Here is a 72,089-nt window from a genome sequence, read left to right as displayed (position 1 = left end):
AGTGTAGCAGAACAGAAACAGTGTTGTAGGCAACAGAAGAGGCAGAATGGAAAATGATGGCTTTTTTACATCGATACACATAAGTAGTGTGTGTATAGGGCTTCTTTCTCCCTTTCTTTCTCTTTACAAGCAAAAGCAAAACCAAAATTTAGAAGTGCTGCTTATGTGACTTGCCCTAGAAATACACCCGATTATGGAACCACAGGTTATCAGATCAAGAATTATACCCAAAGGTTATCAGGATATGTCCTAAGGGATCTCAGAACAACTCAGGTGAATCGACATTTGGCAAGATTAAATTGGGGAGGTCCATATGGTTCATCCTCACTGTAAATATGTTGTTTTATATGCACAGGCCAAACCACCATTTTATTAGGTGGGTCACTGGGATAGAGCCATAGATTGAGAAGGAAGGATTTTTGCTAGCTTCAGTGCATTGGACATTTAGTATAAAAGTGTATGTGTATAAAAAACAGTAGCAGTCATTCTATTAAAAGTTGATAGTCCCCTAGTTTTATCTAAAAGGAATATTTGAAATGAAGGTTCTTGCTGAGGTGATCAAACAATTGACAAATTTTGAGAGAAGCAAAATAAGTTTTGATAAAATGATTAAAATGTCGCAGGGGAGGCCTGCACTTCCCTAATTCACACATATAGCATTGCTACCATCTAATATCATTATACATGCACAGTATTTTATCAACCACTTTTCTTTTTTAAAAAGTCTCATTATAAGTAGAACCAAAATCATTTACATATCTGAAACTGCTTATTTAGCAGTACAGTTCTTGCTAATGTTTGTTATTTTGATATAATGAGTGTTCTTAATTTTATGCTTAATATTTTCTGGTGTGTTGGGTTCAACAAAAGAAGCTGGACAGCCACTATGAATTTTATGAATGTCTCATGATGAATCTTCTTTTTAACTTCTCATCACCAAGGGAATTCTACTTGTAGAAAAAAAGGAAACAATAATTAAGATCTTTGAGTCCTTGAGGGTTGCAACTGCAAGCCACCTAGAAACACAGTGTGTGTCTTCCTAACATTCTAGTTTTAATGCAAACAATTATTATTCTATGCTAGATATAGAAACATATCATCGTAGATAATTTTTCCATGCACAACTAAGTTCGCTAAGGAAGCCATAATGAGGGTTTTTTTTATAGTGTTTTTTTGTGAAAAATAAGTACTCATACCTTGATAAAAAGTATGAGATAAAAATGGCTGCCATGGGTAGGATTGAATCCTAGATTCACTAGCTGGTAAGCAGAAGATTCAAACCTGGTGGCTGCAGAGGTCTGCTGTACCAGTGCATTCCCCACAGGTAACACACTGGCAACACACTACCCAGCAGGACTAAACCATCTGCCACCTAGCTGATGAGTGGAGGGTTCAATCCTGCTGTCTGCGGGGGTTTGTTTTGTCAGTGTGTTCCCTGAAGGAATGCACTGGCAAAGCAGCACCCAGCAGGATTGCACTCTCCACTCACCAGCTAGTGGGTAGAAGATTCAATCCTGCTCTCTGTAGGATATTCATGAGTGGGGGAAGATTTCCTTCTCCTGGCCTCCTCCCGACCATAGGTTTAGCTAGGGTTTGTAACACCCTAAGAGATGTCACTGAGCATCTATTCCACAAATACCTTCATTTACTTGAAATATATTGCTGGTAGTGTTGCAGGTGTCCGGTGTTTGCCAGGAGACTCTGGATTTTGGGGGTCCTCCCCGGGTAAATCATCTTAATCTCCGGACTCTCATCTTTAATTTAAAAACAATTAAGTTTCTAGGTGGTCTGGTTCATGAGATATTCACTAAAATGTCACACACACCCACAACTTCTGTTAAATCAGGTCCAGGCAGGCTGCTCTATCCCCGCCCTTTCAGGTTTGTAGCCAATAAGTGAAATGAGGGTTGTGATTTGTTGACATCCAGGCAGTGCCTAGACCTCACTGCAATGCCAGAAAATGGTTGTTTTTTTCCTGTTTATCTGGAAATCTCACAAACTGAGTAAGTATATAGCTTTCAGTTTTTTTCTCTCTTGTGTGCAGGAGTCAAACAAGTGTAAATTTTCCTGGGTTGTTGAAGATGGCCATGTTTGGAAAACCTTCCCAATATGAAGTTTTAATCCAATACTTGACTTTCTGGGAGTAAAGCTGCAATGCTAATCCCATATACCCAGAGTAAACCCCTTGAATTCAATAGGAATTATTTTTGAGTGGACATGGTTGAATTGTGTTGTAAATTAAAGATACCTTTGAGTGAACACGGCAAAGAAATGTCTTTGTGTTGTAAATCTTTCTCTCCCCCTCCAATCCTATTTTTAAACCAATTAGGCAGGGCTTACTTAGGTATTAGTTTTTATTATGTAGGAAACTAATACTGATTTTTTTTAAAAAAAAGTTCTGCAATGAGCAACTGGTTTGACAATATACTATTATATGGGGTGTATTTTACATCTGCAGTGTGATTGTGTATATGTAGTCTTTCCAACAACCCTGTGAGGTAGGGCTGGTGACTGGAAAGCAAGGCAGCTCACAAGAAATAAATCCCTTTAAAATCCAATAACCATAAAAACAAGTATAAACAGTTGCAAAACAGCTTAAAGTGGCATGATTCTGAATTTTGGATTGGGTGAATGAAGTTCCTTATCTCTTGAGGTTGCAGTTCTCTGCACACTTCCCTGTTTGAATAAGCCCTATTGAATACATTGGGACTTGCTTCTGAGTAAACAAACATAGGATTTCACTACAAATATCTTTACAGATTGTGTAAATAATAAACATCTTTGACAGTCATGTTTATATAAATATTTCTTCATACTGTGTCTCAATAAGTATCTGATTTCACACTATGGTTGTACAGTATTACTTCTTCTACATTTTAAGTGTGCCCTTCTTCCTTGGGGTGGTCATGGTTCCCCTCTGTTGTTTTCATCCTGAGGAGTACATAGGCTGAGAGATGGTGAGAGATGAACACCCAGTAAACTTTATAGCTCATTTCCATTTTGAAAAATGAATTAAAATGATTTACATACAGGCAAGGTTTATTTAGTAGATTCACACAAATACATTTAAAGCACATCCAACTCACATTTAAAGCACATGACTTCCCCTAAAGAATCATGGGAAGTGTCATTTCCCCCTCACAGTTATAGTTCCCACCACCCTTAACAAACTGCAGTTCCCATGATTCTGTGGTGAGATTCATGTGCTTCAAATGTGTGTTGAGTGTGCTTTAAATGAATGCTGTGGATATGCCCATGGTATGATATGCATTCATTAATGAATTGAAAAGAAAAGGACAATTTTAAAATATACTTTTTTAAACAGGAGAAGGGTTGCAACTCATTGGTAGGGCATATGTTTTGCATGCAAAGGTCCAAAATTCAATTTCTGAAAAAGACTATTGCCTGGAATCCTAGAGAAGCAATGCTAGTCCATGTCATCAGTACTGACCTAGATGGTACCAAATGGCCTGAGCCAGTATAAGGCAGATTTCTTTGTTCCTAAAACTGGGAAGAGACTCAAGGGCCACAGCAACAACAACAGTGATTCCATGAGCTCAGCTCAACCCCATAAACAACCCCATTTTTGTATGTGATGTATGTGCTTTAAAAAAAGCCATGAAGGGGAGGGAGAGAGATGCCACCAAAAAGGAAGACAAGTGAATAGCTAATAGGTATAGATTCCCATCCTAATGCAAAAGAGAGAACACTGTTTGTAGTCTTTTTTAATCACATGCATACAGTGAAGGAATTGATGTTATTCTGTTGGAGTCATAGAAAGACAAGGGTAAATGAGAGAAGGATTCACCGAAAGAAATGGTACAACTCTGTGTTGGACTTTTCAATTTGCTGTAAAAACTACTGATTATCAATCCACTGGCTACAGAATTACAGAAGAAAGATATAGGAGGCAATGGGAATGTCTTGTGCAAGCTATGCTTGCTCCCTCAGACTGAAGCATATGTCTTCTGACAGAAACCAAAACAAACACAGCAAAACAGAGGACACATTTTTCATAATTTTTGACTAATAAGTACAAACTTGCTTTCTCATTTAGAAGGAATGATTAACTTGTCCTTTCTCTGGGACACCATATGCTTACACATGTATTATGCAAATCATTTGCTCGGCACACTGCTTTAATCATGCTCACAAGCAGTGCAACAACATCACATAGTAATATTAATGAACAATGCAGCTGACTCACACTCATGAGTCATGGACATATTATGTAACACCATTCCCTCCCCCCTCCTCAAAGCCATTCTCCAGTTTAGTTATTAATTTTTCATTACCTCTGCTAAAATGTTTTTTATAAGTCATGACAACATAGTTCTGTTAATAAAGATCTCTCTCACACAAATAGTTAACACTAGCAATTATATTTGATTCCAACAGCACTCCTTTGTACACTGAACTGAAGTGAATTACATAGTGGGATTTACTTCTAGGTAGACATGCATACGATTCTTTGTCAATATACAAAGTAGAAGTTTAGATTTCAAATAACTTGACTCAAATAACTTTCTGGAAAAGTACTTCTGAGGGAAATTGTGAACTATCAGCCTCACCATATTGATGAAGGGCTGGATGTTTTGGTGGATAGCAGGCTACGTAAGAATTGCCTGTTGGATCAGAGCAATGGCCTATCTAGTTCAGCATCCTGTTCTCACAGTGGCCAGCCAGATGACTATGAAGAGCATACAAGCAAGACCTGAGTGCAAGAGCATTCTTCCCTCCTGAGGTTTCCAGCAACCTGGTATTCAGAAGCTAGCAGCCACTGATAGCCTTCCACTCGTAGTAGAAATATGAGCCTCAACCAAAGATCTTCAGATAGGCTTGCGGCAAGTAGCATCAAGGGAACAGGTGTTCCAACTTGTTCCACTGAGAAGAAAGACATTTTAAGGGACACAGAACTGCATGGAGAGATCAGCCTAGATGCACAGTGTATCTCTTGGGAGGGTTGTGTATTGGCATAGTTTATTCCTAGGGAAGCTGGGGATTAAAAGTGGGGGAATCGTTTGCTGGAGATGGATGAGTTTCCCTCAGCTAGTCTTTTAAAAAGAATGAAAATACCATCGTTTTTAAAGCGAAAACTTCCTTGAAAATATTAGAAGCCTATTCCCCCCTCACCCCACTATTATAAAAGAAATGGGTGAAGCATGTCAGCTTCCTCATTCTCAAGCAAAAGAAAGCCACACACAATCCTTATATTTGAAAAAGGGAAAGGTGTTAAAAGTGGCAGGGATGATTGGCTAGAGACAAAAGAGGCCTTTCCAGCCCCTCCTTAATTGGAAATGATGGCCATGAGAATGTTCAGGACAGCATTACTTTCTTCTAGTGTGCATGGGATTTGCAGTTTTCTCTGCTTCCCACGCTGAATCAAGGGCAGAGGAAACTATAGATCCCATGGTCCCTTGGCCTCATTTATAGATGGAGAGTATTGGATCATAGTTTTCTTTGTCTTTTTAATATTTCAATACATTCATTTGTTTATTAAATTTATATCCCACCCTTCCTCCCAGTAAAACACTAAAAACACACTAAAACCTCTTAAAAACAGAGTTTGAAATATATTAAAATAAAACATCCTAAAACAAAACATCTTTTTTATAAAAAACTTCAAATACACCTGAAAAAGCAATTCCAACGCAGCAGCAGACTGGGATAAGGTCTCTGCTGAAAAGGCTTGTTGAAAGAGGAAGGTCTTCAGTAGGCACTGAAAAGATAACAGAGATGGTGCCTGTGTAATATTTATGGGGAGGAAACTCCAAAGGGTAGGTGCTACTACACTAAAGGTCTGCTTCCTGTGCGGAATGGACCTCCTGGTATCTGCAGGAGGCCCTTGTGATGCCTGTTACATTTGTACAGTATTTATGGTAAATGCAGGTTTTGTAGTGTAAATATGGTAAGTAGAGAGAGTTGGGAGGGGAAGTACATGGGTTGGAATGTTGAAGAATGCTGAGTTGTGATTGGCTGAGCGTCTGGGTGGTTGAAGGTATAAATGAGAGAATGACAGTTGGTAGTTGTTGGTTCTGTGTTTTGGAGGTGTGGATATGTGTTTAGGCGGGTAGTGAGGCAGGTTTTAGGACTGATATATAAAGAGAAAACTATTATATGTAACCACATGCATGTTGACTGAACATAAGGTAATCTTGTTTATTCCTTGTTTTAATAAATAAATAGTTTTGGTTTAACAACATGCCTGATCCTTGGCTGGCATATTACAGACCAGAAGGGTGGGCACAGCCAATACCAAAGCAGTGGTGAAGGGATAGTGTAACAGCAGCAAGTATCCAAAGCAACCCAGGGCTGTAATCTTTAAAGGCAGAAAGATACAGGGGGGTTGTGGCCTGTAAGTGCACCCAGACACTACGTAGCAATCTGTGGAGGAGACTAAGGCACAGTCTCAGGGCAGTATTGCATTACAGAGTGTCAGGTGGTGGTGCCTAGTAGTGGGATCGTGAGAGACCTGTGCTGGGGCCAGTGGGAGAGATCCATTATGAGACCAGACCCAGAGTAGGGGTCTGACAGCCCTCACCTGCAGAGCGCAGTGATCGATGGTATATAAGGGATAAGACAATCTTTCTGGTATCCTGGTCCCAAACTGTATAGGGCTTTGTACACCAAAACCAGAACCTTGAACTTCTAGTACATGAAGCAGATTAGCAAAGATACCATGCAACTATGGATGGATCTGTCAATTTTAATTCTCAGTTTTTAATTTTCCCAATCTTAAATGCAGCTCTCCACAGTTCTGCAGCAATTTGCAATTTTTCTTTCTTTAAAAAACAAAACTCATGAAAATTATCAAGAAGAGTTGCTGCTTTCTTAATGGCACTAGAAAATTCATTAGGAGCCCTATCTGATCCAATAAAGGTGGAGAAGGGAGTTAAACAGGGTTGCCTGCTGGCCCCTCTTCTCTTTAATTTATTTTTGAACAACGTCATCTCTGCTCTATATGGCCCACAATTCTTTCCTCCGGCTGTTAGCAGTAGGAAAATATCTGTGTTACTCTATGCCGATGATATGGTTCTCCTCTCCTTAACACCTCTTGGCTTACGAAGGTTATTAAATAATTTACAAATTTATTGTACCAATGAAAACTTAGAAGTAAATTACGATAAAACAAATATCCTAGTTTTTGGAAAGAGATATAAAGGCCACCGCTGGCAGATGGCAGATACCCATCTTGTCCAATCTCGAACATATAAATATTTGGGAATACTATTTTCTGATACATTATCCTGGAAATCCCATATACAACACATCAAAACCTTGGTGGCCAAAACAATAGGAGCTTTATTAAAATTCTACCGCACTTCAGGAGGCAATTTGATCTCACCTATTTTGAAAACCTTTAAAGCTAAAGTGATTCCACAAATGCTTTATGGTGTCACAATCTGGGGATGGGATAATAATAATATAAAGACCTTAGAATCTTCTCAAAATGACTTCCTTAGGCGTATTCTGTCACTGCCAAAAGGAACATCAGCTGCCATGTTGCGCTCGGAAACTGGTCTCCCTCCGATCTCTGCCTGTATTCATTATGCACATATGAAGTTCTTGACATTGTTTGATTCTATTCCGGACGAAAAACTCCTAAAACTCTGTACTATTCAACCTTTGGCGTCTAGACTATGGAATAACAACTTAGGGAATATGTTACAAAACTATCATATTTCCACTTTGGAATTTAAATCGATCTTAAGCCCCAATCGTCTTCAAGAAGCCATTTTCCAACATTCTCATAAAGTAGATAGATTATCACTTATGAATTCAAAGGCTGCCCCATGGTTCTGGAGTTTCAAGTTAGACTTTGAATGTTCACTCTATCTTTTATCTCCACTCCCTCTAGCCTTAGGACACGCCTTTACAGCCCTACGTTTTTTCTCGCTGCCTAATGCAGCCAGAGAAGGTTGGCTTTCTGATTCCCCTAAAGTTCAAAGGCTATGCATCTGTGGCTCTTCCGAGCCAGAAGATCTCCCCCATATATTATTATTTTGTCCAATATATAATAATCCCCGTATTCGATTTCTCAGGAACGGGCGGTATTATGATTGGTCGATCTCTATGGAAGAAAAAATAAAATTTTTAATGTCCGATACTAATCCCGAGATCACGTATAATGTCTCGTTGTTTACTATAGCTGCCCGAAATTTAAGGGCTAATTTCAAAAGATCTTTATTACTTGCTTCTGATAACAATGGAGCAAATCTATAGTTATATTTTAATAATGTGCCCTTCTGTTTTGAGTCCTGCAGTAATTTTATCCCCTCAGTTTTAATACATACTATCTTAATTTTGTAAGTTGGTTTGTACAGATTTTGTATTTATTTTGTGTCTTTGTCTCTTTTCTTGTCTAATGCTGTTGGCCTTTGGCCCTGGTAATAAACTAAATGCTAAAAATGCTTAATGGCACTAGCCAAGGCATGAGCTAAATTTTAAAATGCAAACATCAAAGTCTTAACTGGAGAAGCTTCATTATACCCAATTTCCAATTTACCATTCTTGGGCAAGGTGATCGAGCGAGTGGTGGCTACTCAGTTACAGACACACTTGGATGAAGCGGATTATTTGGATCCATTCCAGTCGGGCTTCAGGACTGGACATGGAACTGAAACAGCCTTGGTCGCTCTGGTGGATGATTTGAGGAGGGCGTTGGACAGAGGTGAACACACATTCCTCGTCCTCCTGGACCTCTCAGCGGCTTTTGATACCGTTGACCACGGTATCCTCCTGGATCGCCTGAAGGGAATAGGAATAGGAGGCACTGTTTTACAGTGGTTCCATTCCTATCTCTCTGATAGGCACCAGCGGGTGGCATTGGGAGATGAGGCTTCAGACCCTTGGTCTCTCAACTGTGGTGTGCCACAGGGTTCTATCCTCTCTCCCATGCTATTCAACATCTATATAAAGCCGCTGGGGGGCATTGTGATGCGTCCTTCCCTGGCTCTCCCTGTCAGGTTCCTACCTGCTCGTGGTTACTGCCTGTCTCTAGGCACCACCAGGGACTCCACCAGTCCAGACCGCTCTCTCTTATGGTTTCTCTCCCCGCTCTAGCACAGATCTCAACAGATCCCCCTGCTAGGCAACCACCAGTAACGTCCCAATACTAGTATTCCCAGAGACTCTGAATACTGGTATTGTTATTCTCTTCACCGCTGCCACCATTTGTTACAGTTCCCCTTCAGCCTTGGTCATTACCTTACCCTCCCTTCTGGTCTGTGAAACCCCAGCCAAGGATCAGGCCTTTGGTAAACCAAATTAAGTATTTATTACAGATAACAAAGCTAACAAGATTAACAAGATTTCTTCTTAAGGCACATAAGCATATGGTTTTACTCAATACTAATCCGAACTCCACCTCCCTCCTGGCAAACAACTCTCTAAACCCCACCAAGCAACCCACTCAGTTCTCTTCTCCCCCCCGATTCCACTCGCACTCTTCCTTTTATACATTCAGCCATTTTAAACACTCAGCCAATCATCTCGCATTCTACTGCCCATTCACTCCCCCTCCTCTTTCACTCCACTTACCATGTATCTTCTAAAACAACAACACTTACCATATATACATTAATATAGGAACATCACAGGCATCATCAGGAGATTTGGGCTGCAGTGCCACCAATATGCGGATGACACTCAGCTCTATCTCTCATTTAAGTCCTCACCAGAGATGGCTGTGGTTACCATTTCCAAGTGTCTGGAGGCCGTAAGTGAATGGATGGGAGGAAACAGGCTGAAGTTGAACCCCGACAAGACCGAGGTACTGCTTGTGGGAGATAGGAGGAAGTTGGGTGATTTTGACCTGGTGTTGAGTGGGGTAAGATTGCCCCTGAAGGACCAGGTTTGCAGCCTCGGTGTTGTTCTTGATTCCCAGCTGTCCATGGAGGCTCAGGTCATGGCGGTGAGCCGGGCAGCTTGGTATCAATTACATTTGATACAAAGGCTGCGACCCTACCTCCCTGTCCATCTGCTCCCACGGGTAGTACATGCCCTGGTCTCCTCTCGCTTAGACTATTGTAATGCGCTCTATGTGGGGCTACCCTTGTAGACGGTCCGGAAATTACAGCTGGTACAGAACGCGGTGGCACGTCTGATCAAGAACAGCCGCCGCCGAGACCATATCACTCCAGTACTTAAAGATCTGCACTGGCTACCAGTTGTTTACCGGGCCCAATTCAAGGTGTTGGTTTTAACCTTTAAAGCCCTACACGGTTTTGGTCCAGTTTATCTAAAGGAACGCCTTCAGCATCACGAGCCGCCAAACGAGATCAGCCTCCCAAGACCTTCTCTCGGTCCCACCAGTCAAAACAGCTAAGCTGGTGCGGACCAGAGAGAGGGCATTTTCAATTGTGGCCCCCACCCTCTGGAACTCTCTGCCTTATGATCTCCGCCATGCCCCCTCCCTGACAGGCTTCCGCCGAGAACTGAAAACATGTTTTTTTAGGCAGGCATTCGAGACCTCTGTCTAATTTAGTTTAAATTTTTGTATGATGGGGGTAGGTTTGGATTGAGTATACTTATTGTTGTTTTGTATTATATGTTATATTTTACTCTATGTTATATTTTAGTCTATGTACGCCGCCTAGAGTGGCCGTTAATTCGGCCAGATAGGCGGCCTAGAAATAAAAATTTATTATTATTATTATTATTATTATTATTATTATTATTATTATTATTATTATTATTATTTTATTATTATTATACCAATGATTTTTTATTTAATTTGTTGGTTATTGGTTAACAGTTGCTTATAAAAACTGAAGCTGGAAACCAGTATAAGGTAAATTTAAAGTTAGGCATGTAGCTAAATTTACTAAGGGAGTTCTCTCAGTTTCTCACTTTTCTAATGTTAAATCAAGTCCTCTACATTTCTGCAGCCATCTGCAATTTTTTTTAAAAAAAATCCTCATGAAAAGTCTCCACCATTTTAGTGTGAATTTCTTCAAATAAACACATTTTTGTAGGCAGTTTTTGACAAAGGTACACATTTTTTCAAGCCATTTCTCATTATATCATGCCTTTTTGCATGTTATTTTCATTCATATATTCATTCTATGCACACTTTCCCCTAATATATGCATTTTTGTAAATATTGTTCATTTGGCGAACCACATCCCAAAATTCTAATAAATGCAAATTTCAAAGGATGGCTGTGTTTCAGTTATCTGATAAATTCTGCTTGAAATATGAACTGAATCAAAATTCTCACCCATCCCTATAGGTGGGCCCTGCAGGCAAGCTTATTGAAGCCCATGCTGTCTCTATTGGGGGGTGCCTGGGAGCTCCCTCTCCCATCTCCGTGGCAGGGACAGTTTGCAGGACCTGATGCTGCCATGGAACATGGAATGAGAGCACCAGAGCTTGGAACATTACTTTTAAAAAGTAAGAAATTCCAGTTACAATTACATGGCCCCAAAAAGTAGTAATTTCCATTACAATTACAATTGCTCTCAAACTAACTGATTACTTTACTTTTTCTCAACAGTAATCACTACAATTACATTTCAGTTACTTTAAAAAAAAACACCTTCAAGGTGCTATCTTTGGCTGCTGCCCATCTAAGTAGCCTAAAACAACATTAAAAATAAATACACACATACAGAGGTAGTAGAATAATTCTTTTTATTCATAAGATAGCAATGGTGGTCTCTCTGCTGGTAAGGGAGGTGGGGAGGGAGGCAGAGGCCACTACTCAGATCTTTGCATGTCAAACCAAGTGCAACCCCCCCACTCAGCCAGCCAGCATAATCTCTCTCACTTAACCACCTCCCAGACCCTGCCCTGCCACCAACTAAGGGACACTCACCCAAGCAAACATTTTCCCCTGAGATGCAAAAACATTAAAATACTGCAAATGCAGCACAGTAGCCAGAGAGGGTGGTGGAGGACACTTTGTGTGCCAAGTGCAAACACACATACGTTATCATCTTTCACCTCCACAGTTCTTTATCTCCATTCTGCTGCTGCCTCCTTCTCTTCCTTTATCCATGTTCTTGCCCTTTGGCTCCTTTTCCCCACCACTCCATTCTTCACCACCACCATCCATTTTTTAAAACAATTGTTTTCTCCACTCCATTCCATCTTACTCTCCACCTCCTCCCTCATCACCTCCTACACACCCACAGAGCATAAGGGAAGAGCGATGCTGCACAGAAGCCCAGTTTGAGGCACATGATTTTCATCCACAAATCAGAGGAGCAGAAGACTTCCCCTGCTTCCTCTACCCAAGTAATGCCCAAAAGTAATGCTGGAAACATCACAATTACTCCTCAAAAGTAATAAAATTACTCCTATTACAACCAAAATGTAAAGGAATTACCCACTCGTTCCTCAAAAAAGTAATGAATTACAAGTAATTTGTTACTTGTGACTAATTATTTCCAAGCTCTGGAGAATACCACCTTCCCACCCTGAGGGGCCTTTCAGGGACCCCTCTGGGCCACAGGGGCCCTCGGCCAAGGCCCAACCTGGCCGCCCTCTGGCCCTGGCCCTAGGCAGATCTCTGGCTAAGCTGGAGCAGAGCCAGGGCTCAGGCCCCTAGAAATCCTCCATTTTGGCTTAGACGGGGCTCAGCCAAGGCCAAGGTAAGTCCACCAAAAGGGGCTTTCAAAGGAGGTTGAAAGGGCAGGGAGAGACCGTGTTCCAAACCCTGTTTACCTCAGTCATGTGACCTAGGGCCTGATTCTTAAAATTCACCTGCCAGCTCAGCCTGCAGTAGCTCCTCTCAGCAGCTCCTGAACAGAGTTTGGGATAGGGGTAACTTACATAGGTCTAAGGTACCCTGGCCTAAGCTATATAGGCTTCCTATAGTTAGGATTGCCCTGTAAATTAGTAGCTGGACTTTGTAATTATTTTATTCATTGTTGACTGCCAGGCTTCAATTAATTTTTTATTGATTTGTGCTTTATTAATTTTGTTTTATTTCTCATATCATTCATTACATGTCCATCTCCCCTGTTTTAGATTGCAATGATCTATCCTTATAAGTAATAAATCTGAAATGAATTAAATTAATGAATTAAAGAAGACAGTGTCTAGAGTGTGTCTCTTTAGTTTAAAATGCCATAATCAGTATCTCGCCCCCACCAAAAAAAAAAACTTTGGAAGATTCTAGCACTTATCCTTTTTACTCGGGTGAACAAAAACAGTAAATTGAATCCTCAATATTTGAGATAAAATGTGCCATATTCGATAAGAATACCTACGATTAATTCTTTGAAAACTTTGTTACAAACAAATGCATGGACAGTTAAAACAAAAAACCTAACATGTAGCAATTCCCTGTGTTAATTAAAGCAGCTGTGAGGAAAAAATCATTGCACAATATAATTAGAAAATAATTTACTTGGACTGCTTTTCACAGTGGACCAACCTGACTGATCCAACACTCCTGAACTTGCTTGCAGATCAGAACATAATTCCCAGTTAGATTATGCATATCTCTGGATTTTGCAATGCATTTTTATGCCTGAAAGATGTGCACAAAATCATGTATTTTACATAAAAGTTGCATATCTAACTACATAATATTTTCCTAAGCCATCACACAGCATCACATGGGGGTGTGGCACAGCAGGGTGGCAAGCAAGGTGAGGGCATGAGGGAAGCAAGGATGGTGCTGGAGGGGTGGGTGAGCAAGTGAGTGGGGAAACTGGGTGTAAGGTGAGCGAGGTGAGTGGGTGGCTGTGGGGCAGTTAAGCAAGGTGAGTGGATGGGTGGGTAGTTGTGGAACGAGCAGGCAAGCGGATGGGAGGACAGTAAGCAACCAGCAGGCAAGTGGTGGGGGTGGCAGCCTGAGCAGGATACACCCTAGGTGGTGTGGTGGCCTAGGTACACTGTGCAGAGATGCACAGCAGCACTGTTTGTCAATGGGGGAGCAGTGGTGCAGGGCAGCGGTGGGGGCAGTGATCCAGTGCAGGAACAGTGAGGAGCATTAGCAGGCCATGGCAGCCAGTGTGTGCCAATTCCTAGAGACACTGGGGGGAATTGCATGGGGGTTGGCAAGGGGAGTGTGGGGCATCTGGGGGCACATTTGTAAGTGTATGTATTTTGGAGTCCATGTGTGTGTGTGAGTCCATATGTTTGTGGGTGCCTGGGGGGGTGTATCTGTTGGGGGGTGCCTGGGGGGTGTTTAAGAGCGTTTGGGTGTGTTTGTGTTGGGAGTGCCTGGGGGTGTTTGGAATGCCTGGGGCAGATGTTTGGGTCTGAGGGCTAGCAAGCAAACCAAGCAAGGGAGCTCCCCTAGTAAAATACACATTTTACTAGTGAATACATTGAAAACATGGATGTAAATATTTATTTATTGCACTTGTATACCGCCCCATAGCTGAAGCTCTCTGGGCGGTTTACAGCAATCAAAAACATTAAAACAAATATACAATTTAAAACACATGTTTTAAAAACAATTTAAAACACAATTTTAAAATTTAAAACAATATAAAAACAATTTAAAATACATGCTAAAATGCCTGGCACCAAAAAGATAACAGTGTTGGCTCCAGGCGCACCTCGTCAGGGAGATCATTCCATAATTTGGGGGCCACCACTGAGAAGGCCCTCTCCCTTGTTGCCACCCTCCGAGCTTCCCTTGGAGTAGACACCCGGAGGAGGGCCTTAGATGTTGACCGTAGTGTACGGGTGGGTTCATATCGGGAGAGGTGTTCCATCAGGTATTGTGGTTCCAAGCCATGTAAGGCTTTATAGGTCAAAACCAGCACCTTGAATTGAGCTCGGAAACATACAGGCAGCCAATGCAAGTGGGCCAGTGCAAATGATTGCACTGTATTATTTATTTATTTATTTGTTTCATTTATAGACCGCCCATAGCGAGTGGCTCTCTGGGCAGTGTACAAAAAGGTTAAAATACAAAATATCAACAATAAAATCAGACAACAAACAATAAACACAAGCAGCAACTAAAGAAAAAAATAAAAAATAAAAAAATTAAATTATAACATAAACGCTTAAAATGCCTGGGAGCATAGCCAGGTCTTAACCTGGCGCCAAAAAGATAGAAGCGTAGGCGCCAGGCGTACTTCTTCGGGGAGGCTGTTCCCAGTGCTCCTGCTGTGGTCTGTGTAGCTTGAACTGCTCAATCAGGGATAGGGCCCTATGGGCCTCCAGATGATGTTGGCCTCCAGCTTCCATGAGCCCCAGCCAGCACGGCCAACAGGCAAGGGTAATGGGAGTTGTAGTTCAGCTATTTCTGGAGGTCCCATGTTCCCCATCCATGCCATTCATAGATAGATAGATGTGTGTGTGCATGCCAGGCTTTTATGCCTTTGTTGAACTTATTGTATTAGTCTGCAAACAATGTGATGAACTTTCACTCTCCTTATGGTGGTTGTACTTCATTGTAAATCCTGTGATTCAACAGTGACAACTTATGACCAGTGAGGAGGGGAGGGAGTAATCAACACTTTTTCATCCCCATTGTGCCTGGGAATGAAGTAAAAAAAAGAGGACTCACTTGTCCTTGGTGCCTTGGACAATATGCATCTGCCAGCTTCCACCTGAAGTGCCTAGGGAAGCATGAGTAGCAGCTACCAACTTTCTAAGAATCTCTGAAGGCAGCATAGCTTCCACTTCTGACACCACTCCTCACAAACCATCTCCCACCACCACAATTATATCAGTTCCTAACATTTAATATATCTCCAGTGGGAAGTGCCTATGCATCTGTAGAAACTGGGCGGAAATCATCCAGACTGCAAAACTTTCTGCTAGCTGTTTGTGAAGGGAGCAGTGGCAGCAAGGAAACTGGCACAAGTCACAGGCCCAATTCATTTGTGCTCTAATCCCCCATGCAGAGCATTCCCATGATTACTGCTGTGTGGAAAATGGGGGGAATAGCTCAATGGTAGCACATCATGCAGAAAGTCCCAGCTTCAGTTCCTCCCTGGGATCTCCAAGCATGGGTGGAAAGACTCCTGTATGGCATCCTGGAGAGCTGCCTCCCGACAATGTAGACAATTGCTTACATTGTTGCTTGAGTCCTCCAGTGATCTGCCTCAAATGCTTTCTCAGTATGCTCACACATTTCAAAGCAGACTCCAGTTAGAAGTCAATGCATATTTTAAAACAACTATGATACCACACAGTGTATTTCTATTTTAAAGAAGAATGTCCTACTGGGGACTCAGAGAATTCAGCTGTTACCATAATTCTGAAATATGTGATAGCACATATGAAGATCAAATTTCAAAGGGAGAAGAGGAGGCAAGGATTCCAAAGCAGAAGACTATATTCATCTGCAAAAACAAAGAATTCACAACACATTTCAAAATATCCTGGCCTCCTCTAATCCTTCCCCACCCCTCCATGGGCACCCATGTCTCTTCATTGCACTTATGTCTTGTGACACCATTTGTCCTAGACTGGCAAGAAATTGTGAGAGTCAATTAGGAAACAAAATCAAAATGTCAAGTTTGAGATTTTAGTCTCTACATGTTCCAAGCACAGATCAATTAGCACAATTTGGAGTAGCTGAATTACAGGGTGGAGAGCAATAGATTGCATGGGTACCATCCACTGTTGTAAGATCATAACAGAAAGCACAGGACGTGGGTTCATAAATTACACTTGTCCATCTATATCATCTCTTCTTTCCTTTTATATAGAAAAACACTAGCTAGAGCATTCCCTGGAGGCCTCAGTATGTACACCTTATATGCAAATACATGTAATAGATCTTGAATGTCCAATTTTCTTTGGCAAAGACACTAAAAGTGTGCAATTGTGAGCCAAAAAAGGGGTTAGTGGAATCTCCATTCCAAGTCACCTTCCATAAATGGCAAAGACCTGAGACATTGCTAAGATTGCAATTCCCTGGGGCAGTAGGACACAGAAAATCAGAGCTCTCAGCCAAAGAGGCTTGTGTGGTGGGTTCACATGGATGAAGACAGCCTCCCTTGCAGGCCTTATTTCTGGAACTCCTTCCCTGAACATGGACTTGATGCCAAACCTCTCTTTTACCTAAAATACTCTAAATGCACCTTGCCCACAAGGCTGGACTCCATGGTCCTCATTCCCAACCATAATCAGGTTTTAAGTAATTGTATCCAATGGTGGCTGATGGTACCTATTAGAACTGTCAGGGCAGAAGGCAGAAAAGTGTATAGGAGGTGAACCCAGAGCCAGTGACCAGCAGAGTCAACTAGTTCTAGTTTTGCCCCCATCCTCCTCCCAGCTGAGTTCTACAGTGTGAACACTGAGTCAAAGAAAGAGGAAGCTGAGATCCTGCGCCAGCCTGGACTAGATGCAAATAAGGAGGCAGGCAGATGGGGGATGGCTGAAGGCAGACCGAGGTTGGTGGGGCAGTGCCCCATATGCTCAGCCTCCACTGTATCTGCATTTCCCCCACATTTGTATTTTGCTGCCCTTGTCATTCTGTCACCTCCCTCTGTTGTTTTCTCACTGTCTCCAGCACCTGTTTGTTTTTTTACCTATGGAATTCTGTAATGTGCTGCATGCACTGATAGCACTCTATAAATAATAATGTACACATAATAAAAGCAAGCCGTGTCTGGCAGCAATGTTTGCAGTTGTAGCAGCACTTTTCCCAGTTGCCATTAATATGAGAATCATAGCAGTTAGTTGCATTCCCACACACATCCTGATCGCACGTTGGCATATCTCTTATGTGATCCCCTACCCAGGGACAGTCAGAGAGAAAAATGCATGGAGATAAAAAGTGGGCAGTTTGCACTGAGATAATGTGGATAGCCAGATAATGGTATTCTTGATAATATCTCAGCTGAAACACTGGTGGCCTTTATGCTCTTTATCATAGTTTTTGGGGAAATTCAAAATCTGTTTCCATGGCAACTGGAATAGAAATAGCAGCCTTCAGCAGAGTGATCATAATTCAGCTTTCAGTTCTTGAATCTGCATGACCAATTGCATTTCAATTTTAAAAAATATTCAGTGGTTTCAAAAATGAGAGGCTATACAATCTGTGACTTTAAAAACAATTGACATTATGGTGCTATTTTGTTAAGATGCTCTTTTGAATACTGTTTTACTTAGGGAAAGCAAAAAGATGCAAAGTATGCATGGAGAGCAATAAACAAACAAACAATTGGCACAACTATGAACACAATTTATCAGTTTCACATTTGAAGTATCATTATTTAAATGGGAGGAATTTAAGCAGATACTTAATTTTTCCCATCAAAATTAAGGGTGCAGTCCAACTTGCATATGCTCTGGGCTGATGGGAGCTGGATATGATGGACCTCCAGCTAAACTGGCTGGGTCCCGGCTGGGCGAGGCAACACCAGCATAAGTCCCTCATCCCAGCTCAGAGGGAAGCCCACCGGAGAAGCCCAGCCCTGCATAAGGGGAGCCAGCAAAGCCAGCAGAGGGCCTGCAAAAGAGGTGTTCCAGGGACATGTCAGAGAAGAGGCTGGTGGGAGAGAATTACCCAATATCCAGGTCCCGTTGTGCTCCCTTCCGTGGTCCTGGGTTCTGTTTCTGAAATATTCTAGAGCAGTGTTTACCAGCTAGTGGGCCACCAGATGTTGTTGGACCACAATTCCCATCTTTCCTGACCATTGTCAATGCTGGCTGAGGCTGATAGAAGTTGTGGTCCACCAACATCTGGTGGCCCACTAGTTGGGAAAGGCTGTTCTAGAGTATTTCAAAGACTATCAATAAAGATTAGAAGAGAGGGGAGAGGGGAGAGGGGAGAGGGGAGAGAGGATAGATAGATAGATAGATAGATAGATAGATAGATAGATAGATAGATAGATAGATAGATAGATAGATAGATAGATAGATAGATAGATAGATAGATAGATAGATAGATAGATAGATAGATAGATAGATAGATAGATAGATAGATACTCACTGTATTTCAAAGGCCATCCTGATTATTCTAGAGTGTGACAAAAGTAAGAGGAATTTCATTGGCATTTGCTGTCAGGTAAGTTTGTATAGGACTGCAGTCTTAATATGCCAATGAAAATTAAGGGGAAAAATTAGGAAGATAATAGCCAGTCAACCCTGCAAACACACACACATATATTCCTCACACCACTTATTTCAACATGCTTCATCAAAGGCAATGAAAAAACCTCTGAATGAATGGTGTGAAAATTACAGCCTAACACCCGACTCCAAAACACATTTACTTGACAGTGTGTCTAATTGATTTCAATGGCCTTTGCTTCCAATGAAGCGTGCTTATAATGGCAGCCTGAGGCTGAAATCCTGGAAACGAGTTAGGAAATGAAATGAGTGGGAGTAGGTTGTTTGCAGCCTATGATTGTAGTCTGCAAGCCATTTACATTTTGGGATGTGTTGAAGTCGATGGACGGTTCTGTCACAGAATGACTTCCAGCTGCAAATCACTACTAATTCTATTGGCTGAGGAAAGCAGGTGATTTGATTGGTGATGTCACAAAGCTGCCATCATGGACACTCAAACAAAATCATGTAGTTTTGCCACAGCTAATCAAAGTAAATTACAGTGTGAATTGGGGACGGGGGGCAGTATAAGACTAAGGGCAAAAAAGAGAGAAGGAAAACAGCAATAAGAAGCAATGAAACAATATGACAGTTCAGCAAGGCAAGATTTTATTTTAATTTTTGGTCATCTGTTCAGCTGCATCAAATATCTTACTTCCAAATCAAATACTAAATTACATTTTTATTTTTGGCACAACCTTAATATTTATCAAGCCATCAATAAGCCATCATCAAGTTCTAATTCTCCTTAGAACTAGGGATATGGACACATTCAGGTTCACTTCACATTTAAATGCAAGCTAACTAATTTGCAGTTTCTGAAACAATATGTGAACTGAAACAGTCATCCTTCAAAATCACACTTCTCTAATTTTTGCAATGCAAAGCAATGCATATAAAAATGCAAAGGCTGCGGTAAGGTGTGCATAGAAATGCATATATTGGTGAAAATAAAACAAAAATGCATTCAATCAGGGAAAATTGCTTTGCAAAAATGTGCATATTAGGGGAATTGCATGCCAAACTGTGTGCATTAGAAGACATTAGCGCTAAAATGTTGATGAATTTTCATGAGGACTTTTTTAAAAATGTGAGACTGAGAAAGCTTGAAAAAATACAAACTGAGGGAAATGGAGGTTGACAGATTCACCCATCTCTCCTTATAACAAACACACAAAAACAACCTTCCAAACCAGCCCCCCCACTTGATAATTTCCAGGTGTTTTTAGCTACAACACCTGCCATCCCTGACCATTGAGGGTGCTGGCTGGAGCTGATGGGAGTTGAAGTCCCAACAACATGTGGAGGGTGCCAGGTTGTGAAAGATTGCTTCAAAAAAAAAACCAAACTCCCAAAAGCACAACAAAGTGCTTGCAGAAAATATTCATTCTGCAAACTCTTTGATTAAATAAATATTTCTTTTAGGGGTCTCACAAATTACCCTTCTTGTAGGTGCCCTGAAATTCATTAGACTGAGATGCTGTTGGTGGACGGGTTCTCTGATCGGATGGTGGATATATACCCTGTCCTGTACGGGGTTACACTCCCCCTAAAGGACCGGGTTCGTAGTCTGGGAGTCTTTTTAGACTCTTCCCTCTCACTTGAGGCTCAAGTAGCCTCGGTGGTTAGGAATGCGTTTTACCAACTTCGGTTGGTAGCCCAGCTACGTCCCTATTTGAGTAAAGAGGACCTTACATCAGTGGTACATGCTCTGGTAACCTCACGTTTGGATTACTGTAATGCGCTTTACGTAGGGCTACCTTTGAAGACAGTTCGGAAGCTACAACTAGTGCAAAATGCGGCGGCCAGATTGCTGACAAGGACCAAGCGGTCCGAGCATATAACACCTGTTCTGGCCAGCTTGCACTGGTTGCCAATATGTTTCCGGGCTAGATTCAAAGTGTTGGTATTAACCTATAAAGCCTTATACGGTGCGGGACCACGATACCTTGCGGAACGCCTCTTCCGATATGAACCGGCCCGTGCACTACGTTCTGCTACGAAGGCCCTCCTCCGGGTTCCAACTCACAGGGAGGCCCGGAGGGTGATGACAAGATCTAGGGCCTTCTCAGTGGTGGCCCCCGAACTATGGAACAGTCTCCCTGAGGAAGTACGCCTGGCGCCGACTCTGCTTTCCTTCCGGTGCCAGGTCAAAACCTTCCTATTCTCTGAAGCATTTTAAGTTACATTGATCTAATTTTAATAATGTTTATTGTATTGTTGATTGTATTTTAATATTATTTTGTTATTCATTGTATTTTTATACTATTTTATGTTCACCGCCCAGAGAGCTATCGCTAGTCGGGCGGTATATAAATTTAATAAATAAATAAATAAATAAATAAATAAAAAGACAAAACATCATCTTATGAATATTTGAATATCCAATCAGGTCTGCCCTTCAGGTTTTTACCTGTCACTCTTATCCTACCCAATCCTGAGGAGGTCAGGGACAGAGCATTTATCTACATTTTATTAGTTCTACAATCATCTCCATTAATTACTAGACATTTTCTCTTTTTGTGTTTTGTTATTGCTGAATGAGTGGCACAATAGTTTTTTTTAAACATTTGGATATACTTCTCGGAATACACAAAAAAGAGATTAAGATGCGAGCAGCTGGGCTTTCTTCCTTTCTGTTTAATACTCAATATTAAAATGAAATCAGGTTGATTAGATCTTCAATTTTATGCATTTATTCTTTTGTCTCTAGCTTTCACTCTATTATTAAATCTAAATTAAATCCTTATTTGGAGGCACTTAATTTCAAACATTACCCTTTTATTTATTTTTCATTGAATTCCCAGATGGCAAATCAAATTGACATTAAAGCCTTTGGTCTGACAGAATAGGCTACTGCTCTCTCTCCCCCTCCACCCAATTATGACTGTTGGTTTGGTTTTTGTACCATAATAATGATGAGTTGACCTGGCTTCCTAATCCATTACTGACATTATTTAATCAATGTATCTCCAGACTCAGAAAAAAGAATCTCTAATATGAACCCAATGTAGTCACAGATGACACTAATTTGACCAATTTGTTATAAATTGAATGATTTGATTTCTATTTACCAGCAACAAATTGTGTGTATATATACTAAATTAACAGATGGCTATGGTTTTCTGAGCGGTGTACTATTGGCTTTGTATGTTTTTAAACTGTTGATTATGTGTGTCATTTATGTGGGGACAGAATTTGGGAGGCACACGGAACATTATGATGATGATACAGTTCAGGATGGAGGGGGAAAGTGTTTGATTTTTTTCACAGTAAAATAATGAACTTACGCAAAGTAAAGCAGAACCTGCTCTTTGGATGGATGCCTGTGAATGACTCAGTGGGCTCTTAAAAATAAGGTGGCAGATGACAAGTGGGAAATATGAGCTCTTTTTGACCCACACAGGAGATCATCACACTTTGAATACCTTTTGTTATCAAATAAAAATCTTGAATTTCTAGCTTGCTCATTCGATTTCACACCACTTTTCTCTTGCATCTCTTTTTCTTTTGTCCTGCCATGCAGTGTGTTTTGTGTAGATGGTTGCACGTCTAGATAGCTTAAAAAGACTGGTGTTGGCTGGAAGCTCATTCTCTTTGAAGAGATCCCCATCCCCATGCCCCACCCCAGTAAATTTATGTGCATTGGAGATTATTGTCTTTTCTGTCTGTCTGGCAATGCTGATGGTGAGGTGCCATGCCAGGAAGTGCAACCACAGAAAATCCATTGGCCATCTCTCCATATGCTATTGAGAAGAATTAAGTCCTCTTCCATACAAAGAAAAACAAATTCAACAATTGTTGCTGGACATGCTTGTTCCAACTATCAATTGTTTTGGAATAAAATTACTCATTTAAAATTAAAATTCTTTTTTTTTTTTGAGATCACCATGTTATTGGTTTCATTTTATTTTCTTCACACACTGCTGAAGCGATTTAAAGCAATATAACCAAAATATAATGGCTTGGATCCAGAGATGTCTTGCATGAGTGGAAAAGCACTTCAGCTTGGCAAGGGAGCTCCACTGAATTCCTCCCGTTTCTGTATCCTGCTGCTGTTCTCCGTGCTCCACCCTTTTAGGAAGGAAGTTAGGAAACTCCTGTTGTGCAAGTGGAGTTCCACTCAATCTTCTCTGGATCCAATCCAGTAAAATGGCAATTGTTCAAATCTTCTCCATGGCACAACAATTTCCTAATAGCTGATACCTGCAGAACATTTTTTTCCTGGATTAAATTTGGAGTCACTCCTCAGCCATTGCTCTTGAAGCTACCAAATAGCCCCATTAATTGTGCTTCCTACTATCCCATCCTTCTTCCTTTGCTTGTTCAAGCAGGGGCTCAGGGATGGGACCATACATGCTGAGCAGAAGTGATGTTTCCAGAATAATTCACCCATTATGTAGGAATTCATCCCTTACATAGGAATACAGGAAGCTTCCTTATACCGAGTCAGACCATTGGTCCATCTAGCTCAGTATTCTCTACACTGACTGGCAGTGTCTCTCCATGACAGGATTATTTCCCAGACCTGCCAGAAAATGCCAGGGGTTGAACCTGGAACCTACTACATCCAAAGCAGATTCTTTACCACTGAGCTTCAGACCTACTGGCCAGTTCATATTGCAAGTCGCATCGCCTCTCTGGCTCTGGGTTGTTGTTGTTTTCTTCCCCTGTAATATTGACTTCTCACACACAACCTTCCACTTCTGTTGCAACAGAAATGAAAGCATGGGACCCTTCTAGTAATATTTCCTGTTCTACTTCGCTTTTCAGAACTTGTGGTAGCTGCAGTTGCTTAACTGTTTTCTAACTTTGGCAAACAATCACATTTCCTCATCTGGGCCTCCCCACTAATTGAAAGATCTCCCACAAGAGACATAATATTTTAGGCACATCTATTTCTGTTCTTCTTACAACATACCATTGATTTCTCCCATGTAATGAAAAATGCTGATTCAAATCTTGAACATGGCATTTCATTAATTAACTGGAACAAGAGAATTTGAACTACAGGGTAGTAGAATAAATTAAATGACAAGTCTCTGAATCCTCAGATGAAAGCCATTATATAAATAAATATTTCTTTCTTTGCTTGAACCATTTGTAAGCCGGCAATGAGCCAGTGTGACAAATAATTGATCTCTGTCTTTTTAAATATTTGTTCATTGTTAAATAATATCCTCTCAATTTGCATCATTCTTCCTTGTTTTTGTACACCATTAAAGGTGGACCAAGTAGAAACAGAAAAATGAGCCCCTGAATAATATGGGGGACTTGACTTTCATTTTGTCTTGGGACAACTGAATTAAGTAGCATAGTGATTGCTCCCAGACCCCCACAAATAATGAGACACAAACACCATTTTTGGATCAACACTTTCTTAAAAAATGAATAAACGGATCTGCAAATATGTAACAAGAGTTATATAAACTAATTAACAAGAGTGTGAGCTCCTGAAAATCTGAGACAAAGAAACATTATAGCCATGCCCCAAATTTTTTAGCGAGTGCAAATTTCAAAGAATAGCTATTTTTCAGATTGTGTATTGTTTGAGGAAATGTGAATGAGACCAAACCAAGTTTTTGTTCCATCCCTTCTTTCCATTGAGGTTTATAGTCTGGGCATAATGGTAGACCTAGCCATAACCTTAGTTGTACAAGTAATAGCTGCTGTTAGAACCCCCCCCCCTTTTGCATAGCTTAGTCAGGCATGCCAGCAGCAGCTAGGCTTGGGATGTTTCTCTGTACTCACGTCTTGGTTATGGTCCTCTTTCCCAATCCCAAGAGGAACTCATCTTGTATCCTCTTTATTTCTCTTCTGTGGAATTGTGAATATCTTTTTTACTTCTGCTTATTTATTCCCTTCCCAACCCAGCAAAAATGGTTAATTGAATTGTTTTACCCTGCAATTTTTTATTATTATTATTACCAGCCGGCTGGTGGTTTTTATGGAGGATATTTTTATATTATTTGTGTGTTGTTTTATGGTTTTTAAATAATATTTTATTATTATTTCTAGCTGCCTCCTACTGCCAGGAAAGGTGAAATGCAAATGTATTAAATTTTAAAAAAGGGGCATAAATCCATATACTCTGGCAGGCGGGGGAAGGAGAAGGAGGGAAGGAGGGAGGTGGTGGAGAAGATGGAGGAAGAGAAGAAGGAAGATCAGGAGGAGGAGGAGATGAAGTTTTATTTATTTACAATTTTTTTATTTATAGCACCCTTCATAGTCTGTGCGTTCAAATCCCCGTTCGGGTCTCCTGGGTGTCAAGGGCCAGCTAAAGATCACCCCCACAGTGAGTGGCTCAGGGGTTATGTGCCCTGCCACTTGTGCAGCTGTGGGCAAGCTGCATAGTCCCAAGGAGCCCAGTTGCCTCCAAGCTGGCAGTTGCGGACAAGGAAGGTGCAGGCTTGTGCAGCTGTGGCAAGCTGAGGAGGCCCTTGGCAGCTGGGGAGGACTAGCCTCAGAGGAAGGCAATGGTAAACCCCTTCTGAATACCACTTACCATAAACACCGTATTCATAGGGTCGCCATAAGTATGGAACAACTTGAAGTCAGTCCATTTCCATTTTCATATTCCCAGGGCAGCATATAAAATGTTGCTTTGTTTCAACATATCTCTCTCTCTCCTATTCTTGATATTGATCAGTCCACATGTCTCTGACTGAAGGCACTGAAGGCAACCTAATCAAATGTCTTCAGAATTTCCACAATGAAAAGGATCCATTTTGGGAAACCTTCACAGTAATTATAGCTACTGAAGGTAGTTTCATTGTAGTCTTGTTGAAATGACAAAAGTCAATTGGGCACAGCTCTGTTGCTAGGAGACCATTAACTACAAAAAATAATTATGTAGTTGACTTAAATTTAAAACAGAGAGAGACCCCCTTGATTAAAACACAGATTGTGGAAACAAGAAGCAAATATCAAAGAAACCTGTTGTAAGCAATGAGTGAATGGAACATTTGATTTATACACTGTAAAAGAAAGCTTTACAAGAGGGGGGGAAATACCCTAATGTGCAAGAGGAAGCACAGGGCATGTTAAATATTGGTTCAAAGAAACATTGGCATATGAATCAGAAGCAGATATGTCTATCTGGATGGAACAAGACAACTGAAAAGAAAGGCAAAAGATAAAGATGGGGGTCATTCTTTAATACTACTTGGGTCAAACCAGTCCAAGAAAGCCTGCATGCAAGACCAGGGTCTATGTGCAGTAAACAGGTGAAAGAAGGTAGAAATTGCTGATCAGCTGTTTGATGGGGAAGTGCTGGGACTGAATCTGTACACACACACACGCACACACCTACTTTTCCAAAACTGCGCTACAGAAACCCAGCTTTTTCTACATGCACATAGCCCAGCTGCTGGATTGAGATGCAGGACTAGTATGTCCAAAGTGAAGAGAGCTGCTTTACGTAGCAGAGTTCATTGGAGATATAAAAGAATATGAAAGAGAGCAATGTTTATCTTAAACAAAATAAACTCATTTTATTAAGAAAGAACACGTGGCTAGGAAAGCCTAATCACCTACACTAGCTGAATTCAAAAGGTAGGGAGAGACAGAATTGTGAGAAGGAGGAGGAGGAACTGGAAGTGATGATAGCCCTGAGAATATCAGTCTAACCAATCATAGGCATGCTTAAACTTGAGGAAAGCAACATGGAGAGGATTCAAGGAGGGGCCCTTTCAATTGACTAACTATATCTATTGCCCCTAATGGTCAATAGATTCAAGCGCACAGCGAGACAATGCATTGATTGAAGTGAAACTTCCAATACAAAACAGCCATTTTTGGCATGCAATTCCAGATGCAACAACCCCTCCCCCGCTGCTTCTGTGTACATATAACCTGAAACTGGATTAGGGTATAAGAAAGCAAAGCCCTATTCATGACTTCCCATATGTTTGGGTGCAACTTTTCTACTGATGGAGACTCCCTGCATGATTTAGAGGCCTGGAGAATCGGGATTTTAAATTCTGTCAGGAGCCTACACCAGAAGAAAAGGCTTCTCACTACAGAAATCATACCTGTCTTGAACACACAAGGAAACAGTTGTTGCCCCAAAATGCAGGTGAGATTAAAGGTGGAGCCCCTTTGTACTCGTGTCGCCACTTCATATGACTAATGCCTTAGACACTACATGTGATGAAGGGCTCCTGATTCTGCTCATTACAAGCAAAAGACACAATAGCCACTCGAAGTATTGTTTTGGGAATTATAAGCCAAAAGGCACTAGTAGACTTCAACTCTGAAAATCAGTAGTAGTAGTAAAATTTAACAGTCATTCTCTCAAGTGAAAGCAATTTACAGTCAAAACATCAAATCAGACATGTATATAAAACCAGCAGAAAGCCATATAAAAACACAGATAACCAGCAGCACTTATAGGGTGAGGCAGGCCATTTAAGTTAGCTTCCTGGCAGGTGGGTCACCATTGCTTATTGGGAGGGAGATGGGTGAGGTGGTGGGAAGTTGGTGTGGTGCAAATACTCCGGCAGGAGCGCTCAATTGTCAATGTCAGTGCACTTGCACTGCACCAACCTGTTGGATGTTGTATCTGGTGCAAGCAGATGCCCAGGATGCAGAACAGTATAGTGACAGGCTAGATGCCAGGTGAAGCAATGAGCCGGACAAGCAATAAGGTTTAAGAGTCACTTTACTGACAATATATCACAAGCTCTCTCTCTGTACAAACTCCTCGACCCCCACACCGACTGGCCAGATCTGCTAAGTCTTATAGATAAGGCCAGCTGGTTGCCTTGGATACTTGTCCTTGAGATCTGCATGGACTCTGTGCTTCTTGGCCTTGTAACTCTGCTGTGGAAAAATACATTCAGGCACTCTTTCTTTGCCAACACCCCCCACCTATTTTTCCATAGCATAAACCTTTATCATTTACATTACATCTTTCATGTTTCTTCTAACTTTTGTTATCACAATTACAGTTACATTTCTTGCAGTCACTTAAATTACATTTCTCCACATGATACATTTCTTTTCTTCAGTTTACATCAGCATCATTTGTAATACAGTTACTCCATTGCAATCTCAGCATCATTTTCATTATATTTCTTTCACCAATTATTTTTCATGATTCCCATCATCCCACTTTTTCTAGTTACTGAAGTCTATATGCTTAATGGAATTTATTTTAAATCTAACAGGTGGAATACCTTTGGTTGTTCTCTCTGATCTGCATGGTTGTATTTCTGCCTTAGTGTCTGTGTCTGTGTCAGGCGATTCCTCAGTTTCTCTCTCAGAGCTAGAACTTGATTCACTACTGCTGCCTGTTTCTTCTTGTTTTATAGGTACTGTATCTGCCTGTTCTTGTTCATTACTAACTTCAGTGTTTCCCAACTCCACATATGTTTTCTCTTCCCAATCCTGCTCTATTGCTTGCACGCTTCTGCTTAACACCACAGACCTTTGTTTTGGCATCCAAATTCTGTAATACGTGTTTTCAAATCCCAGCATGTACCCTTTGTCTGCTCTCCTTTTCAGCTTCCCTGTCCTTTTATTTTTGGGAACATGTACCCAGCATTCTGCTCCAAACCTAATCAAATGTTTTAATCTGGGTTTTCTGTCATACAATTTCTGATAAGGAGACATTCCAGTGGCCTTATGGAATATTTTGTTTTGAATGTAAGCTGAATACAGAACACACTCTCCCCAGAAACCTTGTGTTAAAGAGGAGTCACACAGCATTGATCTTATTGAGTCCTGAAGCAACCTGTTCCAGCGTTCAGCTAACCTGTTCTGATGAGGACTATAAGGGGCTGTTAACTCCTGTTTTATCCCTCTTTTATCCAAGTATTCAGTAAAAGAGTGTCCTGAGAACTCTCCTCCTTGATCTGATCTTATTCTCTGTATTTTGACACCAAACTGCACTTCAATTTTTGTAATAAATCTTTTCAGTTCCTCTGCAGCTTCACTTTTAGCTTTTAGTAAATAAACAGTGCAGAATTTTGAAAAATCATCAACTATTGTCAGGAAATATCTTGCACCCCCCTGAGTAGGTTGAAATGGCCCCACTAAGTCCACGTGTATTAATTGATAAGGTGCATTTGTACTGGGCATGGCTTCTTTGTTCTTTGCAGCCACAACTGCCTTAGTTTGTTTACACACGTGGCAGTCTACATATTTTTCACAGTTTCTCAATGTCACATCATTACTGTTCTCTGTTGTTTTCACCACATTTTCATATCCTATATGGCCTAGTTTTCTGTGCCATAAATGAACACAATTATTATGGGGTTTCTCATTAGCACACATGAGTACATGATTTGTTTGTTTCACGTGTAAGAAGAACAATGAGTTCCTTACTATTCCTTTCATGAATATTTTTTCTCCTCTCATAATATGCACTGAATCCCTTTTGAACATTACATTGAACCCCATTTCATTGAGTTTCGACACAGCCATAATGTTGCATTCAATGTCAGGAATAAACAGCACATCTGTCATAATTGTATTGAAACCTGCTAATTTCACTGTACCCCTACTTTTGATCTGTTTCTTAGATCCATCAGCCATTATTACATGATCCTCTACGTCACAAAATGTATGAAACATAGATTTATCTTTGATTATACTATTTGTTGCCCCACTGTCAATTGCCCATAAATCTTTACAGTTATTTCCCTGCTCATTGTTAATACATTGCTTATTCTTACTAGCATAGATCACCTGTACACATGGTTTTCTTCCTCTTTCTCTTCTTCTTGCTTCACAATTCCTTTGAAGATGTTGTTTGGAACCACAAAAGTAACATGCTTTTTGTCCATACAGTCTCTCCTGTGCTGCTTTGTTGTTCAGCTTTCCTAAGTTGTGTTTAGACTCAGTCCTTTCTTGCTTTGCCATTTCTTGCCTTCTTTGAAATTCTTGTAAAAGTTTGCCTTCTATATAATCCATATTGAGATTTGCATCGTCCATTGCTTCCAAAGAGCTCACCAGACTATCATAACTTGAATCTAGTGAAGCTAATGTGATATACACTTTTTGCGTTTGAGAATGTTCAATTTCACGTTCTGATAACTCAGTAAACAGTCTGTTTATTTCCAACAAATGCTCTGACATGGTTGTATCTCCAGATAAGCGCATCTGATACAATCTTCCGGCAAGATATATTTTAGAACTGGCAGTCTTTTTCACATGAATATTTCTTAAAGTTTCCCAGGTTTCTTTTGCCGTTGTTGCATCACGCACGTGCAATAATTGAGAATCATCAATAGCAAGAACAATTAACGCCTTTGCCCTCTCATCCAGCCTTCTCCAATCTGCTGGAATAGACACCCCGGCGGGTGGGTCTTCTGCGATAGCTTTCCACAGGTCTTCTTTCACTAGAAAAGCCTGCATTCTCTGTTTCCAAGTGCCATAATTTTTCCCTGTCAGCCTTTCCAAGGGAATCCCAGCCGATAACGTAACAGACATACTTTCACTTTTCACAGTTCACCGCCTTTGTAATTAGAGCTTCTCACCTCTGTCCTTCAGTCAGGTTTTTTTTTCCCACGGCTCTCTCACAGCTTTCAGCTCAGCTTTCGGTTTCTCCATCTCTCTGCTCTTTTCTCGCTGGTCTGCAGTTCTGGCTTTTCTCTGCCGCTTTTCTGCAATCCTCAGCACCAGGTAACCATCAGCACCAGGTAACCATCCTCTGCTACCACTTGTTGGATGTTGTATCTGGCGCAAGCAGATGCCCAGGATGCAGAACAGTATAGTGACAGGCTAGATGCCAGTTGAAGCAATGAGCCGGACAAGCAATAAGGTTTAAGAGTCACTTTACTGACAATATATCACAAGCTCTCTCTCTGTACAAACTCCTCGACCCCCACACCGACTGGCCAGATCTGCTAAGTCTTATAGATAAGGCCAGCTGGTTGCCTTGGATACTTGTCCTTGAGATCTGCACGGACTCTGTGCTTCTTGGCCTTGTAACTCTGCTGTGGAAAAATACATTCAGGCACTCTTTCTTTGCCAAAACACAGATAACCAGCAGCACTTATAGGGTGAGGCAGGTCATTTAAGTTAGCTTCCTGGCAGGTGGGTCACCATTGCTTATTGGGAGGGAGATGGGTGAGGTGGTGGGAAGTTGGTGTGGTGCAAATACTCTGGCAGGAGCGCTCAATTGGCAATGTCAGTGCACTTGCACTGCACCAACCTCCCTCCCCCATCCCTCTGGGTAAGCAATAGTAATCCACCTGCCAGGATGCTAGCATAGTGGCTACACCCCACCTGACCTGGCAGCAAGCACATTCCATTTAAGCCAAACTCAGACCATATAGAATCCTTCTTTTCTGAAAGTTATCTAAAATTAAAACTGCTTTAACACTCGCTGCAAATTTATACCCAGATACAGACAGACAGACACACAGACACAGACAGACAGACACAGGTAGCCATCACCATTTGGGGCCATGGAGGCTTGGATCTTTATTTTCAAAGTTCTAATCTCAGCCCTCCCTCCCTCCCTCCCTCCCTCCCTCCCTCCCTCCCTCCCTCCCTCCCTCCCTCCCTTCTTTCTTTCTTTCTTTCTTTCTTTCTTTCTTTCTTTCTTTCTTTCTTTCTTTCTTTCTTTCTTTCTTTCTTTCTTTCTTGTCTGTTCTCAGTGTTCTCATATTTATTTAGAATATGGCTATTCTAAAAGTGCCCTCAGGCCAGGCCTGTCACCAGAAGGCCATTGCAGGGTGAAGGGAGCCTAGTGTTGTGGAGATGTTAGATGGGAGCATTCAAGAGTAAAAATGGATGCAAAGATATCCATATCCAAGTGGGTTTGGCAACCCCCTGCCTGGAATGCCCTGTCTGGCTTTTAACATGGGTGCTCCAAACGTCTTTACAGACTTGACCATTCACTGCATAAAGAGGTTTGGTAAATGAGTATAAGATAAGAAGATTATCTACCCTTTCCTGCCTATCCTGTGGGCTGCTATAAACTCACATTGACAGCTTCCCAATTCCATTGAGTAATAATTGACAGAGAGAAAATACATATGGTTTGGTCTACCTTCACAGGCAGTAGTTTGGGAACAACAGCAATTGAAGCCATATTTCCCAGTATGTGAATTCTCTTTTACCACTATTGGGCAAGAAACAAACCATCATGCAACAAAGAAAGTGCATCATCAGTGGTTTTAAGGGAGTTGAGCTGAGTGCATGGAACCACTGTTACAGCTTTTATGGATGTAAAGGAGTGAGGTCAGAGGTAAATGAAATGCAAATAGAAAAGCAAAGCAAAAGACAGTAATGATTTGCTAAATGCAAAACAATACCAACCACAATAAGATTCCTATGATTAAGGCAGAAAACTCAGCATCCTGAAGCCAGTCAGGGTTCCTAACCAAAACTGAAAACTAAAAAAACCTGGCAGCCAGTAAGCCAAGGTCACAGAAATCCCCATGCAGCACAACCTGACCCAGGGGCTGCAGTTAGTGCAGAATACTGCAGCACAATTGCTGACATGAGTGAAATCCTCAAGCACATAATATCTCTGCTCTGAAATCTGCGCTGGTTGTCGATTTGCTACCAGTCTAAGGTGTGCTTTCCATGCTATGGATGCCACATAGTACTTCTGCTCTTACATGAAATTGATCCTTTAGCATGGCAGCACCTACATTTTGAACTCCCTACCTATTGACATTAGGCAGGCACCCTCATTGTACTTTTTTTGACACCTGCTAAAAACATTTTTGGCTTAGGCAAGCCTACCCAGGCATGTAAAAGCTATTATGCTTTTTATCTGTTTTTAACTCATTGTTGGTTTTATTATATTAAATGTTTTTAAACACCTGTTTTTACCTGGTTTTGCCAATAATTTTATTGTTTTAATTCCTTCTGTAAACCACTTTGAGGTTTTTTACAATAAAATAGTATATAAATGTTGCAAGTAAAATACATAAATAAATTTCAGAGTCACTGTGGCCCTTGGGTCTCTTTCCTCTTTTAGGAACAAAGCAATCTGCTTTATACTGACTCAGGCCATTTGGTACGATCTAGCTCAGTACTGATGACATGGACTAGCATTAGCTATTCAGGATTCCAGGCAATAGTCTTTTCCAGAGATTGAATTTTGGATGTTTGCATGCTAAGCATGTGTCCTACCACTGAGCCAAAGCCCTTCCAGTTTAAAAATTATCTTTTAAAATTGCTGTTTTCAATTCACTAATGAATGCACAACATACCTAGGGAAGAACCACACCATTCATTTAAAGCACATTCAACATACACATGAATCCCACCACAGAATCATGGGAACTGTAGTTTGTTAAGGGTGGTGGGAACTATAACTGTGAGGGGGAAACTACACTTTCCAGGATTATTTGGGGGAAGTCATGTACTTTAAATGCGAGTTGGATGTGCTTTAAATGTGTTATGTGGATCTGTATTACTTCATAAACTTTCCCTGCATATAAATCATTTTAATTATGTTTTTAAAATGTAAATCAGCTACAAACTTTACTTGGTGACCATGGGCTACTCACCATTTCTCAGCCTAATCTGCCCCTCTGGGTGAAAACAATGGAGGGGGACCATCATCACCCCAAGGAAAAAGGGCACACTTAAAATGTAGAGGAAATAATGTACAACCGTACTGTGAAATCAGATACATATTGAGGCATAGTATAAAGAAATATTTATATAAGCATGCATGTCTAATATGTTTATTATTTACACAAATGTAAAGCTATTCATAGTGCAATCCTATGCATGTTTACTCAGAAGCAAGTCCCAATGTATTCAAATAGGGAAGTGTGCACAGGACTGTAACTGCAAATGATAAGGAACTTCACTCACCCAACCCAAAATTCAAGATCATACCACTTTAAGCTGTTTCCAACTGTTTCATACTTGTTTTATGGTTATTGGATTTTAAATGGATTTATTTCTTGTTGTAAGCTGCCTTGGTTTCCAACCCTACCTCACAGGGTTGTTGGAAAGATTCCAATGTAAAAATACATACACCCCATATAATAGTTTATTGTCAAAACCAGTTGGTCATTGCCAAACTTTTTTTTTTTAAACACCCACAGTATTAGCATCCTACCAAATAAAAGCATTGACCTTTGGGTGAAGGGCGGGAAATAAATTCTACTTCTAATAATAATTCAAAGTAAGCTCTGCCTAGTTGTTGTTGTTTTAAAAAAATGATTGGAGGGACAGAGAAAGATTTACAACACAATCCTTTGCTTTGTTCACTCCAAAGTCCCATTGATTTACAGCACAATCCTAACCATGTTTCACTGTATTGGGATTAGCATTGCAGCTTTACTCCCAGAAAAGTGGATTAAAATTTCATATTGGGACAGTTTTCAAAACAGGCTATGAATTAGACAAATAAACTGCCCTCTTCAACAGCCCAGTAAAATTTAAACTTGTTTGACTCCTTGTAATTACAAAAGTATAACATATTATACACTCACTCAACTTCAGACAAACAGGAAAAAGAAACTGTTCTCAAGATTTGCAATGGGTTCTAGCTCTTGCCTGGAGATCAGCAACTATTTTATCAATCACAACCCTGACTTCACTTATAGGCTAAAAACTTGAAAGGGCAGGGATTAGAGCAGCCAGCTTCTAACAGAAGTTGGGGGGCGGCTGATGTTTTGGTGTATATCTCTTGAACCATACCACCTAGAAACTTAATTTTTGTTAAGGAAAGCTAGGAGTCCAGAGATTAAGATGACTCACCCAGAGACCTGGAGAGGACCCTCAAAAACTGGAGTCTCAGGGCAAAAACCAGAGACCTGGCAACCCTAAATCCCACCCAGGCAGCCTGCCAGTTGCTATTGTCTAGGTGAGCCTGTTGGAATGTTTATGGCAGATCCATTCTTTGATCCATTTCAGGATTTCAGAATGCTCTGGGCTAAGCATAGGTTAGCTGGGGGTCACCAACTTGGTGATTGCAGGAACCATGGCAACCACAAAGGCCTTTAGTGGTACTCCCATCATATGACCCTGACTCTGAGCTTTCATTTTTTTTTAAAAAAAGTAAATCTCTAGCCCTCCTACAAAGAAAGTTATAGAGCAAAATGTGCAGGCACTCTTCTAAGTGATTTATGTGAAATGAGCCAGCCTGGCTGCTCTCATCTATTAGTGTTATTAGCCAATGAGTGAAGGTGGAGCTGTGATTGATAAGTGATTTGTTTGGTCACCAGGCAATAGGAATCCTGGGGAGCTGCTGTTTCCCTTCCTTTTGGTGCACTTTTCCTGCTTCTGACTCCCCCCCCCAGTCCTTGGGATCTCTGTAGTTTGCCCTTCCTTTTTCCCTAGCAACCAGGATACATCTTTCCTGTGATGAGTTCACTTCAGATCAGGTAATGCCTAGAAATTATTTTCTGCAAATACTACTACACAGTAAGTGTGGGTGAATGTAAAAGAATCCCCCTCCCCCAAAAAGACAAATGTGAAAACTTAGCAAAGAGTCTTAGGCATATCTCCTGCTTTGCAGGAGCTAAAGACCAGGGACTCATTAAGAATTTGCTGTATAGTTAATTTACAGTACAATGGTATGCATGTCTACTCAGAAACAAGTATCCATGTTTAATAGGGTTTACTTCCAGGTAAGTGGGTACAGGATGGCAACCTAGGTTTTTGTTTAGGTTTGGCATGAGGCAAAACAGGATTATTTTGCAGCTGTATAGCAGGCAGCAATTCAAGAGGCCTACTATGGAAATACGATTATTTATTTATTTGATTTATATCCCACCCTTCCTCCCAGCAGGAGGAAAACCTTCATCATTACTTCTCTCTAACTTTGTGTTATGCCATGCCCCCACTCTGTTAAAATTTGAAATGTGCCTTCTGGTCCAAAATTATTGGCAATCCCTATATTAGATTTCCTCAGGACTTATAGTAGGCAGCCAGGGGCAAAGGGAAATCTAGAAGGAAGAACATTAGTTTGCATGTAGTTATAAGCAAGGAAGAACTCTAAAATGAATTTCTTCATCTAAGAGGCATAGCCTCAGTTCAAGTTCTTATTTCGAAGAATCCCAGGCCTCTCGACACAATAGTTGTCCAGGAAAGCCATTCCCTCTCTTCCTGAGCCACCAGCCACACCTTACTCTCTGGGGGAATGTGGAGAAGTGCTTCTAAAGATCTCAATCTTTAGTTAAGTAAAAGTAGAGAGAGGCAGTCCTTCAGTTGCCCTGATCTCAACTATAAAGGACCTTGAAGGTCAAAACCAGAAATGGACTAGCAACTAGTAAAGATGGCAAAGCACTGCCACGATGTGCTCACAAAGCCCAAACAGTAAATGAAAGAGCACAGAGAAAGGCCTCACCTATTGATCTGTAGGTATACATTAGATCTGGCCCCTGTTTAACTGCATTTTGGTGTAAGTGGGGCATTCCCCAAGTCAACATCCACCCTTGTTTGACTTCTACAGAGAATTCTTGTTCACAAGTGTTAACTGTATATTTAACAGAATGATTTCATTGCTCCAGGAGACAGATAATGAAATGATCAGACAAGATCAAAAGATCAGATAATGTACCATGACAGGTGACGGATTTGATTCATTGTCACATCAATGGAAACATCTTGCAGTGCACCCTCACAATTTACCTTTGATGGATAGTCAGATCTAGCAAAGTGATACATGATGTTCTTCAGAATTTATGAGACAATTGCACCTTAAATCCATTTGATAGCTCTATGCCTTAAAAAATTATGCTAGTAATATGTAACAGTTGTAATCCTTCCATCTTGAACCTAGCCTCTTAGTAACCATGTTTGAATCTCAGTGAAATCAGTGGGTACATAACTAGACATAGGATTGCAATTTCCTCTGCCCTTAACTTCTGTTTTCATCTTCATCTACAAGAACCAGACTGGAAACAAATTTGTGAAGAGATAACCTGGCATGTTGCTCAATCACTGTAGAATGATCTGGTGCTTATTATTCCTTAGCTTTCTGATTGGTGATGTCCTGGAAAAGTGAAGAGGCAGAAATGTTTAGTTTTCGACATCCTAGTTTGCGCCATTCTGATCAATTCCTGTTATTTTCCATATGGCTAACAATTTGACTCATTTCCCCAGAATTTTAGTAGTAACATATTGCCAAACTCATCCTGGACAGTCCAGTAGAGAATGGAATTAAATACACAAACATACCTGAGGGTGCATATCCCTGCTCGGCCAGGAAGCTCACTGGGTGATCTAGGGCCAGTCACTGTCTCTCAGCCTAATCTACATCAATGGCTGTTGCGAAGATAAAATGGGGAGGGGAAGAATCATGAGCTTCTTTAGTTTAACAGTTATGGAGAATCCTGGGTACTGTAGTTTTTAAGGGTGCTGGGAATTGTAGGTCTATGAGGTTTGCACCTTTAGCAAACTACAGTTCCCAGGATTCTTTGGGGGAAGCTATGACTATCAAAGTGGTATACAAGTGCTTTAAATGTGTGATGTGGATGTGACCTATGTATCAAATATCTTACATATATTTATTTTAAGGTGTCGTCACACACTAGTTTGCAGTGACGTTTGCTGACTGATGGTGCTGCAAACTACAGTGTGACAACAGCCTTCTAATTGCTTCTGGGCCATCACAGCAATGTTAGAGAGCAGCAGCAGCAGCAGCAGCAGGCCCAGCAAGCTGCGGAGAAATAGTCATGACAACCTGAGGGATTGGACTAGATTATTTTTGTTATATCTTTCAGCTTCACAGATCTGCATACTATTAATATGAAAATAATTTTACACATAGTTTTTATAATCATTTCTTCAAAGCTATTTATAAGATCTGAGTAATTAAATGCTATGTTAATGTCCAAAAAGTCAATGTTACTATTAATATCTGCAAGATCTCTTTGAGCTTGTAAAACATGAGTAAGCATTATTTGACCTTCTAAGCACATTATATATGCAGATATTATCAGTTTTAAGCAGTGTATTCGGAATGCATGATTATTTATTTGAGAAGGGCATATTAAAAATAAATAAATTAGGAAGTTTGGATTTGATCTCAAGAAGATTTTGACAAGCTACCCTTTCACAAACGAGATCGTTCACAGAGACATTCTTACCACTGTGTATAATTTTTCCAGCCCACACTGTTTCATAGCTGAAAATCCACTCCTGCCAAGAAAAAAATGTAACATAGAATAAATGCTAAAGTTTGCTTATATAAATGAGGACATGCTTTTAAAGTTGGCTGATACACAATGACAGCCTGGAAGTTTTCTCTTTTATTTCCAGTAAACCTACTTTCAAAGAAAAACATCAGAGTGAGGAGGAGAGCCTGGCTGGAAGGCCAGAGTCCGTGAGTTCAAATTCCCGCTTGTGTCTCCTGGGTGTCAAGGGCCAGCTAAAGATCACCCCCACAGTGAGTGGCTCAGGGGTTATGTGCCCTGACACCTGTGCAGCTGTGGGCAAGCTGCATAGTCCCAAGGAGCCCAGTTGCCCCCCAGCTGGCAGTTGCAGATAAGGAAGGGGCTGGCTTCTGCATCTGTGGCAAGTTGAGCAGGCCCTAGCCAGCTGGGGAGGACTAGCCTCAGAGGGAGGCAATGGTAAACTTCCTCTGAATACCGCTTACCATGAAATACCTATTCATAGGGTCGCCATAAGTCGGGATCGACTTGAAAGCAGTTTATTTTTCAAAGTCAAGCTTGGACAAGCTTGTAGGCATTGCAAGCTGCCAGAGGCATCAAGGAGACAGAGCAAAGCAGTCATTATTTATTATTTGATTTATATCCCGCCTCTCCTCCCAGCAGGTGCCCAGGGTGGCAAACAGAAATGCTAAAAACAGTTTAAAACATCATAAAAAAACCTTAAAATACATTAAAACAAAATGTTAAAAACATTTTTAAAAGCTTTAAAAACATCTTTCAAAAAAGGGTTAAAAACATTAAAGAAAACATGTTAAAAGCAATTCTAACACAGATGCAGACTGGGATAGGTCTCAACTTAAAAGGCTTATTGAAAGAGGAAAGTCTTCAAAAGGCGCTGAAAAGATAGCAGAGATGGTGCCAGCCTAATATTTAAGAGGAGAGAATTCCACAGGGTAGGTGCCGCCACACTAAAGGTCCATTTCCTATATTGTACAGAACAAACCTCAGCAACTCCGTCCCCCACCCATCCCTGCATCCTGTGCTGGTGTTGCACTGAGTATCCAGGTGGGTAAAGCTGGGTCAGATCAACTCCTTCCAGCTCACCCACCCAGGTCTCAGTAATGCACACCAAATCGGCACCTTCATCCACAATCAAATCATGGATGAGAGTGGTCTTATTGTGTACCGATCTGGCGTTAAACAACAGCACACACAGGCCAGTGGGCACAGCAGATGACCAATGAGGAACCCATCCATGAGAGGAGTGGCAGTAAGGAACAAGGCACAGATAGCCTTGCCCTCATCTTCTGTGGTAATTCACCACATCCCCATGGCTATATTTCCCTCTACCCGTGATCACTGAAATTGGGGTGGCATCATCTATGCTCCTCCGTACTAACACTCCTCCTAAACACCTGATATGAACCCAACACAAGCTCACCAACAAAGCCTGCTAGAGCCAATTATCCCAGAAGGCCTCTATGAGAATTGGGAACAGTCATACCCATTCAAACTTTTTCACACAGGGCCCATCTACTCCCCCTCCTGTCTCACACCCAGGGAGGGCCAGGCTTCTACTAGTTACAGACTCTCACTCTGAAGGCATCTGGTGACTTTCTCCTATCATTCAGTTCAATGCACAGGTTCTCACCCTTTGCAGGGACTACACATGCACCACACGCCTTCCCCACCACCAATCTCCTCTAGATTGGTTTAACAGAGAATTAAAGCAAACAAAAGAAAGGTAATAGAAGAGGGTAGCACCCTCGCCCCCAGGACTCCCTAAGGGGCTCCTCTTCAGTGGAGACCCTGCCAGCAGCAGACCCACCGCCCAAGGGCAGCTGGGCTTTTATGCCTTCTGACCCAGCCAGCAGCTGATGCAAGAGGCTGCAAGATTAACTGCAGCCTCTCTATGGAGCCAGGGTCAGGCAGGGGGTCCCAGTGCTTGCAGCACTTACCAGGGACTTCAGCTGTCTTGAGAGACAGCACCCCAAAGGAGCGAGCAGCAAGCACCCGGATGCTCAGAGACTCACTCCCAGGGCAGGTCTTCTTCAGTCCCCTAGTGCTGCAGCACAATCAAGAAATGCCACGTATCTCATTGGATCCAGAATTGTGGTTACTAACTAACCAGAGAACTTGTTGCTCAGACCAAAGAAGGATGGCCAAAGGAACTGGAATGAATCAACAGTAAGACAGAAATCCCATGACTATGACTCAGCAATAGAACTGTTGTGCCTTTAGATCCCTCAAATGTATGAGGAAACCATAGGCTTCTCCCCGCCCCGGCCCATTCCTTTTCCTTTCTTTCCATTTACCAGTTTTCCCCATATGCTGCACAGCACGCTTGGAATCCAGTTCATTATAGCAAGAAGGGATGGTGCGAGTCAATATACCAGCTGCGTTTTGCTCAGCCAATAAAATAGCTAAGGCTGCAAATGTGAATCTTTCAGTAGTTGGCCTTCTTGGAGATTGTATTATATACGGAATGACTTTTATCCAGGTCAAAATAAACTTATTGTGAACAATTATTGTGAACTGCAAGGTGCAGTTTTATGGGTAATGAAAACTGCTTCAGAGTTAATATACTGAGGAAAACCCAGCATGTAATTAAGCATCGGACACTATGTAAAGGGAAGGCACAAAGAGAAGCAATCCACAGAGGAATCTGCAAGAAACACAGAGATAAACTAGCACACAATGCATCAATGTTTTTCACTCACAGTGTTGTCTTGTACATGAAATGATAGCAGGAGAAGGGCCATAGCTCTTTGGCCTTGATAGCACATCGGCCTTGCATGCAGAAGGTTCCAGATTCAATCCTCAACATCTCCAAGTAGGGCTGGGAAAGACTCCTACCTAAAACCCTGGAGAGCCACTACCAGTCAGTGTAGACAGTACGGAACTAGATAGCCCAATGGTCTGCTTCAGTATAAAGCAGCTTCCTTTGAACCTAGTAACAGTAGTAGTCTAGTTTAACAATCGATCCCTCTTATCAGGGAACTTTGGGAACTGTAGCTCTCTGAGGAGAGTAGGGGTCTCTTAATAACTCTCAGCACCCTTCACAAACTACAGTTCCCAGGATTCTTTAGGGGAGAGCCATGACTATTTAAAGTGGTGTGGATATGGTCAGAGTCACAACAGCAATGTTGTTGTTGTATCAATGTACTGTACTAGTGGCATCTCTTGCCCATGTAGCATTCTGAGTAAGATACTCAATACTTTTGCTATAGTAGGAAGCGAGCATGGGAGTCAGAGACATTAACCCCTGAGATCAAATAAACATTCATTTACCCTAACCATGTGGTATTGGTCCTTCTGTGATTGGTTTAAAAAAGGGGGGTTCTGGTATGGAAATTTTCCTTTACAGGCCAAAACAGACTTAGAGCTTTGGCTTTAACTTTTATACAAAGACAGCACTGTGAAGTCTATGTCACATGAATGAGCAGCAAATGGAGCAGCAAGGGAGGGCTTGTTCCCCCACCCCAAAACTCCAATTCCCCCCTCAGCATTGATGCATGTTTTGTAAAGTGCTTTAAAGTGTTCTGAGAATAAGCTATTCTGAACCTGTGAATGGACATTGGCACTGTACGTCACATATTTCCTGTGAAATCTTGAATCATTTCTAAACTTAGTAACATTCTAAATCCTGCCTCTGAACTGGGTTGGTTTGAACATGTAGGTGAAGAAATTGGGACGGAGTTCAAATTTAACGTTACCGCTGCTTTGTCTGGGATTTTAAGTTGGTTGGCTAAGTGAAGGATTATTTAAAAAGAAAACCAAAGTCGTTGCAGCCAGGGAGCACCATGGAGTGGTGGATTGGTTCTTCCAGAGCATTTGCACCACACGGACCTCTCTTCCCTGTCCCAATAAGCAACAGCAACCCTCTTGCTTCCACAGTAGTGGCTTCAGCACCCTCCATATCTGCCTCTGCTATGAAAAGGGTCACATTCGCACCATACATATATGATGAGGGGTGCTGAGAGTTGTTAGGAGACTCCTCTTCTCTTCACAGAGCTACAATTCCCTGAGTGGTTTAACGGTCAGTCCCTTTCTCCATGGAACTCTGGGAATGGTAGCTCTGTGAGACAAGGGGAGAGGAACAGAACTATTCAAAAACTACACTTCCCAGGTCTCTTAGGGAGAAGCCATGACTGTTTAAAGTGGAATAATAGATACATGGTGTGAATTGGTCAAGGTATGGGCAGGAAGCCTCCTCTCTATTGGTGTTGTCACCAGTGATTTCATGTTAGTAACCTATTGCAACTACTTAACCAAAGAGTATACAAGGTAAACTTCCCATAGCATGCTGCACAACTTGTGACTAATTTTACATGTTTGGGGGGGGGAGTGAAGAAAAGTTGCTCTGTACAGTACATGTTTAGAAGCATTCTGTTTTGTTTTATTTAGTTAGTTATCAAGATGCAATTCACAATTAAAAATGACTATTGCTTCGTCATATGCTCTGTGGCTAGACTGTAGAAAAGAAACTGGGTTCTGGAAGCAAATGTGGTGAGCCCCATAACAAATAACTTTGGAGCACCAAAAAAAAAGGAGAGAATAAAGGATAAATTGTGCTTTTAAAAATATCTGTTTGAAACTTCTTCCAAAAGCCTTGCAGTTAAGAAGAATGGGATAAAGGGCTTAGCAATGCATAAGGCTTTGGCCACAATTGTACTGGACTGCAGCCTTAATGAAATAAGCAGCTACATTTTTATAATATAGGGAGGCTATGACAAAAAAACCCTAATTATATAAAGGTTCTGCAAAGTGAATTTTTTTGCCGTTTCTCCTTTCAGCTTTGATAAAGATGTTTTTTTTTTTTTTTCAATAATTTTTATTCAGATTTTCATAAAACATACAAGACGAAATCATAAAACATTCAAAGACAAAAAACAAAATCAAAAATAGTTAAACAAAAAAAAAAAAAAGAAAAAAAACAAAAATAAAAAATAAAGAGTAAAATATTGACTTCCCATTTGTCAAAGATCAAATCAGTTATAAGTCTATAATATATAACAATCCTGTCTCTTAAGTCATATTATAAAATCACTTTCCTCCAGTAGTTATCTTACTTAATCATCAAATCTCATAAACATTACTTTATTCTTTCCACAAAAAGTCAAAGAGAGGTTTCAATTCTTTAAGAAATATATCTATCAATTTTTTTTTCCAGATAAGCATATCGATTAATCCATCTCATTACTAATTATGATAATCTTATTGTCATAACCATAGTCAAAATAAACATTTCAATTAATCCATCACATCAGAATCTGTTAGGTTCAGTAATTTCAGTAGCCATTGTTCTATTATCCCTATTAGTTCCATTTTCCATCTTCCATCTTCAGTAGTCTTGTTAAGTCCAGTAATTTCAGTATCCAATCTTCCATTATCAGTATTCCATAATAATCTTGCTGTCAAAGCCATAGTCATATAGTAAGAGTCTGATGGGAATTACCTCTATCCCAAATATTTTCTTGCCATCCATTCTGAATAGGTTGCTGAAATACTGCTGTAAAATCATATCTCTATTCTTTTTTTCAAAATACACTGGGTCATCTCTTGAAAGTTTTTCCATTGTCACATGGCTGCAGTTAATTCCATAGATTTTCTCTATATTGGGCTCCATCACATCAATCCAGTCCAGAAGATTATCCATGCCATTGATAACTTTATCTCTAGAATCTTCATTAATTTCTTCAGAGATAACATTGAGTTCCAAACAATAGATTTTATTTCTAAAGTCCATAGACTCCAAATCTTGTTCCTGTTCCACGTTTGTTCCAATCTCCGGGATCTCCTCTCTCACAGGGACCCCTGTTCCAGTCTCCAGGGTCTCCTCTCTCACAGGGACCCCTGTTCCAGTCTCCAGGGTCTCCTCTCTCACAAGGACCCCTATGTCTTTAATCTCCTGTGTCTCCAAACAATAGATTTTGTTTCTAAAGTCCATAGACTCCAAATCTTTTTCCTGTTCCACGTTTGTTCCAATCTCCGGGGTCTCCTCTCTCACAGGGACCCCTTCCAGGGTCACCTCTCTCACAGGGACCCCTATATCTTTAATCTCCTGCTTCATTTTACTCAATTCAATTTTCAGCTCCTTACAACCCTGTCGCAGGTTTTGTTTCGTTATCTCAATCTCATCCATTATTTTCTGAAACATAGTTATTTCCAGATTCTCAGCCACTTTCTTAATTGCCATTTTAAAGGAAAAATATAGGAAAACCACTTCTTATTTCAGCAACAATTGGGTTAATACTCCAAACTTGGTGACATCACAGTATAAACAGAGCAGACAGCCTTATCTCTCCATGCTTAAGTAAACAAAATGCAGTTCCCAGGATCGAAACAATTAATGGCGGTCGTCAGGAAACAGATTCGTCAAAATAAAATAGACCAAAAAGAGAGTAGTCTCAGACAATATAATATTCTTCAAAATAAAAATCTGGAATAGAAATCCCTCTTCTGTGTATATCTTTAGAATGCAAATCCAGGACAGCTTTTTGCAACAAAAACAGAGATAAGCTATTAATTAGTGAGTAGCAGAGAGAAGTTATGGCTCCCCAGTGAGATGTCAAAAACCGATCAATCTGGCAAATCTCTTTTAAACAGCAACAATTTAAGTCAAGTAAAAGAAAAATATAGAAAGAAGGGTGCTTGCCTGTTAGTGCGTTCTCTCTTAGAAGATAAGATGAACGTTCGCTTTATCAGATAGAGCTTGTTGTTGAAAATCCGTCCCACCTTCGTCGGCTGGACCTCGTCCCATAAATTAATGAGATCTGGTCGTCCCAACAAAAATAGGCTTTGAGGTTAATCTCTTCGTTTCTCCCTACCCGGGAGAAGTTTAATCAGTCAAAAAAAAAAAAAATCTGACTGATATATCTGAATAAGCTTCTTTTGAGGCAGGAGCCCGTCTCAAAAGCAGGCACAGGCTAAGTCACCCTTCCCGGAAGTCCGATAAAGATGTTTTGATATGCAATCAATTAAAGTTAAAAATGGAGTAGTAAACAAATGGGAAATGTGTAATTACACAGTTAAGTGCTGGAATGTTAAAAGAATCACTATTTAAAACAAGAATAGAATGTATAATTTGGCATTAAATGGTCCATCGCAGCAAACAATTAAATATTCACTAATAGTCAGAAAAAAAACCTTGCGGTTTAAGAACATACCTATAGCCAACAGATATTTCTATCAAATTTTAAAAAGCAGGGAAATTGGGAAGCTATAGCAAATGCACCTGGGGAACAGAAGGCCTGACTTCCTTTCCGAGATATCATACTGCCCTACAAATTTGTCAAAATGCAAACACAATTTGGATTGGTCTTTCACAGTCCAATCCACTTCCTGTGTAGTTTGGAAGAATTTGGTAACATGTGCCTCTGAACATATGGTGAGTGGTGACAACACCTGCCATCTCCAAAGATGGAGAATTATATTTTTGTATGTTTGTTGGTGTTCTTCTTACTTTGCTTCTTTTCTGTGTTACTACTGTTTCTACAGAGAATCTAATCAAGAAAATTATATTTCTCTCATTATTTATCCTAGAAATCTGTGTCAAATTTATTTTTATTAATTTCAAAGCCTTTTTATTGGTCAATGTCATATGATGGTGAAGACAGCCTTTTGTGTTTCAAACTGGAGGTTATGTTCTATTTCTATTTTGGGTGTTTTAACAGTTGAACCTGAAACTGCAGTTTGATGCAAAATCAGACTGATTACAATATATTGCTACTTAAGCAATGACTCTAGCTGTTGGAAAAAACAAACTTGGCCTGCCCAAGATGCATGTTTTGAACTTGCTATGCTTAAACTACTCCACTTAAGGAACGGGGCCATAGTCAATTAAAAGCAGAGCACACCTAGAATTTTTATAGAATATATTTCACCTCCCACTGTTTTATCTTGTGCAAACTGAGACACTCCTCATGTCCATTGGAAACTATTCTGCAGAATCAGAGCCACCCCTAGGCACCGGGAATCAGGGCAGTTACCCCGGGCTCCATGCTTGGCGATCTGCATATGAAAGCAGCAGCCGCGTCCTCCTCACAGCCGCAGTAGCGAGCTGAGGGGAGTGTAGAAACGAGCCGGGAGGAAGAGGTGCAGCAGTGGTCTCCTGACGGCCATGGTAGCGAGCCGGAAAGGAGAAAACCTCACAGCGAGAAACGCTAAGCAAGTCTACAACAAAGGCTGCAAAAAAGGGAGCCGCAGCCGAAAAATACAAAGCTACCGCCGCCAATGAAGGTTGCAAAAAAGGGAGCCGCAACCGCAAGCTCCTAGCAGCTGAAATACAAAGCCTCCACTGCTGCCTGGAGGAAAGGATATATAGAGGGAGAAAGAATGTGGGGGGACAACTATGCTTTTGCCCTGGGCAAAATGCTAAGGGAGCGCCTGTGCAGAATAGTCAGTGCCATTATTCCACAATTGTTTTGGGAGGTTTTTTTAGTGTTGAAAAGTGTTGCTGAAGTTAGTGAAGGGTGCTGAAAGATGCTAGGAGATGCCCTGCTCCCCTCACAGAGCTTCAATCAGAGCAGCTGACTGTTAAACCACTCTGGCCACTGGAGCTGTCAGGGTAATAGGAGTCTCCTTTCAGCAGCCTTCACAAACTATACTTCCCAGGATTCTTTGGGGGAAGCCATGAAATTAATTAATTTCAACAAATTATGAGAACTCTGACAGAATAAAGTCCAAAAGTGATCTGGTGTTTTTCTCTTTTTACACTTTGAACTCTCAATTCTCTCTGTTTTGTGTATCACCATGAAAATTTAGAGGGTTGTTAAGCAAGCGTTTCGGAGTTCGGGACTATACATTTTCTAAGGTTTTGTTTTGAAATGAGCTTATGGGAAGCATTAGAATGGCATGGGGGTATTTTCAATTTAACATTGCGGAATGCGAAAAATCCATGCAGACTATAGTATACAGCCACTCTCATGACTGTATAATAAGAAAATGAACTTTGGGTTACAGCATCTTGGGAAAGCTAAATCAAATTTAGAAGTGTAATGGTGACATCTTGTAGTAAGCAGACCCTGACTGCTATCCAGCACGGGTCCCAATGTTAATCTAATATAACTTGACAATTGCAATAGGTCTTGGAAGAACCAGGGGGAGGGGGGAAGTGTTTAATGGGGATGGGAGCTGAGGGAAGAAGTTTCAGGGACTATGAGGGCTTGCATGAATGACCAGGATGAGAGCTAAGAATTCTTCTGCAGTTTAGATTTTGATCTGAGACAGAGGAGGATTAGGGGTTTTCCTGAAAGTTCTTATCTGAGCCTGTTATAGGACAATTATGCCACCATATCTAATTGTAAAATTTAGTTACTTTAAACTGTAGGGACATTTTTAAAGCTTTTTTTTAAAAAAATGTTTTTAACTTTTTTTGTTTTAATGTATTTTAAGGTCTTTTTGTGATGTTTTAAAGTGTTTTTAGCATTTCTGTTTGCCGCCCTGGGCTCCTGCTGGGAGGAAGGGCGAAGGGCGAAGGGCGAAGGGCGAAGGGCGAAGGGCGAAGGGCGAAGGGCGAAGGGCGAAGGGCGAAGGGCGAAGGGCGAAGGGCGAAGGGCGAAGGGCGAAGGGCGAAGGGCGAAGGGCGAAGGGCGAAGGGCGAAGGGCGAAGGGCGAAGGGCGAAGGGCGAAGGGCGGATAGATAGATAGACAGACAGACAGACAGACAGACAGACAGACAGACAGACAGACAGACAGACAGACAGACAGACAGACAGACAGACAGACAGACAGATAGATACTGCACTGCTGGATCAGGCCAAGGCCCATTCTTCTACTTTCTGTAGTGACCAGGTGCTGCTAAAAGCTCTCAAACAGTTCATTGTACTGATGGTTAATGGAGAATTTTTATATATCCACACATATAAACATAGATATTAGGTATATGTTCACCGCCCAGAGAGCTATTGCTAGTCGGGCGGTATATAAATTTAATAAATAAATAAAATAAAATAAATATATGCTTATGAAATATAAGAAAATCACAAGGAACTAAGCAAGAGGCCCACAGGCCTTTGAGACCCCCTAAAATCCAGTCTCACAGAGCGGCAAGTGAAGTTCAGCCTGGACTTCTCAACTCATGAAATGAAGCAAATAGGCCTGTGTGTATGATTAACGTTTGATTAATGAGTATATTGTTTATGAGCAACCACGCATATAGTGAGAATGTAATAAGTGCTGGATGTGCTGGTTAGATGGAAGGTTTTAGTTAATATTATGGGGAACTCATATATTCCTATTCTCATATGTTTCTTATATAGATATATAAGAAGTATATTCTAAGAGCTGTAGAAACCAGGGAAAATCATAAGGATGCAACAGGTATGGTCTGCCTGTGAACTTTTAACAACCCTGACTTGAGCAGTTACATGTCCACATATGATTAATAAATGGACACGGTAGGCCTGGCTGATCAGGAACAATGGAATATGCTATGTGCTAGATATGCATGGCAGACCAATTAGAACAGTATTATGTTAAGGTTGATAGTAACTGGTCTCAACTGGCCCAAAACCAATCAGTAAAGTGGGACAGCAGAATAGTAGTAACATCAGTCAAGGAGATGGGTATATTGGAAATATTAGTCAAGGGGACAGATTGACATTAGTCAAGAAGACGGTAGAACAATGGAATAGGAGATGATTGCCAATTATGAATATACATGTGCTCATTTTAATAATGGTATCTCATTGGTTTAGAAATACTGCAGAAAGGTGTAACCTTTATGTAATGTTTAGAGGATATTGTATGATTGGTGCAAGGATGTCACATGCTGCACTTAGTACTGTATAAAACAGCCATGCAGACAGTGCCTCATTGCAGTCCTCACCAGGCACTCTCGGAGGTTCTCCCTATGTACGCTTGTAAAGAATAAACACCTACCTTTTCATTTCAAGCCTCTTCAAGGACTACCAGTCCTAGATCCCAAAATTCCCCATCATGGTCACCTTTTGTTGTTGTTTCCCAGGATCTGTTAATCAGAGATGTACTGCCTTGTAACAGTCAGTTATAGTAGCTAACGTCTGTTGATGACCTATTTTCTATGAAAATGTATAATCTTTAAAAAACCAGTGCCTTGAAGCAAATTCCATATGTTAATTATGCACCTTATGAAGAAATTCTTGGTTTGTCCCAAATCTAGTACTGCAGTGCCAATAAATTCTACTGGATGATAGCGTACCATCATGAGAGAGAGAAAATGTCTCTTTCTACTTTCTTAATTATTTCATAAATTTCTATTATGCTTCCATTAAACATATTTTCCCCCTAAAGAATAAAACTATCCAAATGCTTTCTGCTTGCAGGATCTGCTCTGGCATCTTGATCATTTTAATTGCTCTTTTCTGTACATTTTCTAGCATGATTGTGTCTGGAAGGGGGTTTGGATGTCCATCTGTTCACTCACACTCTGGTCCTTTTTTTCATGAATGCTCTTATGCACCAGCTAGCCCTCTTTATGGTAGAAGACTGGTAGAGATATTTCAAATAATAAATGTGGGTTTCAAGAAAGAAAATCAAGGATTCACATTTAGGTTTTTTTCTAAAAAATCAAAATAAATGCCATTCTGGAATTAAAATTAAGTAAAAAAAATGAATGGAATTTCAAGTTGTTTTCTCTCAGGTTGTCCATAAGTAAGTACTAACAGAGGCGCATTTAGGATTGCCATCAATTTGGCACTTTGTAGGGTTCAATTTTGTGAGAAATTCGGAGCCTCTTGTCACTAGTGAATATTACCCTTCACAAATGTGATTATTATGTAGAAAACACTATACTGAATGTACTCATCCCCACAAATATTTCTGGTTGACCATTGTAAACTTTTCCCAGCAAATGTGTGCCTCCATAGGAATAACAATGAAGGAATAAGATGTGTCACAAATTGTCTTCAGTTGAGAAACTAGATATGTAGGGAGGCAAAGTTTAAATGAATGTACAGATATAACTTTTTTCTTGCTTGTACTTTGTTGTCAACGTGGATCCAATCATTTGTTTGAATGGAAGATGCTTCTGCCATCTCTGCTGTTTTCTGTGGCATGGCCAGCCTCATTTACAAGCAATCATTTTATGTATTGAATATCATGGGGAAAATAGCTCACAACGAGGCTTCCCTGTCTTCTCCTTTATCTATTCCCATCCAATTATCTTTGGCCAGAGAGCCCCAGTGAATTGTAACCTGCATGATGAGTTCCTCAGAGAGGTATAACACTATAGAATAATTTTGAGTGAGGCAAATTAAGCCTTCATTTAATCAACGTCCAAAGTGGGTTGTTCATATTTGCTAACCACTACATAATAGGATCCATAGATGCTGACTTGATTCCCAGTCCTGTCTTAGTTAAAGTTCTCATTAATATGAATCATTTATTTTAACAAGGCCCTAATTCATACATTAACTTTGAACATGGAGTGAAGTCTAGTGGAAGACATTTCCTGCCTCTACAACATTTGTATCACGTGGATATGCTTTGTACCACGGATGAAGAATGGATTTCAACAAAGGAATCCTATGCAGAGAACAAGACTGGAAGTCCTAACAACAGATTGACAAATATGCAGAAGTAAGAGGTTGGTGAAGCACTTGCTTGTTATGTGTGCAAAGAGCAGGGTAGAACAGGTACATTGGAGCAGGAGCAGCCAATGTGGTGCCTTCCAGAAGTTCAGCTTCCAACTCTCATCAGCTAGTATTCTAATGGTTAGGGATGATGGAAGCTGTAGTTGAACAACACCTGGAGGATTCCACGTTGCATTAGAGGCTGGCATAACTCGCTCTTTCCTCATCTTGTTGTCTTGGTGCCTTGCTGCCACAACTCCCTGTACATGCTCCATAATGACTCCAGCATTCATTGCAAGGAGAGGCTGTTCTGTGCCTGACAATGAAGTATTCAGTGTCCTCCTCTTGCCTAGGCCTCACCCCAGGAAAAAAACTCCCCTGCTGTTTCTTTCAAGGCTGCTTTCACACTGCACTTTATTCTGTTCTTCCCACGATTTCTTGCCTGGTAATTTGTGCATTTTATTTGGCCTTTCACACGACCTAAAAGCTAGTTCTGGAACTCTAGTGGAACAGAGTGGAAGTTTAGTGCTAATTTTCATGATAAATGATTCCAGAAATAATCTGTTTGCAAACTTGGGAACCCAGAAAATTGCAGGAGTTTTGCTGCTAGCTGCAGTCACTGACATGATAGGCATCCCAGTATACAATGTGTTCCTGCACTTTATGCACATACCAATTTATTTTTTTTGTTTGAAAAAAATTGTACCAGCATTCCCTTCCTCCTTTTCCCACACCGTGTCTATACAACTAAAAAAGAAAAGCCAGATGCTAAAGGGAGAGGGGTCACATGGCGATGGGATGACATCTTAGACCTCCTACACATTGGGGAATTACAGTGCACCTTTGTATAATGGGAGGGGGACAAAATAAGATACTGTTCGCTGCAGCCGTGTGACAGATATTTGCACAAAATGCCGGTATATCAGCTGAAAAAGCCACAGTTCCTTAACACAACAGCAGTGTGAAAAGAATGTTAGGGATTGGGACAGAAGGGCTAGTTTAATCTGTTAAACTAACACAATAAGCCTCATGTTTGAAAGCAAAGTTCTCTGCATGCCAACACTGTGGGTAAGAGGTGGTTACTGAAATGCTCTTGATGTGAATGTTTGAGCCGTGATAGAACACACAAGAAGAGCATTTGTGGCCAGCCACTAAGGTGCATGATGAATTGCAAAGCAGATGCAGGTTGTGAGATAAATCAAATTAGCGATCATAGGTTTAGTGTTCAAGTTGACTACTTATGCATTGTGGAGACAGGATGAGGAAATGTGGAGAAAGCAATCATATGAGACTTCTATTTTATAAGGAAAGACTGCTTTACCAAAGCAAACTAAAATTATATATATATGATCATTCAGCATTGTGTGTGACTCTTTTTACCAGGCACTTTGAGGATAAAATAACTTATCACCATGGAGACCTCGATGCTGCTTTCTTTAAATGCAAATCCAGTTGTGGTGTCCAATGCTACATCCAATTCTATCCTGTGGGATCTGTTTCAGCTGATGTGGCTTGATGATGTGGACAAGGTGCTTGGAGGAATGAGGCCAACCATATCCCATCTAGACCCTTGCCCTTCTTGACTGATTAAAGCTAGTAAGGGTAGAGGATTCGGGGTACTGACTGCATGAGTTCATGGTATGGTGAATGTATCTTTATGCCTTCTGCCCTTAAGAAAGCAATGGGGTGGCCACTCCTTGAAAAAACCCACTCTGGACATAATAGTTGTAGATAACTACTGTCCAGTTATTGACACCCCCTTTTTTGTGAAAGGTGATACAGAGGGTTGTGGCAGCACAGCTACAAAAAATAAATTGGAAGATTCTGGACCTATTTTTGTCTGCGGTCTGACCTGGCTTTGGGACTGAATCATGCTTGGTCATCTTTATAAAGGATAGCCATTGCTTCATCTTGAGGTGGTTTAACTATGTTCTGTGTGAAGAAGCACTTATTTCTGTTAGCCTTGAATATCTACCATTCAGTTTCGTTACATGTCACTGGCTTCCAATTGTGTGTGTGTGTGTGTGTGTGTGTGTGTGTGTGTGTGTGTGTGTGTGTGTGTGTGTGTGTGAGAGAGAGAGAGAGAGAGAGAGAGAGAGAGAGAGAGAGAAACTTCTCTCCGTTTACTTTCTTCACACATACTTTTACACACTTCTATCATGCCTCCCCTTTCCTCAAAGGGAAGTTGATACAGCCCCTGAATAGTTTTTTTGCCCTTTTACTCGCCTCTTCTAGCTCTATAATATGCTTTTTGAGATGTGGCAATGTCACAGTATTCCAAACAGACGTGGCTTGCCTGGAGCCACAATGTTAGCTTCCTGGCAGGTGCATCACTGCTGCTTACCAGGAGGGGAAGGGGTGAGGCGGGGTGGGTGGGGGAGTTGAGGCACGTGCCCCTCTCATCTAAGTAAGTGGTAGTGATACACCTGCTGGGAAGCTAGCATTGTCACTCTGCCCCACCTGGCAAGCCACTTCTGTTTCCAAGTGTGGTTGTACCATAGATTTGTATAAAGGTATTACAATGTTGACAGTTTTATTTTTAATTCTTTTCCTAATTATCCCTACCATGAAATATGTCTTTTTCACAGCTGCTGCACACTGGGTCAACATTTTCATTGAACTATTCACCACAATCCCACATCCTGCCAGTTCAGATGCTGTTAGCGTATATGTGAAGTAAGGACATTCTTTTTGCCCCAGTGTGCATCACTTTACATTAGCTTACATTGCACTGCATTTGCCATTTCAATGGCAATTCAGCCAGTTTGGAGCAATCCTTGTGGACCTTCTTCAAATCTCTTTTTTCGTTTTCCCACACCAAATAATTTGGTGCCATCAGCAATTTGGTGCCAACTCACTGCTCGTTCCTTATTCCAGATCCTTTATGAACAACCACAAATCTTAAGAGAGCTCCTTGAAGGACTACGTCTTACATCCCTCCACTATGAGAACTGTCATTTCATTCCTACTCTTCGCTTCCTGTTCTTTAACTATTTACTGATTCATCATAAGATGATCTCTCCTCTCATCCCATGACTACTAAGCTTTCTCAGCAGTCTTTGGTTAGGGACTTCTGAAAGTCAACTTCACAGTTTCCACCAGATCACCCCTATCCCCATGCTCCTTGGATTGATTTGGTAATGATTTGAGGGTTTTTTTGTTCTTTTCTTTTAAGCCAAGTTATCACAACATGGCCAGATTTTTATTACACTATACTTTAAAGCTAAACCCTAGTCTTCTATGACCCTGGGCATTCACATCTTAGCTAACTACACTATATCTCTCTTATAACCCTATATGTATCTACTCAGAAGTAAGTCTCATTGAGTTCAATGGGGCTTACTCCCATGTAATTGAATATAGGATTGCCACCTTATTTTTGCATTTTTATTTCATTTTCTCATGTCCACTAAATACTTTAACTGTTCATAATACCTCTGGATGCCTTTTTAGTCCCCGCTGCTTATATAATTTTAAATGTGTTTGACTTCTTTTGTTAGTGGGAGATATTAAACCATACTTATTAAATAGTGCATTAAATTTTTAAACAAAGCATATTTCCAGTTTCTTCATGATTATATGCAGTAGTTTAAAAATATCCCTAACAAGGCCAACAATAAATATTCTCCAGACACCCAAACAGAATCAGTTTTCTACATTCTTGCTCAGAATTGCCAGATAAGTACTTTAAAGATAACAGGAACAGAGTTCTTGTCCCTGTAATATCTCATAGCTCCCCAACCTCCTTTTCATATATCAAAAGCTGTTTTTGTATGTTTCCCTCCCACCCCCAACAATTCTTTGTTAATGTAGCTAAGCCTTATTCAGCTTATGGAAACATTTGATTTTATTTCCTTAAACCCATATTTGACAACCTGACAGGCAGAACCATCTTCAAAACCTCATATGGAGAACTATCTTCAGAGTCTCAGGAAAGCCATGGGAGCTCTGTTGGAGCAGGTAGAGCAGACTTAGCTTAATATTAAAATTATGCAAACAATACAAAATTATTGGTGAACTCTTTTCAGGCATGTGCCACAAAGAAGGGGCATAGCAGACCTTCTCCGAGATATTCATAGGCTGGTTGTCATAGGTTGTGGTTAAGGATGCTTGAGGAATTTGATGTCTGGACCACAACTAGGGATGGCGTAGAAATCCAGTTCAGTTTGCATTTAAAGCCAAATTTATCAAATCTGAAACAATATAACCTAGACACAGCCATCCTTCAAAATTTGCACTTATCCAAATTTTGTGATACAGTTTTCTAACCAACCAGTGTTTACAAAAGCGCATATAAGGAAAATTGTGCATAAAAACAAATATATGAGTGAAAATAATATGCAAAGATGCATTATATGACAAGAAATTCTCGCCCATTCCTACTCACCATATAAATTATCTCTACACCATGGGTTTCCCTGTCCCTGCTATTATGTCTGCACATATTCTCACTTTTCCACATATTAGCAAGACATATTCAAGGCACATATCTACAAAAACGTGTATTGCATTTGTATGATTATGCACAATTAGCTTCATCACACATCATCATGTTCCCCATTCAAATGCAGACATCTCTCTAAGCAGTTCAATGGAAATGTGAATCACTGTTGTGCATGTTGTGCATCAGATGCATATTATTATCCACAATTGTCTTAATTGCACATCACCTTGCACATCTAGTTGCTTTTGTCATGGATCTGATGATAATATTCTCAAGCATGTGGCTTTTTTTTGTGCAGTTATCTGCATTGACAAACATGTGATTTTCACATCAGGAGTAGAAATTCACAGACAGTCATTTGACAAACAATTATCCTTAACTTTGCACACATTTCATTATCTGCAGACTTGAGCAAATCCAGCTAGACCTTCCACCCACATCTTTCATTCTCTTTCATGCTAGAATGCACTGCCAAAGCAACAGACATTTTTAAATGCTTTCCAGAAAACACCAACTGTTCACTTCTGCACTGTGATGTTTGGAACGTTAATTTTCATGTTACTTATATAAACATCATCATGATTACAGGAAAACAGAAACCTCAGAAATCATTGTCAGAAATTATAATTTGCTCCACTCTGCTCCAGGCTTTCTTCCATTGACATACAAAGGTGGCAACACAAAACTTTTTGAGTGTAATTATGTGATGCAGGCATGCAGAGTTTGTGCCTCACCTACATTTGTCTCTAATCATTAGCTCAGAAGAATTGAGCAGAGAGAAAGATTAAGAGTTATTCTGCCCTATTTGCTTGGAATGGTTTCATTTGCCAAAGAGCTTAACTTGCATTAAAGCAAGACTGATAAGGGTTGCTGTAGATATTACCCAATTTCTCTTCTTTGTTTGAAAATGAATTCAAAGAAAGATTTACACTTACACACACACACACACACACACACACACACACACACACACACACTGAAGTGCTAATAAAGCCAGAACTGTCTTGATGAAGACTCCCCCCCCACTCAAAACAATTACATCATCACCAACTTAAATACAGATTAATTACCTGCTCATAATATTCTGTAAGAAAGCATGAATTGTTTAAAAGAAACACATTTTAAGGTTCAATATAGCACAGGGAGTCAACAAGAGCAGACCATGCTCCTTGCTGCAGATGGCTGGCCTCCAATTTGTAGAGGGCATTGAAGATAGGAGGAGGAGACAGAGGCTATATCCACACCAGACATTTATTCCGCTTTAAACAGTCATGGTTTCCCCAAAGAATCCTGGAAAGTGTAGTTTGTGAAGGGTGCTGAGTGGTATTAGGAGATTACTGTTCCCCTCACAGAATTCCAATAGCCTGAGTGGTTTAACACTCAGCCTCTTTTCCCAAAGAATTCTGGGAATTGGAATTCCATGAGGGGAATAGGGCTTCTCCTAATAACTCTCAGCACCCTTCACAAACTACACTTCCCAGGATTCTTTGTGGGAAGCCATGACTGTGGAATAAATGTCTGGTGTGGATGTGGCTAGAGTCAGTGTGGTTGTCCTTACTCTCCACCTAACATGTTGATTTAACACGGAAGGTGAATGCCTGGACATGGTGACAAGAAAAGCTTTAGAATTCAATCCTTCATGGCTCACATAAGCAACATTGTGCTACTGCTACTACTGCAATGATAATGGTGTAACCACTATACTACACTACTATTTGTACTGCTCCCATTGTTACTTCTGTGATTATGATGTAACCAGTGCTGCTGCTACTCCTCTTTGTACTACAATGATAACGTAACCATTGTAGGACTACTATTACAATTAAGTTATAACCACAGTATTACTTCTACTTCTCTTACTATTATTACTACTATTACAATGATCTTACCACTATACTACCACTACTACTTTCACTGCTGCTACTATGATTATGATGTACTACTATACTGCTGTTGCTACTACTACTACTGTTACTGCTACTACTATTTCTATCATAATTTCTACTACTATAATGATGATGATGATATAAACACTGTAATACCACTACTACCATAATTATGATGAAAACACTGTACCACTGCTGCTATTGTTGTTGCTGTTGTTTTCATTTATGAATTGTTTACAGTAGAACACCATACTACAATGATGATACAACCATTGTACAATGACGTCTACTGCTACAATGATACAACTGCTGAATTACTTCCACTCACTACCACTCCGATGACAATGATGATATAAACATTGCATTATTTCTACTAATTACCACTACTGCTGCTATTACTATTGTAATGGTCAATGGATCAGTAAACATATTTTAAATTGACATATTATTATTATTAATGATGTAACCACTGTACATGGTACACACAAGGACAGTAAGTGCAAAGAGAAAAGCAAAAGTAGGTAAGTGTGAGTATCAGCAAATGCAGCATTTGGAAGTGAAGATTAAGGCATATTGTCTTTAAGGCATATTAAAGCTTTATGATGTTAATGTTAAGAACTGCATTCCCAAAGCCATGAAGCTATTTATACATAATTTGTTTTAGTCCCTTTCATATTTACATACACACTGATCCAGCAAGGGAGCCCCACATTATATGTTTATCTGGTGCTCACTGAGTTGGCTGGGTGTGAACTGAAGGCAGGTGTGGGGTGTGTGGGTGTGGGTGTGCCTGCACGCACACTGCAGCTACCACCATGCAAGCACAACGTTGCTGATAGTAACCCCAGTACAGGCAAACGCTGCTGGTGTTAGCAGGAATGATTATCAGCTTGGCAACCATACACTGCACAGTACTACCTACAATGCTACCACCTTCACCATTGCCTTCCAGCATCTAAAGGTAAGGATGGGAATTCCATGCAGCAGCCACAGATGGCTTCACTGAGTGAATTGCCTAACTGGCCACCACTAATCAGTCAAGTCAGCTTCAGATGTTCATGTGAATGAGCTCTGCTATTATTGTTTGGATTTAGCACAAATGAAACACCAGAATAGTTGTCTCTTCATCTCCAGCTTCGCAGGAAGCTGCTTTATCCTGAGTCCCAATCAAAAAGAGAGACCAAGATGCTGGAAAATGGGAACTTTTATTTTTGATAAAACCCAACGCGTTTCAGACTGTTATCTACAGGCCTTCATCAGGGGCTATGGTAAACCAAACACAGAGGACAAATTAGTTCTACACACATATAAAATAATATACATAAATATAAATCTTTTGAACAGTATTGTACTCACATAATAGCTTGTAAGATTAAAAGACGAGCAAATTGCTTTCTGTACTGTACCAATATCAAACATCTCAATGAGTAATACAATGGATTGTCTGTATATATACACAAGCAACCCAAGGCAAGGTGCAGGTGAATACAATAATGTTCCCTTTTACATTAGGAACAGCTAACACCTGGATGCAAGAAACAGATGAGGGACTAAGGGAAATTTTTAAAATTTACAATAGGGGAAGAAGTTCAAAATCTTCATTTAAACCAGTTGGGGTCATTGTTTTTAAAGTTAATATCCAAGATAACTCTTTCCTCAATAGAATATCTTCATTCTCTCCATGCACTTTCTCCAAAACCCAAAATCTTAGATCGGCTGTGGAATGTGGACATTGGCTATAGTGACCCACTAGAGGGGCTCCCATCCTTTTATTCCTTAAGTTGCTAAGGTGTTAAGAGAATGAAGATATTCTATTGAGGGCTATGTACATCTCAGCTCCTTTTTTATATTGTACCTTCAAGGGATAGCATTGTAGCCTAAGAAGCATGGATTGGAGGCATTTTGGAGCGGATGGCAATGACTTCTTAAAAATAACTTCTAGAAGCTTATGATTGCTGTCAACCTTAATGCATTTCTGACCTTGTATATATTGGTCAAATTTTTCACAAGCAAATACTATTGCTAAGCATTCTTTTTCAATTTGGGCATAATGCCGTTCAGTCTGTGATAAAGACCTTGATGTAAAACCAACAGGCTGTCCTTTTTGCAAAACCAACAGGCTGTCACATTGGATGGTGACATCTTCATTCATGTCATAATATTTCAACACAGGATGTCTAGTAACCAAGTCTTTGATCTGTTGGTGGGCTGCATCATATTGAGGTAGCCACATCCAAGTTGCACCCATGTCCAATAGCCGTCTGAGAGGCTCACAAACATCAGAAAGGCAAGGAAGAAATTTAGTCAGATAATTAACAAATCCCAGTAACTGATGAAGAGATTTGGTATTGGATGGTTTAGGCATCTTCTGGATAGCTCTCGCCTTTTCTGGATCTGGTTGTAAGCCTTGCAATGTTAGGAGGTGTCCCATATGAGGTACTGCTGTCAGTCGTAGCCTCATCTTATTTTTATTGAGTTGCAGAGTAACTTTTCTCGCCCTTTCCAGGAGAAAGATGAGGTTGCGATCATGGTCAGCTATGGCATTCTCCATTGAATCTCCACAGCCATATACCAAAATGTCATTTTCAATTACATTGATTCCTTTGAGACTTGCCAGTGTATCTTGTTGGTGATGCTGATACTCTTCTGCTGCTGGTTTTATTCCAAAGGGGATTCTCAGCCACCTATAATGTCCTTCTGGGGTCCAAAATGTAGTAAGGTGGCTGCTTTCTTCATTTGCCAATACCCATCCTTTGCATCTAAGACAGAGAATATTTTTGCCTTGGCAAGGTCTGGTAAGATGGAACTGCTACCTATCATAACAACTAGCATAAATCCTGGAAGGCTCTTGCAAATAAAGTAATTTTTAATGTCTCAAAAAAGAAATAAAGGTGAATGACTCTCAACACCTTAGTCAATTGCATGTTGCATCAAATTTGGCACTTCATTGCATATACAGCCTCAAACTTTCCTCTTCACAAAATTAAAAATAAATTTCAGAATAGCTCCTCTCTCCTGAGCACTGATCAAAGCAGCTGTCTCTTGATGACCCTTCATAGAAAGAAGGTTTGGAAAGGCTACAGTTCTTCCTGCTGTTCAAGTGCATGTTAACAGTGCCTGGCTATCACTGTTCTGATGCTGACAAGCCATTATTTGTACCGTTTAACAGAAGGATCAAACAACTTTGACAGCACTTTGTCTTTTCCATTGAACATGGCACTCAGCTTAGAACCCACTACTGTGCTGAGGTTTTGTTGCTGGTTGGTGTTCTGTTCTTTCTAGTTCTCTTCTCCTCCAGCCTGAGCAAGATTCTGCTGCAGAAGAGGCCAGTTACAATTTACGATGCTACGATTTGGTAGAACACTCCTATGCAGATATTTGTGGCAAAGGAATTTGGCAAAGTTAATAATATGCAAATGAGTCTGAATGGTTTTTAATTCATTTTCAGAGGCTAATCCCCACAGAGGATGAAATTCAGACCAGGTGCAAATGCTCAGCAGGTAACCAAATGTTTACATTATCTTTTTTTAAAAAAATTAAATCGTTTCCTCTCACTCCCCACCATGGAGTCTTAATTTGCATTTGGTACTAGCTTGAGTGTAAAAGTACGTTTTGGGGATTAGATGAAGGAGCTACTTAAACAGAAACAATCACTGATGTTTATTAGGCAACTTCAAAATTCAACAATTTGCTATTCCTCTTGAAAATTCTCCTCTGTGTGTGTGTGTGTGTAATTATGCTGCTTACCCTTCACATCTGTAGCAAAACTATTTAACTGAGGTTGAAAAGCTTTTACATTGAATTAATTTGCAATTTCCTTCTGAAAAGAAAATTCTCAAAATTGTGTGTGTCTCTATAACTTTTTTAATAAGGCTGAAGTACTGTTATTAAGAAACAGGAACTGCACACATGCTGAGGTGGAGGCCAAAACTTTATTGGTTACGGGAGGGGGGTTGTAGGGCAGTTGTGGGGAACTGTTGGTCCTTAAGATGTTGCTGGACTACAACTCCCAGCAGCCCCAGCAAGCATAGCCACTGGCCAAGGATGATGGGAGTTGTAGTTCAGAAACATCTGGAAGATGTGGCTGAGTCTGTCAAGATGCCCATACCTTTCCCTAATTGCAGTTCCTAGTTGTAATGATACCCCACCAACCAGCACAACTTCATCTGTTTTAAACATTGTATCTTTAAATTGCTGTAACCCGCTCTGGGACCTTATGGTGAAGGGTGGTAAGAAATAGAATTATCATAATCAACAACAACAACCATTGTGGTTTAGCCAGTTGCTCATTCCTAAAATATTGTCTTTGTTAGGTCTGAGGCTTTTCACGTGTAAATGTTACAATGGCAATTTCAGAGTGGGCTCAAGGAATGAAGAAACATAGTACATATGATGAGAATGATGAGGCACCAGGGTAGTGAAGGGTTTATTGCCTGAAACAACCAGTCACCGCTTTCCACACTAAAGAAGCTGGAGTACGGTCCTTTGGGGCATTGATAATCTCATTGACCCGAAGGGTTACCTGTTCAGGGTCTGATGTTGCTGACCAAGCCTCTTTTGCACACCTTTCTGGTATGTGAATAGTGAAGAGCAAAAGTCAGTTATGTCACTGATCTGATAGCTTGAGGTGGGATGTGATTGGACTTGATGGCCTGCAAGACCCCCTCTGACTAAATGATTGCATATCTTCAGAGCGTTCAGGTTGTGCGTGGGGTTTTTTTTACCAACCCTTTCCTATTTTCTTCAAATCTCACAGTCTCCTTAAGTACCCAGGCATGATATTGCTGACAGGGCCACAGCAGCTACAGGGGGACTTTTTTTTCTTGACAGAACAACCCAACTTCCAAGGCTGCAGGGTATGTGTGTTGGATCAAATGGAGGCATCATTCTGCTCATGTCAGCTGGCTTAGCTGGCCTCCTCCTGGCTGCTGAATGTGTGGGCAGGAGGAATGCCTACTTGGGAGTATACCTGCCAGTGGAACCCAGTGGGAAGCCCTGAAACGGAGCATCTGCTGGATCTCAAGCCAGTCTCACAGCCATTGCTGGCCAGAATCAAGACCAACCCAGACCCAGTCCCTGCACCAGCCTGGAGCCGGTGCAAGTATTAGTCCCAATTGTCTCTTCCCCCCCCCCCCGGTTTTCTACAAAGGCTACTGAGAATGGCAAGGCTGCAGATACAGCAGTGGCTCTCCTGCTCTGCAAAGCCCTGATGGTAGCAGCAGAGTTTGGATCATGCCCTAATAATAGCAGCAATCTTGAAAAATCCACCCTCAGATGAGGAAAATATGTGGATTTGTCATAGCTGGTTTGGACCACTATCTCTGCTGGGGGAGGAGGGCACAAACTGCTAGACTTTTTATTTTTAACAACACATTTACCTAGTCTATAAACAAACTGCCATTCTTTAAATTCTAAAAACAATCTATCATTCTTTTAAATTAAAAGGGCCCTTTTAAAATAAATAAACCAACCAAACAAAAAGGTGATACACCCATTGGTCCCACCTTCACTGCTTGCTGAGGAGTGTTCCTTTTTCAGCTTTGATTGGGGTTACATGACAAGAGGGTGGAGAGACCGAATTCAGCGTATCAGGGAAACATCTTCAATCATTAAGTTGTTAAGGTACCCTTGTTAATGTTCCCAACTATGCAGCAAATTCAAAACATGATGATCAATGATAGCTAATTAACTTGGCATTCTCAGAAATCCTCAAAAAATATGTAGAGGTTGAATCTAACCACACACTAATTTTGCTCTCTGTTTTCTTTTCTCTTTTTTAAAGTCCTTGTTTATTGAATTTATTTCTTCTTAAACTGACATCAAGAATCACAGAGCCAAGCTCATGAAATTTGAAAGGACCCAAATGCTCCATTCCCATAAATGTAGCTTCTCCAAATGAAACTTAGGAAGCTGCCTAACAGAAATAAATGAAAGTGAATGCCCAGGACAGTATAGCTTCTAGCCAGGCTGTAGTTCACCTAGTTAATGGGAATATCTATACATCACAGCCGTATCAGTTGAAACTTTATCAGACTGAAAGTGACTGAAAGCTCCAAGCATGCAGGTAGGAAATAAGGCATTTTAAAGCCTCTGGGATATTGCAGAATCCTCACAACTACAGGAAATTTTGCCCCGAGAGATACATGAATGGATATCAGTGATTTAAACAGAATCCTTAGGCATGAGGATGTACGAGTTGGATTTTATTCACTTTCTACTAAAGTTAAATAAAAGTCATATGGAAAGTTTTTCTGGTATTTTTTGTGCATCTGAGCCCATTCATAGCACATTGTTAGAGTATGTTCAATGAGAAGCACTAATGGTACCATGCGGTGCTGGATATGGGGTTATGTTTTTTGCCTCCTTGTAGAATTCTCCTGTGCTTGCTGATCTCTCTTGATCAACCATGTGGTCATGCACTGTACAACATGACTATCTCTAGAATTGTTTTTCCTTGTGGAGTTACAAAATCAGCAGTGCATTAATAGTGACACAAAATAGCTTAACCATCACCAAAGGAAAATGTTGCTGCTAGCCTTTCTAAAGGCTGTATTCATGGAATGGAAAATACAGGTGGCTGTTCTGATCAGTGATTGCAAGCGATCAAGGGCCACTCCATGCTGCTGTGATGAAGGGAGCAGGCCCCCTGCTCACACTGGGTTCTGTATCTACATTGAATTCTGCGTATGTAGAGTAGAGTGGCTGGATTGGGGCATAAATATGTAAGAAATTCCACTACTGGAAAGCAGTACTTTATTTGGGAAATGTCCCATTCTGTGCCACCTAGGGCTTTTCTTTTCCAGTGCCTGGTTCTTTAAATAAGTGCCTGGTTCTTCCTTGGACTGGCACTGGACAAGAAAAGCCCTGGGTGGCACAGAATGGGAGATTTTCCAGCAGCCATCTGGACAGCTATATATATGGAATATTTCTTAATATGGCAAATATAGTCTTGCTGACACCTACTCTGTGACTCTTGTATTTGTGAAGGGGGGCACATCTTTGTGACTAAGGGCATCAATGTGCTGGTTGTTCAAGACATTCAGAACCATTCTATTTCTTCACATAATCATCCATAAGTCACAATTTTTTGAAAAATTCTCTTATCCATTGTTTGTTAATTAAACACATAGCCTGCCTTTCTGCTTATCGAGGCACACAAGGTGGTGACTGCAAGAGAAACAGGGACAAAAAAAGTATAAAGCTAGTACTGAGCTGAAAGTTCTTAAAATGTGAACTTTTGATGTAATAACTTGCCATTCCTCTGAACCCTTTGAAACTGAGTTCAGGAGGGACAAAAATCTCCAAAACATTCTGAGGACCTACCATTGGAGGTTCAGTAGTACTTCCCCCCTTTATTTAACAACACCAACTTTTTTTAGAGTTGAGCTTCTCTTAGTGGCTGAGACTGTTTCCCCCACAAACATTCCAAATGGTATGGATAGGGACCAGCATTTGGGACTTCCTAGGCCAAATACACCTGAGGGGTCATATTAGTCTGTTCCCTTCCCTTTGGCAACCTAAAGCAAACCTATGAGGAGAAATTAGTGTCTCTGGCAAGAGAGCTTGCTGGAAAGACACTTAGCAAGGTGTGGTGGCTAAGGTCCTTTACCAACTAGCTCTCAGTTCCTTTTCAAAGTGGAAGTTAGTTTCTAACCCTATTAAATCGGAATTTGTTTCAAGTTTTCTCCAATGAGTAATCATAGGGTTAGTCCATTTTTAATTAAGTTCTCATTGTGTTTAATCAAGTTCTTTCAAAAAGTTCTCTTTAAACACAAGTCTGCATTTGGTTCGCCACAGCAGAATCCTTACTACTACTAAAATTACAGGAGTTTAGGTAACCTTTCATTGAAGTTAATTCAGAGTTAATTCAGTGTCTTCACCCAGCAAGATATAATTTAAGTCAAAGGCTGAAGACTACATTATCTAGTACAGTATGATGTCCTAACTTACATGGGTCAGGGTTAGGCTAATAAACTGCAAAGCCTGCATACATTCAGTGTTGGTTATAATTAGCTAGATATGAACATGGTTTCATCAACTGATGTTTTATTAACTAAGGGGCAGACTTATCACATTTCTAGTGAATAACAGTTGAGATTATAAACCTCCACATTTTTAAACTGAATGAATAATTTATATTACAGTAGCACACTTTCCATTTTCAGTACACATTAATTCATACAGATTTTAGAATCAGTTATATTAGTTTTGCTTTGATCCTCCTTGCCTCAATATTTATAGCAATCAAATTCTGGTACATTTGTCTTTTAGACCTGTTTAGCAAAAGACTGCTATGTAGCAACAGATCTATATTACCTACCTATGCTGGAGAACCTTGTCACCTGGGCCTCATATTCTCTCCATAGATCCTCCACTAATTGTGAATACTCATAACATTGGCTGCTCCTAGCAGGAAAGAGAGAGAGAGAGAGAGAGGGAGAGGGAGGGAGATTCCATTCTGTATGCTTCCATTCATCAAGTCATTTGCAATTGATTCAAGAGTGGGGAAATGCAACAGAAAGGGAAAATAAATATTTGTGGATTATATACATTTTCTGTTTTTCATTCCCACTAAATTGCTTTAGTAAAAGAACGTTTGAACGCAAAGTTTTTTACTCCTATGCTTTTTGTACTCATAATGTCAAGTACTACAAGCACTGTATCTACTATTTAATAACAACAACAACTAGTAGTAGTAGTAGTAGCAGTAGTAGTAGTAGTAGTAGTTATTGTTACCTGCCCTTCACCACAAGGTCCAGGCAGGTCACACCAATGCAAAACACAACATTTTGTACTCTCCTGTACCAAGTTTGTGTCCCATCTCCAGGATTGTGTCCCATCTTTTATATGGAGCAGCAATTTGGGGTGAGAATTGCAGAGTCCAACTGGATATAATCCAAAACAAGTTTCTGCGCCAGCTTCTGTCTATAGCACATAGTACACCTGGTGCACTGTTAAGGAGTGAAATAGGTCTCCCTTCTTTAAAAGCACGCATACATAAATCCATTATATTGTATTAGAAAAAGTTATCAGTGATGCCAGAACACCATTTAGCAAAAATATGCTTCTTGGAACTACAGAGCCGAGAAGGTTGGGTACAATCTTGCAGATGCTCAGTTATTCGATCTCCTCAGCTATGACAATGCAGGATGCATCCGAATGTAAGATCAGGGACTTAGTTTTTGGTAAAGATGTTCAAAAAGATCTTGAATATATAAAGAATTGTAAATCTGCCATTTGGTATGCTAAAATCAAATCGGACAACAAAAGGGCTACTTATTTGCAGGAGTTAACTTTTTTCCCTATAAGGTGTGCTTTTACTCAGCTCAGATTTCAGTTCATGCCCACTGAATATCTGGCTGGTAGATATACAAAAACCCACCAAAAGATTGCTTGTGTATATGTGGATCAGGGCAAATTGAAGGTATGGAGCACTATATCCTATATTGCCCTTTATATAACTCACCAAGGGCTAAGCTCATTCTTCCTTTTCAGACGTCTTTAGAAAGCCAGCCAGATGAGTTCAAGATCAGATGGCTGCTGGCAGATACAGACAAATCTGTCACTTACAGGGTAGCCTTGTTTGCACTAGCTGCAGCAAAGATCAGAATGGCCTTCCTGAAATATACGAGCTTTAAAAGAAATGGGGAGCTCATTTGTGTGTGCTCCTAATCTAAACAAATGTAGTAAATTCTTATTATCTTCTGTTGAAGTTTTAGGGTTTTATCCACGTTCTATCAGATTGAAATTGAATGTTTTACAAATGTTTTATAAATGTTTTTTCATATGTTTTCATATTGTAATGCCCATTGGCTAAAAACAATAACAATAAAAGTATATAAGTATATAAAAGTAGTCTCCTGTGCTTTCCCTTGTACTCATAATGTCAGGTATTGCAAGCACTACTGTGTCTACTATTTAATAACAATTTACTGTTGTTCTTGTTATCCGCCCTTTACCACAAGGTCCCAGGCAAGTCACAACAATGTGAAATACAACATTAAAAACCATTTAAAACAAATTCACTAATAGGCAAAAAACCCTTGAGGTTTAAGAACGTACCTATAGCCAACAGATATTTCTATCAAACTTTAAAAAGCAGGGAAATTGGGCAGCTATAGTGAGTGCACCAGGGGAGCAGGAGACCTGATCTCCTCTCTGAGATATTGGACTGCCCTACAAATTGGTCAAAATGCAAACACAATTTGGGTTGGTCTTTCACAGTCCAATCCACTTGCTGTGCAGTTTGGAAGAATTTGGTAACATGTGCCTCTGAGCATAGGTTTTTTGCCTATTGGTGAATTTCTCTGCTTTTTAATCTGGAAGGTAAGAAATGGGATCCTGTCCAAGTTTGCTGAGAATGGATTGATCATTTGCATTCTTATTGAGTTCAGTGGGATATACTCCACTGCAATTATGCTTAGGATAGGTGAAACTGACCACAGGGGATGGGGAGGGAGAAGGAGGAGGGAGGGAGGGAGGGGAGAGGGGAGGAGGGGGATGGGAGCAGGCAGGAGGGGGAAGGAAGGAGAAGGACAGGTTTGATCATTTGCATGTTTATTTAGTTCAGGAGGATTTACTTCCATGCAATCATGCTTAGGATAAGTAAAACTGACCGGGGGAGGGAGGGCTGGAGTGGGCAGGGGAGGAGGAAGAGGGGGGAGGAGGAAGGGAGAGGAGAGGGGAAAGGCAGGTGTGATAATTTTCATGCTTATTGAGTTCAATGGGATTTACTCCTATGCAATCATGCTTAGGATAGGTAAAACTGACCATGGGGGAGGAGGAGGGAAAGGGGAAGGAGTGGATTGGAGGGGGCAAAGGAAGGGGGAGGGCAGGGCAGGTTTGATAATTTGCATGCTTATAGAGTTCAATGGTATTTACTCCCGTGCAATCATGCTTAAGATAGGTAAAACTGACCATGGGGAGGAGGAAGGGGAGGGGAGGAGGGGGAAGAGGAAGAGGATGGGGAGGGAGGGGCAAAGGAAGGGGGAGGAAAGGGGCAACAGGGAGGTGATAGGAGGGAGGAGAAGGGAGGGTGGGTTTGATCATTTTCATACTTTTTGAGTTCAATGGGATTTATTTCTGTGCAATTATGTTTGAAAATGGAAATGGACTTCCTTCAAGTTGATCCCGACTTATGGCGACCCTATGAATAGGGTTTTCATGGAAACAGTATTCAGAGGTGGTTTTACCATTGCCTTACTCTAAGGCTGAGAGGCAGTGACTGGCCCAAGGTCACCCAGTGAGCTTCATGGCTCTGTGGGAATTTGAACCCTGGTCTCCCAGGTCACAGTCCAACACTGACCTGGGGGATGGGCAGAAAGGGTACGGTACGGGGGAGGGAGGAGATTGGGTGGGCACTGGGCAGAGGGGAAGTCCCTTTCCTTTCCAAAAGGAAAACATTGTGAACAATATCATTGCTTTTCAGAGTCCCCCCCCATTTTATTCTGCAGCTGGCACATGTAGCCTCTCACCCAGAGCTTGGAAAAGTTACTTTTTTGAACTACAACTCCCATCAGCCCCAGCCAGCATGGCCATTGGATTACTTTTTTGTTACTTTTTTGAACTTTTCCAAGCTCTGCTCTCACCCAAATTTAAACCAAAGCTGCCCCTGGCCACATCCACACCAGACATTTATTTCACTTTGGACAGTCATGGCTTCTCTGACAGAATCCTGTGAAGTGTAGCTAGTAAAGGGTGCTGAGAGTTGCTAGGAGATGCCCTGTTCCCCTCACAGACCTTCAATCAAAGTGGCTGACTGTTAAACCAGTCTGGCCACTGGAGCTCTGTCAGTGGAATAGGAGTCTCCTCTCAGCACCCTTCACAAACTACACTTCCCAGGATTCTTTGGGGAAGCCATGACGGTCTGAAGTGAAATCAAAGTCAGGTGTGGGTGTGGCCCCCTGATTAGGCAAACCAAGCAGCTGTGAGTCTGGCTTTTAGAGCACTGACAGTTGGTTCTTACTGAGCATGCCCAACACTGTCATTAGGTTCAAGCCAAAATTTCTTAAATTAATTAAAACTCAGCCAGGTATTTTTAAAAAACTTTTAAACTGCAGAAGATGAAGGTCAGAGTATGGGGCAAGGTAAGTAATAGGATTACAGGTATTCTGTGAACATGGCTGATTTTTAATGAATTTCAACAGATTGAGAACTCTGAGAGAAAAAAGTCCAAAAGAGCTCTTGGGTTTTTTTCTCTCTTTTTAGACTTTGAACTCTCTATTCTCTCTGACTGGTTTGTGTATCATGATGAAAATTTACAGGATTGTTAAGCAAGCGTTTCTCAGTTCAGTACTATACTTTTGTAAGGTTTTGTTTTGAAATGAGCTTATGGGAAGTATCTGAATGGCATGAGGGGTATTTTTAATTTAACATTGTGGAATGTGAAAAATCCACGCTGGCTATAGTATACAGCCACTCTCATGGATGTATAATTACAATCACAACTAGAGCAGGTCCTAACCAGAGCATGGAAAAGTTACTTTTTTGAACTACAACTCCCATCAGCCCAATCCAGTAGCCAAGCTGGCTGGGGCTGATGGGAGTTGTAGTTCCAAAAAGTAACTTTTCCAAGCTCTGGTCCTAACACACACACACACACGACACACACACACCTCAAGTGTCAAAGGCCAGGGTAACAAGATGTGTCTTCAGCATACAACAACAGCTGTATAATGAAGGTACCAGGTTCACCTCTGTGGGGAGGGTTTTTACAACTTAGGGGTTGCCACAGAGAATGCCGTCTCCTGAGCCATCCCCCTACGCTTCTGAGGACAAAGGAACTACCAAGAGGGCCCCCTTTGCTGACCTTAACACCTGAGAGTCTACAGGAAAGAAGGCAGCCTTTTAGATACTTAGGACCTAAGTTATTTAGGGCTTTAAATACTAATGTGAGCACCTTAAATTACGCCCAGAAATGAACTAGCAACTAATAGCTCATTCTCTCTTTGTATAGTGATCACAAGCAGGCAGTTCCAGTGGTGGCTGGTCCACTGAGATGACTGGGGCACTGCCCCGCCAACCTCAGTCTGCCTTCAGCCAGCCACCACCTGCCTGCCTTCTTATGTACAGGTGGTGGCCCTGGCTGTCAGCTTTTTCCTTAGTTTCAGTGATGCCTTTGTAGAACTCCTCAAAGAAGAGAATGGAGATAAAACTAGAATCAGTTTTCTTTGCTTCTCATTGGCTTTGGCTTCACTTGTCAGTAGCTTCTCTGCCTTCTCCCCCACACTAGATGCCACTGGGCAGTTGTATGGCTGTAGCATATTATGCCCCAAACCAAGAATCAATAGCTGGAAACACATATGATAGGCCATGGCATACAGAGTGCCCCCCTTAACTTTCTCTAACTCCCCAAAGGCTCAAAACATATAAAGACTTTGATAGATCACAACCATATTTACCATATAGTTCAGTTTAGGGGCTGGAACACCTCATAAAAAACATAGTATGAAAAGAAGCCCAATTTATTAATTTCAACGATGTCAAAACTTCCCTGTCATCCAGACAAGGTTTCCAGGGTAGTGTACATAAGCATACATAACTACATAATATATTAGTAGTAGTATTAGCCTTCTGATATATGTCACAAGGCAATGTACACAATATAATAAAAACAGCCAAGCCAACAGTTAAAAACAACACAAAATAACAGCAAATGAACTGAAAAACAATAAAAAAGACAACCATGGCAGAGACTTGCTCATCCAGCTGGGAATGTAAACTATGAAAATCAAAACAAAATAATCAAATGTAATGTAATAAACTAATATGGTAGATTTTAAAAGGATAGATAAATAAAAACATCTTCACCTAGTGCTAAGAAGAGGACAACTCCGGTGCCAGTCTTGCTTCCTTCAGGAGGGTATTCAAAAGTCAAGGTGCCATCTCTGGAAAAGTCCTGTCTTTCATATTATTATCTGCTAATCTGGGCCATAGTGGGTATGAATAGGCAGAGTGGAAATGAACTAAGGCATATAATTGCAATTAAAAATAAAACATAGCACAATATAAACAATTATGAAATAAAAGAATGAACTCAGAAAATTGGATTACTTTTGTTTATTATTGGACTCAGAAGCATACAAGGGAATAGCTGTTAATGAATATTCTAAGTGTGACAGAATGTATTTTGGTTATAACTGTAATTATATAAATTTAAATGTATTTCTTTTCAAAAAGTAAAATATTGAATTTATTGCAAAACAAATCAGAACTGACATCACATTTAACAGTGAAAGAATGGAAGAACTTGAATACACCCAAAATGGGCAGCAGGATTCCCCCAAAATGGACATATCTCCAGAAATTCTTTGTTTAGCCCATTTCAAAATAGAATCTAACACATGTGTCTCCTGTTGAATTCCAGGGGAACTCCCTTAGATCCTGAGGGTCCACTGTTGTTGTTGGCTGCTTTGATGAGCAGTCAGTTCTTTTCTGGAATGTTGTTGACAGCTCATGGGTAGGGTTACCAGGTGTCCAGTTTTCAGCTGGAGTTTCCAGCTTTTGGGGATCTCCGGGCAACTCACCTTAATCTCCGGACTTGAAGCTTCAATTAAAAAAAAAAAAAGTATCTAGGTGGTCTGGTTCCCGAGATATAAACCAAAACGTCAGCCGCCCCCATGACTGTTAAATCTGTTTGATTGATCTGTTATAGTAGCTCCTCTAACCCCGCCCTTTCGGGATTGTAGCCAATAAGTGAAGCCAGAGTTGTGATTTGTTGACCCAGGTAGTGCCTAGACTTCATTGCAACATCAGGAAATGGTGGCTTTGAGATCTTCAGTTTGAGTAAGTAAGAATATGGCTTAAAGTTTTTTTTTCTCTTGTGTGTAGCACTCAGTCAGACCCCGGGCAGTGCTTTGAAAACTTTGGCAATATGAAAGTATTTAATCCAATACTTGCTTTTCTGGGAGTAAAGCAATGCTAATCCCATGTACCTGGAGTAAACCCCATTGAATTCATTAGGACTTACTTTTGAGTAGACATGGTTAGGATTGTGCTGTAAATTAATGGGACTTTTGAGTAAACATAGCAAAGAATGTGTTTGTGTTGTAAATCTTTCCCTTCCTCTCCAATCCTATTTTTAAAGCAATTAGGCAGGGTTTACCTAGGTATCACATTGTTTATTATGTAGGAAACTAATACTGATTTTTTAAAAAATGTTCTGCGATGACCAACTGGTTTG

General features: G+C 40.7%; 1 long non-coding RNA gene across 2 annotated transcripts; it reads right to left on the bottom strand.

Annotated features, from left to right (window-relative positions):
• Positions 1 to 36,477: 36,477 nt before the first annotated feature.
• LOC133385791 (uncharacterized) lies at positions 36,478 to 58,319 on the bottom strand. 2 transcript variants are annotated; one of them, XR_009762958.1, is made up of 4 exons: positions 58,265 to 58,319; positions 38,001 to 38,052; positions 37,090 to 37,176; positions 36,478 to 36,904 (listed from the first exon to the last, which is right to left on the bottom strand). It is a non-coding gene; the product is annotated as an uncharacterized LOC133385791 (long non-coding RNA). The 2 variants fall into 2 exon arrangements; XR_009762959.1 differs by lacking the exon at positions 58,265 to 58,319 and adding an exon at positions 48,909 to 48,986.
• Between the last annotated feature and the right edge of the window lie 13,770 nt (positions 58,320 to 72,089).

The sequence above is a fragment of the Rhineura floridana genome, chromosome 5 (assembly GCF_030035675.1).
Source record: "Rhineura floridana isolate rRhiFlo1 chromosome 5, rRhiFlo1.hap2, whole genome shotgun sequence".
NCBI lineage: Eukaryota > Metazoa > Chordata > Lepidosauria > Squamata > Rhineuridae > Rhineura > Rhineura floridana.
Note: the sequence above shows the minus strand (reverse complement) of the source record. Positions and strands in the feature narration are given on the sequence as shown.